Here is a 72,089-nt window from a genome sequence, read left to right as displayed (position 1 = left end):
CAGGACAGGGTTGGCTATCCTGGCTGCCAGGACTCTGCTGACTCATGACCAACTTGCCATATTCCTTAGTTCTGTTACACCATGCAGCATCTGGGATTCTTCTGGACCCTTCCACCACTTCACTGGGCTGCACCTCTGGCTGCTTTGGCTTATTCTGGGGCATAAAGAAGTTAGAGTGACCAAAAAGCACATTCCCCTTCAGAGGAGGCCAAGGAGCTGATGTACCACTGCTCCAGGGTCCCCTCCCTGGCCACTGGAGCATGTGGGGCTGTGGTGAGGGAGGGGGGATCCAGCACTGGTGCCTACTGTGCTCTGATTGTTCTGCACTTCCCAGAGCTGTGAGATGCAGAGCGTAATTAGATCAGCAATGAAGCTTTTTACGGTCTGGAATAATTTGTAAGTCCCACTGATGGTTTTGTATAGTGAAGGGTTGATTTTATTTAGAAAGGAATTTATTGAATTACGATATGTCAGTCATAATAATTAGCAAGGCCTGTGCTTACTGCAGCAGAGTGGTGTGGGTTGTTTTTTCCCCTTAGGTAGTTTCTAACTTGGATAACAAGAATTTGAAGTTTCACCTTCACATCTAAAGCCCTCTTATACTATGGGAAAGTCCATTCTGGATCCAATAGCTTGGTATCACTAAAATCTCTGTGCCTTTGACACTGATGGACTGTTAGGTGTGATGGCAGCATCTGCACCAGCCTGTGAGCCCTCTGTTCATGCTGGGAAATTGTTAAATGTTGGCACATTTTCCACTTTTGTTGATTTAAGTAGCATCCACTCAACCATGCTTGAGCAGTTTGGGGATTAGCTTAGGCCAGGAACCATCCCCTTCTAGGCAGTTGGGGTAGGACTACCCTGCTTTGGAAATTTAGCTGAATGGAAATGAACTGTGCCTGTTCATTGGTCCAAGGGCCTGAAAATGGTTCCTGGATTGTTCTGTTGTAAAAAGTAATGTGTTATTTTTAATCTGTTCAAAGTCACTTGTGTAGCATCCTATGGACTGGAATTCAGGAAATCATTCACAATGGTCATTTTGTGTCTGGAGTGCCAGACTTGCAGAGAGATAGATTCAAATATGCCAATAACAGCAGAATTTTCTAACAGTTGAATCGATTCCCCAATTCCTTCCCTGAATCGGTATCGTATGTGGATCTATTGCTTAATTTCTTTACAAGCTTTGTTAAACTGGTAGAATGAGCAGCCTTAGACTTATGTGAAACATCTTTTTTTATGTACCAAATGATTTTGTCTTTTTTTTCCTGGTAATGGTAAAAATATAAAGGTTTTTACTGTTTTTGTTTGGGTGTTAGTTCACTTTGATCACTCTCATCCCTCTTACCCCAGTGAAACTCCACAAAATGCTGCTAATTTACATCAGCCCAGGTAAGAATAAAAACACGCAACTCAGAAGTTTTTTACGTAATATTCAATTTATTATGTAAGAACTCTCCTGTCCACTGTTTTATCCACATGCCTTTGAAATGGGAAAGGCCTGCTCATGTCAGAGCATTTCCCATGATCTTGTACAGCAGGTTATAAACAGATCCCAAATTGTGAGGTACTGAAATAAATTGTTAAATACTGAAATAACCAGCTTCCTTTCCTTCCCTGCCCTCAGGCTAATGTTAAGAAACTTAGTCTAGGATGGGTTTTGATTTCATTTTCCTGGCATGTTACCAATTTTACAGATGCTTGTAGCAATGCTACCTGTAAACACATTTCCAGTTAACCCTGCAGTCCAACAAGGAACGTGGCTGTATTTATCAGAGATAAGTGTGTGGAGAGTGTGCTTGTCATTGACCCATCTCCTTCACCCTTCCCCGCAGGAAGAAATTATTTATTTTATTCAGAAATTAATATTGAATGTGTTTGCTAAATCTTATATTCTGCGTGTCTGAGGAGTTAAAGGTTCAAGACGACAGTGTAAATCTCAGAGTATTTTGTCAGCATCGATTTCAGCTCTCCCTATTCTTTAAGTACTGTTTATTCTTGGAGACAGGTTCCCATGTGATCTTGCATCTGAAGTAATTACTGTGTTAGTGTTTAAGGCAGAAAGCATTTGTGGACTGCTAACACACAAGATGATAGGAAATTCTCAGCAGATCTTCACTCAGATTTTCAGTTCTATAAAACTTTTCCAGAGCCTTCAAAATACAAGCTGTGGTTAAGATGTCTTTATTGTAACCCCAAGTGTCTCTGTTTGCTCCCAAGAACAAGTTTCTAACCTCTCTCCACCCACCCATTCCCAGAGCTCAACTCTGGGTGCTCTGTCACGGTGCCTCCTACATTGTATGTTTGTGATGATCAATTCCTAACACATTTACAAGGTGCTTTCAAGAGTGACTTGCATTCCAAGTGGGCAATTATAGACAAAGGTGGTAACATTGTTTAATATTTTATATTTTAAAAAATCTTTAAAGTGTCTTATAAACTCTAATGACAGGGTTATCAACAAACATAAAGGAAACAATATGAATTATTTATTCCCTCATCTACCTCCCAACTAAATAAAGTCTTGTTTAGAATCAAATCACAGCTCTGGCAGAGACAAGTATTATGGTGAAGAAGTCAAAGACGTGATGGCAAAGTTACCTTTCAACAAAACTCTTACAAGGCAATTGTAAAATAATATATTTATATTTACTTTTATATTACATATAAATCAATATAAGTGTACTTATACGCATCTCTATATAATAATATTCTTGTATATAGTATATTTTATACATACAATTTATATAAGTATATAAAGGGTTTACTTAAATATGTTTATAGTTTCATTCTTTTGACCTAGAAATAAAAAAAAAATCTGTTTTTTTTCTGTGACAGACTTGTGACAGCAATTGGCACATTTGATAATACTTTTTCTCCACTGAGATTTGCAGAACATTAGGGACACATCTCATTCATTGGGATGAACTGGAATATCAGGGTATATCTGTAGTTCCCATTTAAAAACTACCCTAACTAAATTTCAAAGTTTTAGTCATAGAGCTTCTAACTGGATAAAAGACATTGAAACAGAACATTCTGAAATTTCTGCAAGAGCCCCCCCACTACCAAAACCTTGCCAGGCAAACCCAGTACAGTAGAGGTTATGCACGTTCCAGATTCCAGGGGATTCTAAATTCTGGCACCTTTATTTTACATTGATTGTCTTGACAGCTTCATCTGAAAAGGAAATGGAATAAAATATTCATTTTAAGTAAGGTGATTCTGTTATTGATCTTAACTTTCATACCTAGACACTTGTAATTGTTCCCATGGTAGTCTGGGATGGTTGAATAAGGTGCTTAGGCTTATATTGCTTTTTAAGTTATCAAGTAATTCTTAAAAGTGATTAAAAAGAGTAATTACCTAACTTAGTAATTCTGTGCAAAATCTCTCAGACCATGACTAAGCTATTCATCATAATGTATGCTTGGAATTTACTGCATTCATACTTTAAATAACCTGTCATTGTTTATAATCTCGGTTTGCACACACCTATGTAAGAAACAAGATAATGTGCTAAGAGGGTATGGTTAGATAATATTCTAGGTGCTATGGAAGCAGAAAAATAAGGCTACAACATAATTTTTAATCTGTTTAACAGTAAATTCCATGGAGATGTCGGATCAGGTCACAATTACAAATAAACTACATGGAAAATAAGGTAAGGAACAGACTGAGATTAACTCTGAATTTTTTCCTTTGTGGGTTTTTTGGTTAATAAAGACTTAATACTTTCATATAGAATTTAGTTGTATTAATTCTGTTGCTCACAGCACATAAATTTAAGATCCGTCTTCTCTCAGTGGCAATTGAAGTGTTGGCCAGCATTCATGAGAAATGTTGACCAAGAAGTCCAATTGCCAAATGTCATCTTTTCACTGATGTAGCAAACAATTTCTCTTTTCAAGCACTCATGTTACCTTGATCTTGAAGTTCAGCTACTAATTTTCTTTTTCTTATTCTTGAGTTTAGCTCAGCAGAATTTATTCTCTCTTGAACAAAATGACTCCCAGTTTAACTGTACTGTCTAGGAAAGATTCAGCAGAACATTTTGTACTTTCTTTCAAAAGTACCTCAGACTTTTTAATTATCAAAGTCACAGTTTTATGATCCAAAGTCACAGGAAAAGGACAAGCAAGGAATAGGTCTGAGAAATTATTAACATCAGCTTCATCCAAATATAATAACATTTTAATATACATTTTCTTTTAAGTCTTTTCAAATTTTACCTAAGAATAAAATGAAAATAAAGTTACTACATTACTCCTTCAGAAAACTGGAGTAATGCAGTGATTAAAACTGAATTTATTCAATTACCTTTAACTATCCAGGAAAAGTACCCAAACACAAAAGGGAAGGACCCATTTTATTTCCAGCACATCAGATGACAGTGGAGACTGTCCTCATGATCTGAAACCCAAGAAATAGTTTCCCTTCCAGCTCCTCCTTAAGGAGGCAGGGAAAGACCAGAACCATGGAGGGCACATGCACGACAGAGGAGCACAAATTATTTTTTTGAATAGGATGAACCCTGCACAGCCTGGTACCCACCAAATCCCAGTTACCTCAAAGAGCTGATGGTTCTGAAACACATTTCTTTCTACCTGTCATGGTCTGAGCCCTCCAAAAATCCAGGGACTTGGCACCAAATCAAAACTTAGACACTACCAAAAAAACCCTCCAGAATTTTTATTTAATTTATATCCGTCTCAAAATCCTTACTGATAGAGTTGTTTGAATCTTGAGGCTTGATTATCCCTTGTGTCAAAGGAATGGGAAGACATATGTACCCATAAAAAATCAAGGGGCATCATCTGTCTTTTGTGCTGAATAGGTGCCATCTACCAGCACCAGATGCAGAAGAGCCATAAATCCAGTCCTGGCTCATTCAAAAAGTGTTTCCAGCCACATTTTGTTTGAAATTCCAGGTCCTTCTCTTAGTCCTAAACACTCCCTTGATCTTTGTCCAAGCCACTGAAGATCTGAGAGGGTCAGTATCCTCTTTGGCTTCAGCTGAAATCATTTGTTCTTAGGCAGCTTTTCCTTACCAGCTCCAAACCCTGCTACACTGGATTATTTTTTGCAATTGGCAATTTGGCAACTTCTCCTATCTAACGATGCCACAGATGCTGCAAACTCATTTCCTCAAAATTGAAGATTCATTTTCTTTGTGCTTTGAACTTCTAATGTGCCATTTCAGTCCGTTGCACATTGTCCTGTATCATCAGATGATAACAAACACCAATATCAGTTCAGGCTGTATATTCTTTTATTTCTTGCTTTAAAACTTGGGCAGAGAGTAGACAGCTATTTTATTTTTTTTTTCTAATTGAAATCTTTACACTCTCCATGATCTTCTAAAGGAAGCATTTAAAATCTATTTTGTAATAGTTAAACTCTTAATGGTTTAAAGCAGTAACGTACAAGTTTTAAATCTTGTAAAAAGTAATCTCCAAAGTATTTGCTACCTGGTTTTAAGAATTATTCACTGGAACCAGGTGGAGCTGTGGAAGTCCCAGAAGCTCAATAAAGCCCTCGGTGATGCTGCTACAGAAATTGTTTTGGAGATTTGGCCATCACTATTCACCTTCGCTGTGAACCAACCGGGTAATGCGAGAAAAAAATCTACCTAAAGTACTGTGGCTTCCCTTGTCACTGCAGCTTTGTTTCATAGTCAGGGCTTGATCCTGTGAACAATTTAGAACGTCTATATTGATTAAACCTTAGGAGTCTTCATTTTAAATTCTATCTGGTATTCTGCAGACTATAATGAACATTACCGAATGCATGGTGTCCTCTGGGAAACACCTTGAGATTATCAAGTTTAATTTCCCCCAGGAAGTTCTTACAGCAGTGCAATCAAGCTAACTTTTACTCTCTGTAATGGAAGAAGATTTAATCTACAATTTTTCAACCACCAACATTTCCTAATTTTCCTCTTTTAAAAAAGGAGGCTCGCTCTGGTTTTAGGTTCCTGCTAGACTTTTTCCCATAGTGCAGCTCATGAATATTCCATCCCTTTTTAGTATGCTGAGTATGTACAAGCAGCTTAAAGCCTATGGTTAGTAAGGAATTTCTGTCAATATTGCAATTAAATCTTGTCTGTAATAATAGGTGACCTTTAATCTAGTATATATTGAGTCCCCTAATCTCCCAGATTGTAATTGAGTGATGGAGATGCAAAGCTTTATGAAAGAAGGGCAGATCATAAGAAAATAATTATTTTTTTGTGTAAACTATGATTTTCCAATTACTACTCTCAGCTGGGACAGAAAAATATCTAACTCATGGTATGTTCTGATCCAAAATTAATCCTTTTGTAACTGTGCCTTTTTTGATTAAAGACTAATTTTTCTTTCTTCCAGGCAAAATCCTCAACCCCTGTGGTAATTTTAATGTCAATTTTTTTTCTTCCCTAGGACATTATTAAAGTATAAGCATATTGATAAACACAGGTTTCAACAATTTAGAGAGGTATCCAGATAAATAATCATTAGAATTATCTTATTATCTATAAATATTGCTTTGATGGCAAAGTGTATCTGGTCCATGCAAAAAAAAAAAAACAAAAACAAAAAACACTAAATCCCTGAATAGCATGCAAGATTTCTTTTTCCAATTTATGAAATAAATATGCAATTTTTATAATTAATATTTTTAAAATATGTAAAATGGTTGTAGATGCTGAATACAGATGGAGTTAAGGTTTTGGGGACACGGTATGTGAACAATAAAACGGGGATAAGATTTGAGTGGCCAGAAATTCTGGGCAAATATTGATGGAAGCATTTACTTCACAGAAGAGAAATTTTTAAAGCTTGACTACGGTTACTGTGCATGTGCCAACAGAACCATGCAAGAAAATTGTCACAGTGACCTTGCTTGTAAAGTAGTTGGACATGTAATGATAAAAGAAGCAGTGTAAGAATGAGGTGTTTAAATTTACTTAAACTACTGTTTTCTTCTGATGATGCTTTTGTTTCCAATTCCTATATTTGCTGATATTTCCCGACATTGGTAATTGTAGGAAAACCTATTCCCCAGTTATCTTCTTTGTAGAAATACATAATTTTCAGCTGCTAATGTACAGCAATAGTGGTGAGGGCTATTACTGGATATTTTATCCTTCCAGCATCTGCTGTTTGACAGGGGGGAACAGTCAGGTTTGCATTTGCTGCTCCGTGTGAAACTCTCCCCAGAGGACAGTCCATCAGTGCTTTTGTCACTCCTCCTACAGCAGTGGCCTGGGGATCCCCTTGAGAGAAAATGAGACAAATAAAGACAAACCAGGGTAAGCAATGGGTCCAGTTTCTCAACTAGTTCATACCTTTGCTCTGCAAGTTTATTCTCTTCCTCGTGCTGCAGCAGCATTACATTGATATTTTAGAGATGTAAATACATGAGCTTCCTGGTCAGGCCATTGCTGAGCATGTCGTAGAGCACTGTTCCTTTGTGCAGGATGAACAAAGACTGGGCTAAAAACAAAGCAAATATAAATTAATATAAAGAAAATCTATACATTACAAAACTACATTTAAAAGACATAAATTTATACCTCAAGAAATTTGACTAACTTGTGCTGTATTACTGTGGAACCTTAAATCAAAAAAATACAGATTGAATCTCTTTTTTTTAATGCTTGAATCAGAATTTCATTTATGTCGATATGGTCTCATTAACATAAAGATTTTTATGATTTTTGTTATTTTCTTTTTAAATTTCCAGCTCAGAAAACGCCAAACCACCCTCTCTATTTCCTTTAAATCTACTCTGGTCAAGAAACTATAATGAAGACATGAACCGCTTTTGTAAGCAGCAAATGAGATCAACTCACTTCATACTCTTAAAATTATAAGAAAATCCTTTTTAAGGCTGAAGTATTCAAGTACTTCTCAATCTCTTTGGTATGGGCTATGTCAAGAGAGGGCCCCACAGGAATTTGAAAGAAATCTGTGCAGTCCCCACCCAGGAATGAAAGAAGACTGATAAATATCCTCTGAAGGATAAATTAGAAGTTTTTCAAGGGAGACAAAGGCACAAAAGCAAAAGGGGAAAAGATTTTAAGTAAATGGCATATCACTAACTGTGGAAGGGGGCTGATAGGTGAACAGGGAGGAGAAAGGAACATTCCTTCTGTATTTCTACTTCAAAGAGACCATTAGAGACTTAGATTGGTTCTGGTGGAGTGAGAGGGATGGGTCACTGGTTAGAAAGAGAGATCTGAAGATGGATTGTAAATAAAAAGCTTTAATCAGTGTAGAAACAAGACAAAGACAAGAAGTGAAAAAATAACCGAAAACACAGATAGAGCAAAGGAGGTATTGTTTTACAGATGAGTGAAGTTCTGGGTTTTTTCATGGCAAATGGGAAAGAGCTACAAAGGGACCAGAAAGACTCCTTTGCCCTGTTTCTCCATATTGACACCCACAGGCAGAAATGGAAGCAAAAATAACACAGCGATAGAGAAGATAATCAAAAGCAGCGGAAAGGTTGCTGGGTTACAAACAGGAGATTAAAAATGCGAGTTAAGAGTTGTTAATGCCCATTTAGAGAAGTGGGAGATGCGAAAAAGGGTGACTCTCTACTCCTGTAGCTGTAGGATGACACCACTGTGGGTTGTCACGAGTAGTCTTTGGCAGTGTGGGAGCTGAACGACACCAAGGCAGCTCCAAAACCAGGAGGAGAATGGAGACTGACCTGGAGGAGAGGGCAATTCAACACACAGATCACCCCTGCTCTTTGAGTGGTTAAGGCTTTTTTTTCTCAATCTGTACAGGAAATCTCCCTTATAGAAAAGTTGCTGCCTCTGTGTGAGTGGAGTCCAGAAGATTTCAGGTATTTATTTGCTCCCTTTAAGTAACTTTTTGCTAAGAAACATTTGTTTCCTTACTCTCCAATCCTTGCAGCCGTTTGCTAAAAATAAAAGGGCTTGATGGTGAATACAAGTTTCATAAATGCCAAGGTAATTGTGCAGGATGAATTTAAAATGTGTCCTGAACTAAAATAATTGATATTTTGTAGGTTGTTCATGTTGTTTATGTAGGTCCCTAATCACTTGAGGTATGTTTAAGCTCTTTAAATGATAGATAATGCTTTCAAATTAGTAAATTAATCCCCTGGGTACACAGCAACATACCTGGGGTCACAGTACACGCAGTTATTTTTTGTTGCTATCTACAGATTGTCTTGACATGCAGCATATACCCACAGGGTCAGAAGAATTGCCCTTTGATTACATGTACAATAATCTGGTTCTCCCAAGGTATTCAAGTGGTTAATTAAATATCAAGTAATTGCTAAAACTACTAAATGACATTTAATTAGTATGTTAATTGATATCAAATTTGCTCTCACTATCTTGTTTTATGTTAATAAAATCCCTAAACATTTCTTCGAAGTAGATTAGGAAACAATGTTCTTCAAATGTACTAATGCAAAACAGCCTTAAGCATCACTTCTGCTTCTGGAATGTAACTTCTGACTTAAATTTTTATCCCAGCTGTTTTACTTTCTCTATCTTTAAACTTACTTTGTGCTAAGGGTATCTTATGTAGTATAGTATAGACCTCTCTTGGAATGGATTTTGACTTTTCTAAGCCTGTAATCCCTTAGAAATCTATTGAAAGTGTGAGAACTGAAAAAAATCTAAGGCTGCCTCTCTTCCCTTGGGCACCTACAGAGTAGAGATAGGAAAGCATATGGGGAATGTGCAGTGCCTCCATTTGGCTGATGTGAGGGATGGATTTCTGCACTGCCTCCCTGGGTGGAATGTGGAAATCTGTGCTTCACACATAACACACAATTGCCATCACAATAATATAGAAAAGAGATGTCTTTAGGCTTGGGTCCAGAAAAAGACTGACTGAACTCCAGAATGACAAGAGCCCTGAGCTTGTCCTTCCTTTCAGCCACTAAAGTGTTCCCAGTGGCCACATCAGGAACAGGTGAACAGACCAAAGACTAAGAGAAAAAGTTGTTTTGCTACTGTTTAATTTGAGAACATACTGCCAAAAAAAAAAAAAAAAAAAAAAAAGGAAAAAAACCAACTATGAATATTCATGTGAATTTTAAAATGAATTCCTTTCAGCTGTGCTCATGCCTTTTGTGTGTCAGCTTTCTGTGGAGCTTCTTCTGTATTTTATTGGTGCCAATGCACATAGAGAGTTGGTTCTACATTCAGGATCACAAAAAAGCAAAAGTCTAATTTATTCTCCATGAACATTCACACCCAATTACTTCAGAAGAGTCCAGCTGGGGAATAGAAACAATGGTGTATGACCATGCACAGGGAAACTACACAGCTCTGATGCTAACCCTTCTCTGCTTCAAAATTTGGAATATATATGGAGGCAATAAAGGGAGTAGGTTGAGGAGGGACTGTCAGAGAACTTTGAATTACGAATAAAGAAAACCGTGACCTGATTATTCATGGGTATGTCACAGGAAAAATAAAAAAAGAGGGAAAATTGGTGAAATAAATTATTCGTTACAAAGTACTCATCTCTATTTATATGTCACCCAAATACTACTGTAGAACTAAGAATGAAGCAGAATGGTAGGCAAAGTATGACACTGATTTTCAACTATTTTTGGATTCATTGATTTGAACTTCTGTGGCTTCTTATGTATAACATTGATTTAGATTTCATAAATAGTTTGGATATATTGTGCTAACCCACATTCACTAATAGAAAGTTTTTTAGCAAGTGAAATATTTTAAATTTTCTATAATACAAGATGGATTTATTGCTGTTATTTGTATTTGTCTCTAGCCCTTCCATCGGTTCAGAATGTGCTCTGCAAAGTTAACTCCAGTTGTACAACTTGTACACACTGAAGTAATGATACATACCACTGTAAACATGAATAATACATGTGCACTGTAGCCTATTTAGGAGTTGTGTAGACTTAAATTCTTGGAAAAAAAATGCACAAAAAAATTCAGACTTGACATGTTTATCTCTAAAAGTCTTTGAACGAACTTGTCACGGGGCATAATAGCATTGCTACAACTTTGAGTCCCCTTCTTTGAGTCCCCCTTGTCCATTAGCCCTGGCAGACAGTGTCAGCTCCAGAAGGATTTTAAAATACATTCCAACTCCTTGCTAGCAGATACAGCTGTTTATGGTCACTACCACCACAAATGCTCTCTGATGTCCCAACAGCTACACTTTCTCTGCTTTCCACCTCATCTTAATCAGTGTCTTACCTTTGCCTCGAGCCCTTGTGACCCCCTCTCTCCCTGTACCTTCAAGGGTCAATAATCTCTGGCCCTGACATCCCTCCCACCTGTCTGTCCACACCCACCCTTCCCAGGCACTGAGGAAGGTCATCCATCACAAGTGCCTCTCCTCTTTCATATGAAGCAGTTCCAAGTCATTGCCAAATCATTAGGCAAATGATGATGTTTTGGAGCCCTGTAGGGATCCAGGGGAAGCCACCGTGCTTTCCACAAAAGCAGGCACAGCTAATCATCTGCTCGCCACAGAGCAGCAGCTCCAGCTTCTGCTGAGGGGCTGGAGAAGTTCCTTGGTGCCCAAACAGCTCCTTCCTGGGAGCCCCAGGAGCTCTGCAGGGCCTGAGCCCAGAGCCAGGCTGGCACGGCCAAGGCGAGGGGCACAGGGCGCTGGAACCTCCTTTAGACTCACACTGACACCAGCACAAAACCTGCTCGTGTTTGGGATGAGAGTTTGGGGAAAACCAGGTGCTGGGAAGACCTTAGAGCCCCTTGCAGTGCCTGAAAGGGCTCCAGGAGTGCTGAGAAGGGCTTTGGACAAGGGAGTGACAGGACAAGGGGAAACGGCCTTAAGGTGACAGCAGGCAGGTTTATATCAGATATCGAGAAGAAATTCTTCCCTGTGAGGGTGGGGAGGCCCTGGCACAGGTTGCCCAGAGAAGCTGTGGCTGCCCCATCCCTGGAAGTGTCCAAGGCCAGGTTGGATGGGGCTTGGAGCAACCTACCCTGCCTCTGACAGAGGGTTGGTAGTACTTCAATCCTCATTTCATTATTTTATCCTTTGAAGAATAACATAAACTTGAGATTAATTTACTCATTTGCTTCTGGAATTTTTTTGTAATTCATTATTATTTTTTCCTCTAGAAAAGATTAATGTTTGATTAATAATTTTGTATTCCAAAGCCTTCTGATAAGGGCAGCAGTATGAGAAATGTCTCTCTTAGTTACGATTTCTGGTTGAGTATAATTTGAGGAATGTCTTCTAAGAAATTCCATAGTTGAAAACAGAATAGTGCTTTGGGTTGTAAATACACTATCCCTGGTGTTAATGCTTTACAGCATTGCTGGTTTTTCATTTTTGTTGCAAAATTAGAAGAGTGACCAGTGTTCACCAAGAGTTTGATTATTCCCCGAATGGCTAATATGATTTCAATTGTTTCAATTATATTTGTTCAGGCATGAAATGCTTTGTGGATCATTCAGCTAATTAAGAAGAGATGTACTTTGCTTTAAGTCCTTCGTCCAGCAATGTAAATCTGAGCCCACCAGTTAAAAACTGCCAATGTTAAATAAAAGTTGAAGCACCCACCTGTATAATGAAATTGGCCTCACAGCCCTGCCTGCAGCAACACAGTTGCAAGAGGTCATAGTTTTCATGTAATTAATAGTATATTGTACTCATATAAAGTTTTCAGATATCTTAATAGTTTAGAAGATTTGATGTTTAACTTATAAATATATACAGTGAGTGTATATGGCTATGTATTAATCCTTGTGGGTTCCTTCCAACTCAGAATATTCTGTGATGTTTTTGTACAATTTTCTAATCATTATTTTTTAATGTTCTCAGTGTTTAGAATGTGCACATCTGGCAACTGCACAAGTTTTGTGTTTTCTCTGAGCTGCCTCTGAAACAGCTGGCTGGGGAACCCTACTCTGCACCTTTGGGTATGTGCTCATCTTCTCCACAAATTCATTTGCTCTTTAATCTTATTTACATGATCTCCTGAAATATTGGAGCTAAATTTTCACCAAAGTGTCATCTTTGTATGGGATTTTTCAGATTAGCAAATTTGGGAAAAGATTAAAGCAATATTAGCAATAGAGAATGTGCCGAGTGCTCTTAAAAAGGATAATACTGCCAGCCTGGCCAACAAAATCCCCAGTAGATACAAGCACTGCTTAAAATTGCTATAAAAAACACTCCTGAAGGGTGGTCAGACTGATTAGAAAGTTTGATGTGGTGTGAAACTATTCTAAATAGCTGCTTATACATTTTAATCGATTTTTTAGTATAGAATTCAAGGATCGTTGCAGTGCTGCCTGTAACCTAGTTTTGAAAGAGTTTTTGTAATCTCTTTCTTTAATAAAATAAATCTAATGGCTTTTGTTTAAGATTCTTACTGTTTTCAGGACACAACTGAATATATATTCCATCATGGTGAATCTTCCACAAAAATATATTAGTGTGTTGTGTTGCTGGCCATAGAAAAAGCAATGTCTGTAGAGAATCTATTTTTTAAGATTAAAAGCAGGTGTTAAAATATCCAGATGAGATGGATTTTTTTGAAGGAATTAATTCAAGTGCCCAGTTCCTAATGACTATATTCCTCAATTTCAGTTGCAAATTCTTACCTGAAACTCTGGTGAATAAAGTGAAGAGCCATAGGTACGGTGACTAAATACATGGCAGAGAAAAATAAACCTTGGCTCTTGCCTGTGGGTCTGCTCTAAGGTTAGGAAGAGTTCAGGAGAGTTATTTGCATTGATTTAAGTGGGCTATGGGTTCCCTTCTAGATGTAGAACTCCCCAAACTGATAAATAATTATTTGAAGTAATTTACCATCAAAATCCTCATGAAGCCAAATGTAAAGGACAATCCAACAGAATCATAATGTTTATTAACCATTCTCCTCCAGCATTTTAGTTACAGAAGGAGCAGATACCTGGTATTTGGTACAGTAATAAGGATATTTCCCTGTACTTCTGAAAGTGTCTACAGAGAAACCTGGTTCCTCCTGCTGATTTGTAGCTGTTTTAAGATAGAATTGTCTGGTCTCTGGGGCTGCTACTGTGGGTTGTTTCATGGGTATTAGAATCCCATTACAGAAAAAAAACCCATAAAGCTTGGAGATGAGCTCTCCTGAGGTCCTCTCAAAACTACTGAGGAACCCCGAGCAAAGGGATGTTCTTTTGTATTGCTCTTTCACGTCTGAAAGCATTTCTGCTTTAATTCATTCTCTTTATTTCTGCTGTGCTGAGTATTATTATAGTCTAGTGAGTTCCTGAAAGTGGGAAATGCCAAACAAACAGGTGTCAGACTTCAAAAGAAGCATTTGTCAAGACTTAATGTTCTGAAGCTAAAGGTGACAGCTCAGCCTAAATAAGCTCTTCTCAACAGGATTTAAGTTTTGCTAATAAAAAAGTAATAGTAGAAAGTAAAGTGAAAATCCAACAGCTTAGAGAGTGAGAGGCTTGGAAAAATGTGCATCATCTGACATGATATCTTGATTTAAAGGCTGCTTGTTAGTATAGTGCTCGAAGTGCAAGGGTTCCACTGCTCTCAAATCTTTTCTCACATTACTGTTTCAGGTTTAATTTTGAAGGATGTATTTACCTGTAATTTCCAGGTAGGACCAGTTAGGAACTTCAGTTAACGTGGTATTAAGTATGACTTTTATTCCCTCTCAGAAGAGCTTCTTTGTTGTCCAACCTTGCACACAGGTTCAACTTAACCAAATTGCACAGTCCCCATGCAGGTTTTAGCAAAGGCAGGAGCAGCAGCTGAACTGTGTGGGTTCAGGAGATGTCACTCCTATTCGCTTTTTCTCCTTGAAGCAGAGATTGTGGCAGCCATAATTCCATCTTCCAACAAGCTGAGTGCAAGGACAGAGCTTGCTTTTCACCAATATTAGTTGAGGCAGCATTTCATATCAGGTAGAGCTATCTTTTCTATCAGCTCCAGCAAACATTGCTTTGTTTGTTCAGGCATCCCCTAATTAAAAAGCACTGACTATGATGGAAACAGTCAAATGAAACGTGCTCTCAGTGTGCGTTTTCCCGATATATTTGGATTTATCCATCAAACAAATGTCTATTATGATTCCTTATGACCAGCAATTCGGGAATCAGATGTGCATGCCTGGTTCAGTCTGCAGCTTGTGTGGGGATCAGCATGACAACTCTTGTAAGGAAAAATAAAATCTGATCCTCATAGCATTGCTAACCAATGTCTGATCTGCTCTGAAGGCACAGATGTAGGTATAGGTACATGAGAACACTCACATATATTAAAGAGATTATTTTAGGGCTTCTAGGATGCATATGATTGGCCTTTTGGCTGGAACAGATGCACCAAGAGTGAGTCTGTATGTGTATCAATGCTGCATTAATGAGCCTTTAAACTGAGGCTTTGGAGACAAGGAAATAAGAAGCTACAGATTATTATCATTATAATGAAGGGAGGAAAAGCAAAAATAGCTGTGTACCAAAAGAATTCATGTGCTGGAATGTTTGCTCTTCCAGAACAGCACTGTTCCATCTTCTGTCTTTCCAGCATTTGTCTATGACTGATGGTGGGACTCAAAGTCCTCCATCAGTTCTGGTGGAAAAGTCCCAGACGCAACAAAAATAGCTGAATTTTACTGATGGTCACCCTTGAATGGCTCCTGTCCACTTCTTTTCTCATGTTTGCATTCTGCACATGAATGAAATGCCTTAGCAGAGGCAAGAGGTTTCTATAAGGATGAGCAAAGGATTCATTTTTCTGCACGTTTTGTTCCTGCTTTCTCAAATTCTCCCTGTATTAAAGATATCTTCTAAAAATTTTGCTCATATTAGAACAACTTTTGTCTCTCAGAGTAACAAGAATTTTGCTTAAGACCTGTATTTAATCTGTCAGTGAAACAGCTAAAAAATCGAGACTATTCAACTATTTAGGTTTTATTTCTTTCTTGCTCACCTTTGTGTTGTTGAAAACGTGAGATTGTAAAACTGTCTTATTTAAGACATATAAGATAAACTCTGCATTAGCCAGAGGGAGATAGAGACTTTGAAAAGTAAGTAAAAATAGCAAATTAACCACCTGAAAAGTAGAATGGGACAAACATCTAAAGGAAGGAGAAAGATCAAAGCTTGGAACAGAAATTAGAGAAATTCAAGCAGCTCCCTTTGAATGGAGCCCAAAGGATGATACAACCTAGAGCACCCTAACCTAAGTCCTTCTCGTTGCCAGCACTTCCCAAAAAAATTAGCAGTAGCTGGAATCTGATTGGTAGGGCAAGATTTTGTTTGCTGGCAGCTTGTGATACATGGAATAAATTGTGGTTTTTGACCCCCATCTTGTGATTTTACAACTTCTTTTCAGTTTTTGCACCAAAAAAATCAGTAGGCTTTGTTGATCTTCTTAGGGTTTTTTGTTTGCTTTTGTAATTTTTCATTAATGCACTGTGGTTTCTAAAATTATTGCAAGAAACCCAAGATTTATATACATTATCACCTTGCTATATGTGTGTATCTGTTTATCTTCTGCCTTTCATGTTTCATGGACCTGTAAGTGGGATTGCAATCTGGCTTCTGGTCCTGCTCAGCATACACAGAGCTTGGAATGCTATCAGGAAACTCCAAAGGAAAGGTTACCAATTATGTACAACTGGTGATTTTTAGAGGTCTAACAATACAAAATCTGAATGTCTTCTTGTAAGGAAAAATTCAGGAATCTCTTTCATTGCACTGAGATTCATCCCATCAACTTTCCAGTTCTGTTTCAAATCAAGGGCCAAGGGAAAACCTTCCATATGTCCTGAAAGAAGTAACATAATCAGCTCAGTGGTATTATTTCTTTCTTTGTTGCTGGAATCAGATCAACTCAGACTTTTCCAAAAACATGGGAGAGATTTGTGAAAGCTAATTCCAGCTGCAATAATTAAAATTTAACCATTAGAAGGAATCCAAAACAAGCTACACTAGTGACTGTACATCCCCAACCATAGCAGTTTGTGGGGTCCATTTGTAACACTTGACAAAATCAATACATTTAAAGAGAAGGAAAGCAGAAGTTATAAATGTAGAATTCCAGTGAAATAGTTCCATGCATAATTGCTGCCCTATAAATGAACAATAGCAGCTCATATTCTACCTTTTTTAATACAAGTCAGTGTCAGAAGTTGTGTTCTCTGAGCTTGCAAAGATGGAAATTGAATCTCAATTATGAATGTTTTCTACTGACCTATATGGTGAATGATAAAGAATTGTAGAAGTCTCATGCAACTGTCTGCTCTGCATATATATTTAAAGAGAACTGTAGGAATATTCAAAAATGATTGTTTCTCCCATTTCAAAGAATAAAAGAAATAGAGCTGTTCTGCTGTGTCTACATGAAGCATTTCTCTCAAGGTCAGAGGGAGAGGTCAGAGCCAAAATAAGTCACTCCTGAGAGTGATTTGCCACGTGATCTTTTCTGTGTTTTGAAAGGTCAGAGTCTATGTGGGACAAATTTAATAAACAGATCCCCGAAGTATTCTGTTCAATTTCCAAGGAAACATTCCAGAATGTGAGAACTGGGATTTTGTTACACTGAAATGCCAATTGTTTCGTGATGTTTTGTCTTATAATTCTGAAGGTGGCTCAGCTCCTGCTGAACCAATGATTGTTATGTGCCTTCTCAAAAAAAAACAAAACAAAAACAAAACCACATTATCTAAAATGTCCGAAAACTCATATTAAGAATTGTTAAAAGTTGTAGTTTGGATCTGCTTTCTGGTTTTCTCTACCAAGCTTGACAAAAGAGGGAATGGTACCAATAAGGAGCATCACATTATTAACCACCTGCTGCACAATCAGCAGCTCAAAGTACTCTGCACCTTCTGAGAAACATTGGATGGACATGCAGAAAATGGTCTGATGAAAGCTGAGAATGTCAGGTCCTTCCTGGGTCATTTTGCTTTCAAAGTAAGAATCTTAAAGAAAAAAGAAGAACTGAAGTATAATAAAGCCAGTGTACTCAGAAATATCCACTAAAGTTTTTCATTTTAAGAATTTCTTTAAATAACTCTTAATGATATTTATATTTATAATATTATTTATATAGTTGTATAAGTTCTCTTAAAAAAGATGATTTTTCATCCTTATATATCTTATTCCCAAAAGTGATCTTACACAATAATATAACCAAATATAATTAAATATAAAATTAAGAGATGGCAGTGAATCATGTTGAAAACAAAAGAGAACTCACAGTTATTACAGCAAACACTGGTTACATATACACACAGTCCTACTGACTGTGTGGGCACAAACTGGTCTGTAACTGTGAATGTAGGTGGTTGGTGACAGGGCATCACTGGCTACTCTGACTACTGGAGCACATTTCTTTTTTCAGCAAATGGCAGCACAATGAAGGTGCTGGAGCTCTCTGTACAAACCTCAGACTCAGAGTGTGGATATAATCATTATTTCATTCTTGCTGACTTTAATATTGATCACGTCACTCATTTCACTGCAGTGGGTTGTGATTTAAGCTGGTAAATGTAATATCAGCCCCCAGGATGATTACAGCTGAGCACCCTTTGCTTTCTATGAAAAACAGTAAGTTTTTCTATTACATTTGCCTCTGCCATTCCCAACATGGCTCACCACTGGGTTTGCCCCTCTGTTTATCACAGACTGTTTTTTACCCTACAGGTATTTGTGGGCATTTATCACATGGGCCACGGTGTGTACAAACCTGCTGTGGCAACAAGAATAAAGGAAAAGAAGATAATTGACATGGTGCCTCCTGTCCATGTCTGATTAAGTGTGTTCTAACAGGGGGCCATCCAGCCCATGCCTCCCCAGCTATCTGTGCAGTATCTAGTACAGATCCTTGGGGGGTGGAAAAATCAGAACAGAGCAAATATAGCCTTGGAGAGGGAGCAGTTGGAGCCTGCAGACAATGTGGAGCTTTGCTTTAGAGGAGCGAGGCTTGGGCTTGGGACTGAAACCAAAAGGTAACAACTGAAATTATTTTAGTGTTGTTCTTTCAGCAGAAACTTCCCAGAGGCCCCCAAACACTTTTTATTCCTTCCCCTGTGCCAGAAGCACCAATTCATTCCCACACAGGATTCAAATTCTGCAGCTGTTCCCTCAATAACTTCCACAATGCAGTTAGTTATTGCTAATACAAAAAATCTATTGCACACTATAAAGTGGAAATATAATACAATATATTTAGTGGCTGGGTACCTCTATGAGGACTTAAGGAAGCCTTACAGGAACTGTGAAGGATTTGTATGGCAAATTTAAAATTTCCTGATGGCAAAGCATCAAAATAACTTGTTTTATGACATCTGCTTTTTCTTTACAGAGGGAGCAAGAGTTGGTGGAGGAAGGGAAATGAGAGGCATGATGCAGACCCATTTTGTACCTGGAAACTCTGATCACTGAGCTCTGCATTGCCCAGGATGGGAAGATGCTACTGCAGACTCACCTGGGATCCTCCTTGGCTCCTACAGCATAAATATCAGCTAAAGATCAATCTGAATATTGAAATGGAAAACATGGAAGATGTGCAGTGTCAGTGTTTTCTTCTAGTTAGCTTTAAAATTTCCTTTAACTCCTTCCAAAATGCTACTTCACTGGGAACTTTAGTAGACAATATCAGCCCTGTGTATGATAAAGTGTGAGAGGTTCTCTTTCTTTACCTATGAAATTTTTAATGGTAGACAAATAGAAACTTTTTATTAGAAACCTTAAGTATTACTTTCCATTTCTGTTATTTAAAGTGAGATTCTTCATTCTTATTGAACTCTGGATTATGTTATTTACCTTAATGTAGCACAAAGCAAAACTTCATCTGATAGAAGATGAAGAAAAAAACCTGGATCTGCACCTACAAGTTATGGTCCTAATTATTGCAACAATTCAGGAACTCACCTGATATACCAGGTACTACCATTTATTTTTTATTTGGCATATTTATGTCAATTTAAAAAGCAAAACCAAGAATTTGTTTGTTGGGGTTTTTTAAATATGTTGACTTGTAGCTATTGTGCATCTCATGTTGTCACATTTGTTTTTTAAAAACTAACATTTTGATATAAAATCAGAAATTAATCACCACTGGTTCTGTTACAGTCAAAATGTAGCTTGTCTTCATTTATTAACTGAATATGGGCTGTATTTAGTGGTGTCATGGTTTAACCCCAGCAGCTGCTCACTTGTGACCCCATCTACATGTTCCATGAGTTCCTTAAGTGTCCTGGGCCCATCAAGCTATAAAAAACCAGCAGGAGTGAAAATAAAAGTTTTGAATCCAGAACCTTGATGTATTTGACAGTTTTATGCTTGTTGTCAACCTCTTTTTTGTTCTTTAATGAGTCCATATATTGTCATATATTCTTCATCTTCCCGTAAGGGAAAACCAAAAGCAATTATAACTTAATAACCTTCTCTGTGCTAAGGATGTGTGGTGACAGATAATGAAGTCCAATGTACCCATCTGATTACAAGTTGCTCTTTAGATGTGGGACAAATAACTACAAGATGGCAATGTCAGAGCAAGGAACACTTACACAATGAAATATTAATGAAAATACATTGCACTTATGTCTCAATGACATCTAAATGGGAATCAGTTATCAGATCTTGAGTGTTTGCAACAAATTTCTACTCTGTAAAAAAATAAAATATAATCCAATGAACTTTAAAAATGTCAGCCAGCAGGGCTTTCAGATACATAATTTACTAGTTTGTCGGCTTCCTATAAATGGATAATAATAAACTCCTAGCTAAAAGCAAGCTCATAAATGCCGAATCAAATATGTGAAGAACAGCATCTAATGAAAGATGTGGGGCTGTATGGTGGTAATTTTCTTCTAAGGAGAAAACGTAGTCTTGGTGTTAAAAATGTGACTGGAAATCTTGACATTCTGCTGGTGCAGAGCAAGGTTCTCACAGGGAAGGATCTGTGCCACTTAGTTTCTATATTCCTACAGCAATGCAGGAGCAACACTGCTGGAATTGCAGCTTAAATTTGATGGACTTCCACGTGCAATATATTTTCATATAGTGAGACTCACCCCTTTGATACAATCTCATACTTATTTATTTAAACACATGAAAAATAGGCTGTTATATTAATCAGAGAGCAGAATGAAGTAATTTCTCATAGGGAAGTTTTAATCTTAATCAAAAATTGACCTATGTGTTATATTTTAAAAAGGCATATATTATTGAATGGTATTAATAGAACCTTTAATGTTAAAATATTTGATACCAGCCAAAATTAGATTCTATTTTAAGCCAGTACTCCAGGTTGAATGACGATAAAAGCCTCTCATTTCTTGGTTTGATTTTAATAGCAGGCAGAGTGGAGTTGAAAGGCTCTGTTCTGCTGATCAGTGCTCTTCATGCTACCTGACACTTTGGTCTCATCTTTGTGGAACACCATCTCCCTTGCTGGGTACATTATATTAAATCAGTAGGTGTGAGTTGACCTGGGCAGACCAGTGAATGGAAAAAAAAAACTTAGAAGTGTCTCAGGTCATGAAGGCTGTTAAATCTTTCATTTGGATAAATTTGTCTGAGGCTATAAAACACCATTACATGGTGTCCTGCCACAGTGGATTAGGGTTGCAGGCTGGAGCTGCCACATAACCAACGCCCTTCACAGACTGAGGGTTGAGAGCACCCACTCGAGCTCTGAACAACTCCTTTGGAAGGAATCCTAGATTTTTAATGGACAGATTTACACCCTATTCTCCTCTGGACAGGGTTTCAGCGCGTGGCTTAGGAATGGGTACTCAGAGCCACACTGTGGGACATTTCTGTATGGTACAAATTCAGTTGGAAGAGATTTAGGAATTCTCAGATGTTTAGGTTGCATCATAACAAGAAAAATCAAAAATACAAAGTGTTTGCAACAGAAGCATTGAAGTAAATTGCATTTGTGTAGAATAAATCAAAAAACTGTAAAACTAATTGACAATTAGATCAATTTTTGCAGGTTTATATTTAAGAAAAATAAGTCTTAAAGCTTAGACATTTAGTCTTCTGTTAAAAAAGGACCTGTTTTAATGAAACACTGTTATAAGAATGATTTAATTGAATTTAATTCTTTTCTGTTAATATTAAAATCTGTCATAAGAATGAGCTACAGCATTGTGGAATATTAATGTGGAATATGCTTATTCACACTACCTAGTTTCATGGTAGGCCTTACATCCAAAAAATAATTTTTGAGTTAATCTTTTGCCATTATAGGAAAATATTCTTGGAATAGGCATTAAAATCTTCCAACTTACCTATCCTAGCTTTTTATTTTTTAATTATTCCAGTATCTAGCAGTGTGTTAGATAGCTTACCTAGTGATTTACACCTAGGTGACCCTGGGTTGGACAAGATGACCTCCACAGGTCCCTTCCAACCTCAAAATTTATATGAGTCTGTGACATCCACTGTCCATCTGCAGTGCTGGTCATGGGGTACATACAGAGTGATCCATGTAAAAACCATGCAGGATAAAGCTGTCCTGAGGGTGGTTTCCAAGATGAGTTGTAATTTTGGAGATGAGCTCCCTACCCTGAGCACAGCACCCAGTGCTTTCTGATGCTGAGCTACGTGGTACCATTATCATACTTCAAGATAAATTCCTTAACTGCCTGTTTTGCTTTGTGAAATGATGAATTGCCAAGTATATCCTTCTAATGTGGTATAAGTAAGTTTTCAGAAGGTACCTAGATCTGCTTCTCTCCCGTGTTTCATTTATTTCTGAGTGGAAAACAAAAGAAAGGTGTTTTTGTAGGCATCATTAGGCAACTCATCCTGTTCCCCACCAAGATCCCCACAGTTTACCCACAGCTTTATTGATTCCTCTGAACTGTCTCATACACTGTACACAGCCAGTCAATAGGGTGATGATGACAATCAATAGGAAGTATAATAAAATAATAAACTTGACTGAGAACAGCAGTGATACAGTTAGACCTTAGAATTTAACCTGTGAACTACATTTACATTGGGCAGGCCCTTTCTTTGTTAAAGCTTAACTCCAAGGGTTTGGGACTGGGTTTATATTGTCACTAAGAAGAAGCAAGGCATACAATCAATCCTGTGTAAAACATGTTAGTGGAATGATGTTGTGAAAAGAGCTATTCCTAGGATTTGCATGCTGCAGTTCTTGTGCTGAGCTCTAACCAATGGCTCTAAAATCTGAACATTTCAATTCCATTAAGGAATTATCTGTGTGCAAGATGTTCTAAGTGATAATATACACAACAACATATCTAGGATTGTATTTGGTCTTTGCTCTTGTATAATGTAAATTAGTTCAGTTAGTCTTTGACAAATGACTCACTAAAAATAGTTATTGCAGGTGGACACACGACTAAAAGTGAACCAAAATGTGCATCTCTTTTTCATGCACTATAAAGCCCTGTAAAACACAGTTTACATTAGATATAGTAATAACTCTTCTCTATAGTAGTATCTAGGTATTTAGAATCGAAAAATCATAGAATGGCTTCTCTGGGCAACCTGTGCCAGAGCCTGCCCACTCTTTAAAATGGTGGGCTTTAAAGAATTTCTTAAAGGCTGTAAAGAATTTCTTCTTAATATCTAGTCTAAACCTACTCTCTTCAGTTTGAAGTAATTTGCCTACCAGTATTTCAGATATTTTAATATAATTTATATATTTAAAAGTATTGTACAGCTTCCCAGCCTCTCAGGGAAGGACTGCTGTGTGTTGCAAAGGTGCACAGAATGTGACAGCAACTGCTCCCAGTTGGCTTCCACAGAGGGAACGAGAGAGGAGAAGCCAGAGCTGTTGTTTTAAGGAGTAACACATTATGGAACACATTCAATATTAAGATGTTTTCTTCTGTTACTGTGTTGTATTCTTCCTTTTCCTTCCTCTGGCCTTCTGCACTCTGAATTTCAGCCCACGGGAACACTTCCCAGCTCCTGACTGAAGGTTTCAACTGCATCCCAGCACTGCCCTGGGAGGACACCCAAGTTTGGGCCAAATTTCAGACCTGAACACACTGTTGCTTTTTTGGCAGGATGCACAGACTTATGGGCTCCAAGGAAAGGGGAGTGGCTGCAGCCACCCCCAGGTGATTGAGATCCTGGATCAGAGGGTGTGCCCAGGAGCCAGTTGCCTCTTTAAAAATGCAGTTGAGGTGTGGGAGCAGCTGCTCTCAGTGCTGCTCCACCAGTGGGGACCTGCAGCAGCCTCTGAAGGTCAGGGAGCAGCGTGCAAAGGTCAGTGAAGCCATTATGTTTCCATGAATTAAATAGGTTTTCCTCACATATATATGAATCTATAATGAATTCCCCTGCAGCCTTAGATGCCAGTAATTATTGACTATGGTGTGCTACAGCTGTGGTTTTACTGCATCATTAGAGCAACTTCCATTCTGGTGCATCCAGAAATGTCTCCAGTCATGTCCCAGGGTACCTGTGCTGGAAGGTACATCGTGTGATTTCTTGTTTTCTTAGAGGGAAAATGTTTTGTGCATCTTTAATATTTTCATTCTCATGTTAGTTCCAGACAGCTTAACATTCGGTGTTTAGGGTTTTTTCTTTTTTGTGGGTGGAGAGCAGAGGGTGTTAATGTAGCTCATCATCCATGCAAAATTCTCCTCTCCAGCAGCCTGGGGTTCCTCAGTCCCTGCAGTGTGGGTGTATCTGTACATATGTATAAACACCTATGCATACAGCAGGAATCACTGCTCTCATCACTGGAATGCAGCTCTTAGATGAGATGTGGTGGCTCCCAGGGAGTGGACAGAAATATTGGATGAGTGGAGAGGGGAATTAAAATGAGAACACAAGCCCTGAGCAGAAGGTTTTAGTTGGGATATGCAGCACTGACCTGTATTGGCTTTGCCTGAAATACATGAGCTCCATATACCACTACTGGCAGCAATGGCAGTGAATATTTAACACGAGTCAACTTTTACACTTCCATGTTTCATATTCAATATATCTTTCTAAGTGTGTTATTCATCGTGCCCAAAGTGATATAAACAAATCCTGCTCTGCAGGCTGCTGTTTACTCTCCAAGTGGCATTTTAAGAGCAAACCTTCCTTCCATGACATAACACAGTGACAAATTACAGCTAATACTTCTACATCCAAGAGGAAGGGAACACAGCAGTGCTAAGGATTTATACAGTAGAGAGCTGTATAGCATATGTAACTGCCTGGCATTTTTAGTGCCCTGCCTTGATTTTGAGACAGCTTTGGTAATTCATAACCTACCTGCTTTGTCCTTGACTATTTAAAGGTTTGATTACTTTTTTCTTGTTTGCTGTATTTCTTTTGTAAACCCAAGGAATCCAAAAAAGATATATTTGTAATACATCATAAGACATCTTTATGCAATCTCAAAGAACATACTTAGGTAAGGGGGGGGAGGAAATGGAAAACATGAATGGGGAGAAAGACAATAAAAGATATTTAATAATAATCAGATATGTTTCTTCAAAAACTTTCAAAGGTCTATATGTTAACATAAAACCTTTCTTTCATTTGACAATTTTTGTGTTCCTCTGAGTCTGCCTTTCCAAGGCATTGAATTGTGCTAATTTAATTTTTCTGTTGCTCCTCATCAGAGTTGTTCTTCATCCCTGCATAATAGCAGCAGATATTTAAGGAAAGAAGTGATGTCACAGAAAACCAAGAGAAATTATGTCTTAGATCTTTGTTGAAATTGCAAAAGAGTCTGATTCTACTTAAGTGCAGTCTTTCTGATAAAGTGCAGCTGAGGAGGACACTGATAATAATCACAATAAGATCATCTGATGCATTTGCAAAATAAAAAGGACCTACAATTTGTGAGGACTAAGGAGTATCAAAAGCTGACAGGACAAAATCAAACTTCACAGAGGGGCTACTAACTTGTTCCTCTGGCTTCCCCCAGCCCCACTGGCTTAAAACTTCAAACAAAGAAGAAGAAACAACAGACTTCTAATGCTTTACTTATCTCTTAAACAAGTCTACCCTCAACAGCACGTGCTTTCTGTCCCTCAGAAATACAATGTAATGTGAGGGAGCATCCTGTGCATTTAGGCAGAGTCAGGTTTGAATCCTGAGATCTGGGTTTATGGGAAGCTTTCCTTGCTTCTCCAAGATCCCTGTATTTCTGCTGGTAGCTATTTTCTGGTTTGTTTTGTTGGGATTTTTTTAGAGTTTGATAAAACACCATCTGTCAAACTCAGTTTAAATTTTATTGTTAGGCAAGTGCAACTGAGGAATCATCAAAGATAGTGTGGTCAATGCTTTAACCGTGGAAAGACTTAAGGAATCCACCTTTTCCCAGCTGTGATTATAGTTTGAAGCCAGCAGTTAGTTCTGAGGTGTCCATGCCATCATTCCCCGTGTCTGGTTGTGTGTCACTGAGTTAAGGCTTTCTCTGCATTTCTTGGTATGTACTATAAATATCATTCCAAAAGTGAACACCTCAGCTTGTAAACTTTCCTGTGTTCTGACAGTTTTTGAAATGAGTTTGCCTATCTTTGCCTGCCTGACCCAAAATAACAAACAAAACCTAAACCCATGCAAGGTAGAAAGGAAAAAAGTACAGCCTCAGTAATTCTGCTCATTAAAATCAACTTTTAGTTGAAGATATTGGAAAAAAAAAGTAATTAAAGCATGTTTCTGCTTATGATTCTTGCCCAGATACAGCCTGTTTCAGCAATAAGCTTTTTTCATGTTTAACAAGCTATTTTAGGAGATAAGAATGATTATGAGTTTTCTCTGTTGATAGAAATTACAATTAAGTATTGAAATCCTTTTCCAATGTGGTATTTCCCTGGAACAGTTACCTGCTTTGACTTGAAACAGTACTTTTTCTCTCTTCCCCCCCCCCCCCCCCCTTCTTTACTTCTGAAAGGCTGAAGAGCTTTGAAATCTGTGGGGTTTTCTTTTCTTCTCCCCCAAGAAGCCATTCCTTTAATATGTTTGAAAACACGAGGTGGATTTTTTCAGTGCTTTACACTTTATCTGTTATTTGAATGTCTAAAAGGCTTTTATGCCTGGCAAACAGTACATTGAATTAGAAGGAGACTTTGGATAGTCAAAATGTTCTCTTAAATTTCATATAAATATTTCTTTCAATGTTGACAGTAAATAAATACATAAAAATAAGTCTTCCTCGGATGAGGAAGTAACCCTTTCCCTGCATTTTTTAGTAGATTCATCTCATTTAAATTTGCACAGGAATTTTCTATAAGGTTTATACTCTTCTGGAATATTTTTTTTTTTTGTAGTAAGTTGCTAAACTTTCTGTTAAATGGAACTGAGCTTCCTTTAGTGAAATTTTTAGGAGGACCATCTTGCAAAGCAAGGATTTTTAACATAAAGAATTTGGAGAACTGCACCGAAACTGTCTTGTGGACTGATTTTTCTTTAGAAAGAACCATTACAAATTCATCTGGATTTTTCCAATGGTGATAGCCTGTTTCCATCCCATGGAAATATTGGCATCCTGTGATGAAATCCCATTTTTGAAGTTGTAAATAACTCAAATCTTGCTGTTGTGACTGTTATTTGAAAAAGCCAAACATGAGTTGAAGAAACAGGACACTGGTGCCATATTACATCAAAATATAAAAGGGCATGAGAGGAAATCTGTAGAATTTATGTCAGTATGCCTCTGCACATACCCAATTCATGGGTTTGTTTCCAGAAGTATTAATTTTACTTGCCTGTGGATTACCAGTTAACTCTTGATTTCCTTTCTCACATTACTTTAACTTTGGTAGAGTTGTTTAAAAAACAATGAGAAATGAGAAATAAATGTGGAAGCCAGATTAGAACTTTTAAAGTTTGCTACTAAGACGCAAAATATTTGAGTAAGTTTTACTTCAGAGCTTAATGAGCAGGAATTGGCATCACAGAAACAAACACCTGCATCCTGTCTGTGAAATATATAACCTGTTTTACTGGCACAATACTGATTGACAGAACTCACCAGGACTCCTTGCTGTTTGGGTCTATGAATAGAGAACTCTAGTTCCTTAGAGTTGTTTATTCAGAGAGTTGGATGAACATCAAGCACTGTTAAGATCACGTTTAGTCACTGTGGATTGCACACTGAAGCCTCTGGAAAGTTTTTATTATTTAAACTGGAATAAGAATGCAACTTTGCTCGTGTGAGAAGGGAAAAATCAGGAAGAAACAAACAGCTCTGTGAGCTTTTTTTTTTTTTTTTTAGAGGGCTATTTAGAAGAGATTTTTCAATTAAGGTGAAAATGTTGTGTACATCTCCTTTTGAAGCTGAATAGTTGAATATACTTCAGGTCATTGAAGATTTCCAGCATTTTTAAGCACCTGCTGCTGCTGATTACTGATGAAGATGTTGGCTAAACAAACCTGCACACCAGAGCCCTCTGACAGGAGACAGACTAACTCCCTACCAGGGCTGTAATGAGTGATTTATTTGTTCCCTTCTCCCTGGGCTTCCCCGTCATTACATGTTCATTAAGTAATAATTGTCATTGATCGACAGGCCTGGGTCTGGATGATGGTAAAAGAAACAGGGCTGTTTAACCTTCACTGGGTAGAGCAAGTGCATGCCACAACCAATAAAGCAGACTAATGAGAGGAATTAAACTAGGGATATTTATATTATGGACCACTTCCTTTCTTTTAGTCTTATTTATGATTAGGGACAAGTGTATGACACCTTAGACCTTCAGAAATAAAAGTATAACCATATAAAATCAAACTGTGGCCCAATACTCTGCTATTCAAGTGCTTCTGACTGCCAACAGCAGCTGGTCATAACCTGTTATAATAATTTAATTGTTTGGTTGTTTTCAGATATATTTCATAAATAGTGTGTAGATCAGATGAAGTAACAGGACAAGAGTGTATCACAAATAAGATTCAAAGGCAAATCAGGCTTTGACTTGTGGGTAAGTCCCTGTATAAACAAATATTTAAAAGCTTTAAAAAACCTAACCTTCTATCAAATGGGGACAGTGGTCAATTTATGATGTTTAAAATTATGATTTCCTTGTACTCATTCAACTATATTATGCTCAGAACTCTATGCAGGAAAGAGTTTTGGAATCTACTAGTTTGATCAGCCAGCATTCTATCAGATGAGGTTGCCACAAACCCTTGTGCAGAGTTCTATGTCTCTAGAGCCAAGGGGCAGTTGCTTTGACAACACATTCACCTTTAGGGTATATTGGTGTCCACAGTTCTATACAATGACACATTTTTGCCTCTCATCCCAGGTAGGACCATAATAGCTCCCTATAATCTTCATTGTAGTAGCTTTTTCCAGCTGTATATTCATGTCTAAATAGAATTATTGAAAATCTTCTTTCACAGTGCATACACTTCTGTCTGATTTATGGCATTTATTTATTAATGTTCCTTTGGCTTATTTTGCTTTCTTGCATTTGAATATCAGGTCTGCACTGCTGTTACTATTGGGCTGTGTAACAAAGTTGATGTGTTTTGTGCACAGGTAATGTCTCCTTTTCATTGTGGTCCCAGGCCTCCTGCAATCAATCTCTTATTAAAAAGGAAATGCTTTGTGTTGATTTTTACATACTGAAAGGTCAGGATAACACTCAGTGAGAACAAAAGATGGAGGGAAGTGGGAAACCGGAGAGGATTAATGTAATATAGTGATTGCAGTAACTTTATAATTTCAGAAAACATTGTCCTGTGCTAGTGCTTTTAAAACACAGCTCTAATTATTATGCTGGGTAAGAAAACTACCTTAGGGTAGATTCTGCCAGTGCTTTCCCATTGATTGCTGCAGAAATCTAATAGTGGAGTATTTTCTCTGCCACTGCTGCCAGGGCTGGCTCAGAATATCTACTGTAACTGCTTGGAATTCAGCAGCAGTATGAACTCTGAAGCAAAAGTTTCCAGTCTGCATCTCAATCCCAAAACAGTGTCAATGAAAAGCTGAATAATTACTTTCAAGTCACAAGGATGGCAAATAAAAAATAATTGTTTGACTTTTTGAACACATTCTTGCTTATTTTTAATCCCTTTCAAACCAAAAGGCAAAACTATAAATACGTCCACTGTACCCCAGCTAGAAAAGGAGTTTAGCCCAGCCCACCCTCATCTGAATTTGTCTGAACATGAACTGAATGTGAGAAAAGAGCAAGATTATTTGAAATACTGTGTGATGTGCTCCCTATCACATGAAATATTATTCTTGGCTTACTGAGAGCTACAGGAATAGATATTTATTTGTAAGGGATAATAAATACAACACAACACCCCTTTCTTTTGGAGACACCAGAATTTTAGGGAAAATAGGGCAGAGAATTAATTCATTAATATTGACAAAGGAACCACATGAGCACCTTGCAGAGAGGAGAAACAGAAAAGCACCTAAATGAAAGAGATTTAGACTGTAGAAGAAAATAATCAAGGTGTAATTTTTGATGGAGCATCTGAATAACCAATAAGATTAAGACCCATCTAAATCACATGTAAGTTTATTGTCAGGATGGCAGGAACAGATCAAATCTGAGGAAGCTCATAAGTATACCAGAGGAACATGATAAAATAGAATGGCCAAAAGAATAAAAAGCCATGATTTGGGTACATTTTTTTCCATTAAGAGAAATAAATTGTGTTTTCTTTAATGTATTTTAACCTGTGCTCACTGGGAAGGAATAAGAGGGACAATATTATCTTCAAATATGCAGAGATAAACCGAGTTTATCTCAGGTTTCTAGTCTGTTGTGGAAAATACACATTTGCAATTAGCTATAAAATATTTGTTCTTGTCGTAGCTGTTATTAAGCTATAGAGTTTTGTAATATAAGAATAGGGATATTAAATTATGGATATTTATAACTGATAGCTTAATAATTTTATTTTATTTTTTTTTTTAGAAAAATTAAAAGCATGCAGGAGCAGGGATGAAGAAACATTCAGAATTTCCTGAGGAAAAGAAAAATAGAATAAGGTCTGTCTTATGCATATGAATTTTAGATAAGAACAACATTTAAAGTTTCAGACAGTTAAAACACTACATTATTTTTGCAGAATTTGCTTTTATTAATTTAGGAGCTAAACACATGGAAATTAAACTGAGAAAAACTTCTATCCACGTATTTTTGTAATAAATTAGTTATAAATACTAAAAATAAACCTAAATACCACCAAGATACTGCTCCTGGATTTGAATGAGCAAAAGCAGCCATTTCTGTTTTTTCATTTACATTATCACATCTGTAACAGTTTGCAAACTCAACTTCTTTGGATTTAATTATTTATGAGCCTTTAATGAGTGTTTTATAGAAGGTAAAAATCTTCCCTTTGTTTTCAGTTTCACTGAAGAGATTAAAATAATTAAGCAGTGATTAGACTTGCACTGACCTTTCCTAACAAACCTGTTTATAAAACTGCCAAACTTCAAAACTTTTTTCCTTTCCTGGAAACAACTTATTATTCTGGTGGAGGGCATCAAGGGGCACAAATTGGCCTGGGCCAGGTCAGAACTCTTCTCTGCCCACTTCTTTACCTAAATAGCAAATAATTAATTGTTCCGAAGACACAAGTGATAACTTACCTCTAGCACAATGTTGTCCTTGGACTTTGGTAATACCTCATTTTCTTTAAATGCCTCAAACAAAGGACTCTGATATAATTCATCTTTTAATTGTGGTATCTTGCTGAAAGATTCTAATATGAAATGTTATGTTTAAAACTCTTACAACATCTTTTACCTGTCTTTTCTAGGATAGGTAAAAGCTCTACATTTAACCATTACTTACAAGCCATACTTGCCTTTTTTTTTTTTATTTGTACATTTATTATATAAACACTTAATTTATTTGTTAGTTTAATTTGGTTGTTACCCATTGATTGCCTAAGGTAAGGTAAAAAATGCTTTAAGACTGGATTGTTTTTTAATGTTATCTTGAGAATTATTGGGTGATCCTTAGCCTGTGAAGAACTGATGTTGTTAAATAAGATTCTGGAGTGCCTTTCTTCTAAATAATGTTTCATTCCCCTTTATATAGTTTTGGCATCTCAGTGCAGCGAGTGGTACTGACACCACACTGGCTTGTTTATTTATGGAAATACGAAGCAGATCCATCCATGCCTGTGACCTAAGGAGGTAGAAAGCCTTGGCACATGCAGGGGAAGAAAAGCCAATTAAAATTTCTATTCTAAATCCATTTTCATACAGACATTCCAAGTGTGTTCGCACAGCTAAGATGCCAGAGCTGACGTAAGGGCTCCATCCCTGTCATCTTTACCTGTTCCTGTGCCAAGGATGTGACTTAATTCAAGCCTTGGGATAACTTTAGTTGTAGTCAGAGTATTGTCTGCTTTTTACACTTCCCAGAGTGGCCAGAGAATGACACAAACTAAGCAGGATTTATGCACTTGTGATGTGAGCTGTGCTCTCGCTCTCTGCCTCTTCTGGATCACCAGAAACATGTCAGCACTTGATATTTGTTGCTGCACTGCTTTCACTTTGAATTGCCTACATTGAAGGCATGTTTTATAAATATGATTATTCAAAACAAAACCCCTGAACTTCAGATGTTTTGGATCAACCATGATTTTATCTATTTTTTGACACTGTTTCCTTGGTTACGTCGTATCAAAGTCAATTCATTTGAAACACAGATATGTCCCTGCATATCTTTTAAAAAATATGTTGGCATAGTAAGTCCACTAAACCTTACTGCACAGTTTTTTGTCTAATGAGGTTAATCCTGCATGATATTGCTGTTATTCCTTTTGGGAAAATATGGAGGGCAAATTTAGTAAGTGCAGTTCAGAGCCCTGTTCCTGGGGTGCAGCATTATTAAGGATAGTAAAGAATGGGGAGATAGGGATGAAGTGAAGAAGAGCAGAGAATCTACAGCTGTGTGTTTGCTGTTGACCTGTTTTTTCTGAAGAAAATAGTCCAGTTCTTGCTCTTAAAATCTTATGTGAGAAGGTACTGGAGTGGTGTAGACACCTGACTACTTGGACTGGAGGCCAAAGTGCTGCAGAGCTGCTTTAAACTCTGAAATGAAGTTTTACAGGAAGAAATAAAAATGCCAAAGCTTGCAATGTATGTAGACAGAAAAAAAAAAAAAGCACAATTAAATGAAGTATTTGGCAATACTCTATATAAGAGAACAGTAGATGACCTGTTATGACTGACAGCATGGTCACAAGGAATCCCTGTAGAGGCAGATGTTGAAGAAGTTTTATACTGTCTTTCTCTTTTAAACGTGCCTTCATAATTTCAGCACACACTGAATTATTGCTTTTCTATTATTTATAACCCAAAATATTACTATAACAATATCATATGCATATTAATAACCTTGTCTGATATTTGATCTGTAATTGAGAATAGATTTTTTTATTTGATGCATATTTAATACAGAACCTAACTTTTCTGATTAAAGGCAAATGATTACTTACTATTTATTTTAGGCCAGCAGCTCTGCCATGTTATTCAGTTTCCAAAGATGCATTGTTAGATGGTTCTTTCTGCACAAAATATTGTCAAGAAACGATGGTGATGGTGTTGATGTGACCACAGTTAACTTGTCACTGTTTCAGGATAGAGTTGTGTTACTTTACCTCTCCTTTTTCATTTATGTATTTGCATTTGTCACACTCTCAGCAAAACATTTTAAAAAATAAATTAATGCTGTAATTAAGAATTAAAAAAAATAATCTTGACCTTACCATAGCAAGAGTAAGTACCAGATGAGATGGTTGAGCTCAGAATCTCTTATATTCAAAGGCAAATTCCTATTTCACATCCTGCTGGGGAAGTAGACAGTTCCTTTGAGAGACCATTTTAGTTCAATACATGCACTTTATAAGAATTGATTTTCATTTCACATGTAACAGTGTCATTCACTGATGAAATGCTAAAGCTCTAAGCTGTGAGGACTGTTTCAGTTTGGTTCCCCCCCCCAAATGAGCACATTCTCTTATTTAATGATTAGTAGGATGAGTCACTCAATTCCAACTTTTAGTTAAAGTCTCCAAAGCTACATCTCTGTACCAGTCCAGCACCTCTCTAAAAAAATAATAGAAGAAAAAATCTGGATTATAAACAGAATTTCATCTCCCCTTCAGAAGGAAAATGAATGTTCCTCAGAAGTTCAATAAGCATGGGAAAAAGCATGGCTAACACTGTTCTGTATCGTGCCAGCTTTTCTGAATCTACCTCAAGAAAATTGAGGCAAGCAGTGATACCTTCAGGACGCAATTGGACTTAAATAACAAACATAAAGCAAAACCATCAGACTTCCCAGTTAAGGGAACTGAGATCTTCCTGTTGGAGATCTCAAGATAACAGTAGGCAAAGGCAAAACAGGTAAAAAAAAGTATAACGTTGTTAGTGGGGCATTTAACCCAAGTATTTGAGAATATTCTTAAGAACAGCAAGAACCCAGTACTGCTTGAAGAGAAATGAGTTGGTCTCTCAGTGAGTTCTAGATGTAAAAAGGAAAGGTACTTATCTCTAACTTATCTCTCACAGTGAAGCTTGAGTGAGAGATAACACACATTAAGTGCTGTGAGCACTTGATGCTTCCAAGAGAGCTTACCATGAATGTTGTAACAATTAAACAAACACCACTTCTGCAAATTCACATATGACCTTGTGATTTTGGAATTGCCGTTGTGAAATAACCTATGATTGTTAAGAATATATGCTAAACCATTCTCATTCAAATGGAAATTTGACCTTATGTAGAGTTCTATGTTCCTTAAGGGTATTGTGACTGTTGAAGTTGCCTTTAGGACAGTTTTGCATATTTTTGTGCAGTAATTTTAACACAGGAATACAGGGTTTTTCCCCTAAGTCTGTGCAGTAATAAAAAGATTATTTTAATTAGTGTAAGGTCAGTTTAGCCTAATGTTTCTTCAGTTTTTAATATCTCGGCTAATAGTTGCTGGGGAAAAAAAGTGAGGAAAATGAGGAAATAATAGGAAATGAATAAGAAATAGTACAAGTTTGTTAATTATGAGTTGAGGCTTATGCTCTGTACTCCTCCTCAGCAGAGGGGCATCCAGTTTTTCCCACGCTCTTATTCCCTTCATGATTCCCTTTCTGAAGAATACAGACTAAAAGTTTAAGAAAAACATAATTGAAAATTCACCATTACATTTCTTTTATTGTAAGGATACGTTTTTTGACCAGCTGCTCATGAATTTATTGATAGGAGCAGTAAAAAAGAATCGTTTTTCATATGTACATCTAATCTTCAATAATATAAACCATCATATCTGGTTGTAAAGTCTTCAGTCTTTTGGTTTTGTACCATCATTTAAATATCAACAGTTTCTGACCAGAGCTACCAGAACCTTCCATAATGATAATGAGTGTGAGAAATGGCCTGGAGGAAGCATCTATTTGGTGTGCTGGAGCTTTATTGCAGCGATTTCTCTTTCAAGCAAAAGCTGTTCTGAGATGGAGAATTTCCCCCAACAGATTTTGGTGGTAAATGCCCTTGAATCTGTGAACTTGAAATTTCTCTGGACTTCCTCAGAGATCCCAAATAAATGCAGGCCATTTGTCAGCCCTCTCAAGATCTGTTTGATGGCAAGGTTCAGGCCTTGCTCTCAGGTGTCTTTGCTGCTTTAGCTCTGTTAATGCAGCTGTTCCTTCACAACCCACAAAGGCTGATACGAAGCCTTTTGTGTTACAGAACTTGTGCTCTTGGTACTTAGCACTGTGTTTTCAAAAGATTTCTTGGAATGTTTCCCGTCTTTCTCATCTTCTGCAGCACTTTTGAGTTAGGATTTGTTTTCATTCCTGCCTGAGCAATGTGCAAATATTTTTGCTCATAGCATTGACTTGTATTTCTCTGGGCTAATGGTTGTCAGAGAAGATTGCAGCCAGTGATGCCACAGTGTCTATCTGCTCACCTTACTTCTGTGCTACAAACACAGAGGTCTGCCTTGTGTAATCCTTTTTAATAATGAACTCCTGAAAAAATTACATTTCTCTGAGCCTTTCTGAGCCATGTCCCATTTTGGTTCAGCTCAGGACAGACTTCTTCCAGTGCAATCTTCCATTAGCAGTCATGAAAGTCAACTACTACTGAATTTCCACAGCTCAGTCATTCTATCTGGGTCTGAATTTTTCTTTGACACTAAAGGGAATTCCGAATTTTTAGATTTGTGAACTTTTACCTCCCACATGTGAAGGCACTCACTCAAGACAGCACATGGCGTGGTACCTCAGGAGTTTTAAACTGTGGATTCATTGCCATGTAAATGCTGGGGTACAGGTAAAGATTTATGAAGGCACTTAGCATTCAACAGAAGGGTCTAAAAACACAGAGGGCTGTTTTCACATTGTGAGTAAACCTTTGGTATGTTAATTTTAGATACACAAGTGACAAAATTGTGATCTTCTTTCTCCCCATGGGACAGAACCATAATATATAATTCTGTCAGAACAACATGTGTAAATGAGGTCATTTAAACTTCAAGGGTGCTCAGGCACTTTGATATGAGTTTTTACACTATACCAAGTGAAACTTAGCTAAGATATTTTTTCCAACACGGGAAGAAAGTTTTAGTAGCAAATCCAGTTGGAACTACCACTGAGAGTATCTGAAATTTTGGGCTGCAAATGAAAAATCAGACTAGTGGAAAAGAAATTTTAATCAAAGAACAGACCTTTTCCATCAGGAAAGATCCCAGCTTCTGTATTGGATCTGAAAAACATGGGGCTACAAGGGAAGTTGGTTCAGCTCAATTATCTAGTGGAAAGTTAAGACACAAAACAGTAGTGTCAGACCCAGGGCTGGCCTAACTTGCTACAATTGCATAAAGGTTCGATCTGGTGCCAGGGAAAGGGGGTGCAGAGGAAGCTTCCCTTCTAGGGGCATTCTGTAGCTGAAGTATGGAAAGAAATAAGATCCTTGGGAACCATGCTGGAATCTGAGTCTTCCTTTACAGGGAAAACTCGTCCTCTGAAATAGTTGGTTTGTGGCTCTGTATTTAATTTTCATTAGATTGCAATATAAATATAATAGTATAATAGCACTGACACCAAATGTGGGCCTTTCTAATGTTTTCCCTCCAAGTTTTCCTCTAGAATGTACATACTTATACCTTAGTATGGTCTTAAACAGTGTAATTCTATTTATTTATGATTGCATTAAATAGCATTTAGTCAAACAGCAAGCAAAAGAAAGTTCAGAAAGAGGCCCAAAGTCTGCTAATGCAGAAATACTCAATACCTTTCTAAGCACAAAACTGGGAGATGTCATTCTGAAATCATTCAGTTAAAGACACTTTTTGTCATTCTGTTTTCAGAATGTTCTCTGTAAACTAATAAGTATGTAATATTTTCATCCCTGGTTTGGGTTGTATTTCTGTTTGTTTGTGGTTTTCTGGTTTTTTGTGGTTTTTGCTTGTTTGTTTTTGGGGGGGGAAGTTGAGTCACTGAATCAGTACTTGTACCTTTACTAGAAAATCCCAAGTACTTAATATTTCTGTCAAATGCCTTTTGTACAGCTCTGACTTTAAAGTATCCATTCTACCAGAACCAGAAAGGTTAACTTGCAGAAAATAGGCTATGACAGCTTTACTATTGATTTAAAAAAAAAAAAAGGAGGGGGGGTGAAGTTGATGATAATGAAGGTTAGTTTACTATTGTCAGTGTCCTTCAGAGATCTGTGGCAAAACAGGTTTAACTCTCAAATGATAGGAAAAGCCAGTGGAGAGCTTCATTGTCATTTACATTAGTGTGATATGATTTGATCCTACAGCTGCATTCACAAAACACCTGAGCCATGACACTAATGATTGCATTCTCTGCCTGTTGATGCTAATGTGTGTATTAATGAATCTCCTTTCCCTCTGATCCCTGCTCTGAAAAGAATAAAGGAAAGATATCATGTTTCCAGGTCTAAGATCATTTTTAAAGAGTGAAATTGCATACAAAATCTGTTAGTGCATTTACATTTTTTTTTTTGCCATCCATACATCTTAATATCTAACACAAATGCCCTTGTATATTTTGTAATAAGACCATACTTAAAAGGACTAGTTACATATAAACTGTGTTAATGCATTTTCACTCTTTTTTACCAGCCATATGTCTTAGCAGGAAACATCTGTGGCCTTTCACTTTTATATTATATATTTCATGCTTAGAATTTCTCTTTCTTGGAGCTAAGGAATGAACCTGTCCTTAATCCATGCAGAAAAAAAAAAAGAGAAAAGAAGAAACTAAATAAATAAGAATTACACTTTGAACTTTTGCTCTTTTTAAGTTGTATGTGGTGCAGAGGGAGCAAACTGACAGTTTGCCTCAGAAAAGGCCAAAAACTGCATAAACTCCCAGATAAAAATGTCTATCACATTCAGCTCAGGTGGTCATTTAAGATGAAGAGGGAAGGAACATCAGCATAGCAGCGTGAGGAAGCCCACCTGTGGTTTGTGTGTCTGCTCTGTGCTGATTGAGGCACTGGGGAACTGAAAGTCATTCAGACACTCACACTGGGATCCATCAATTAAATATAAACCATTCAAACAAACACAGGGAAAACAAAGCTTTACACGGCTGGGTTCACATTTTGCTGGATGTTTTCTCCGTGATTGCTTCTCTGCACTGAGAGGAATAAGTGCTTGTGACTGGGAAAACTTGCCGCTGGAAAACTATTTTTAAAGCGATTTATAAGAACTGTTGGATTATCACAGGATGGTTTGGCTGGGAGGGACTTTAGAGATGACCTGATTCCATCTCCCTGCCATGGGCAGGGACACCTTCCACTAACCCAGGTTGCTCCAAGCCCTTTCTAACCTGGCCTTGAACACTTCCAGGGATGGGACAGCCACAGCTTCTCTGGGCCGGGACCTCTCCACCCTCCCAGGGAAGAATTTCTTTCTAAAATCTTACGTAGCCTTGCTCTCTGACCACATGAATCCATGCCCCCTTGTACTGTCAGCTCCATGTCCTAGTCCAAATTCCTTCTCCAGCTACTTATAGCACAGATGCTCAAGCTCTCTGAGCATCTTTGTGGCATCCTCTAGTCTTGCTCCAACAGGTCTGCATCCTTCTGATGTCGAGGGCCCAAGAGCTGGACACAGGACTGCAGGTGGGATTTCATGGAAGCAGAGTAGAGGGGAATATCCCCTCCCTGGATCTGCTGCTCAGGCTTCCTTTGATATCCCCCATCATGATCCTTAGGCTTTCTGTGCTGCCAGTGCCCATTGCTGGCTCATATTGTTGTCCACTGACACCAGGTCCTTTTTCTCAGGCTACTCTCAATCCATTCCCTGCTCAACCTGTGTTTGGGATTACCCTGACCCATATGCAAGACCTTGTGTTTGGCCTTGTTGAACTTCAGGACGTTTGCAGTCTCACTTCTCCAGCCTGTCCAGGTCCCTCTGGATCCACCCCTTCCCTCCAGTGCTGACCACACCACACAGCCTGGGGTTGTCAAGCCTCAGACTTCCTGAGGGTGCCTTGATCCCAATGTCCATGGCACTGTCAGATGTTAACAGAGCCAGTCCCAACCCCTGAGGACACCACTCCTCTCTGGTCAGCACTTGGATATCGAACTGTTGATCACAACTCTTGGAGTGTGACCATCCAGTCAATTCCTTATTCACTACATGGTCAATCCATCAGCTCCATGTCTTCTCAGTTTAGAGACAAGGATGTCACATGGGACAGCGTCAAAAGCTTTGCACAAATCCAGGTAGAATTTGTGCTCCTGTGTCAAAAGCACAGAAAAAGCCCAACCAGTTTGGACTCGTATCTTCTGTGCTTTCCTTTTCTTTAAGGCTGCAGTTGAAGTGGTTAAGAAGTATTAAAAATCTATGTAGTGTTTGAGATGATAGGATGAATAAATAATTAAAACCAGCCAGAATATTTTAATGTATTCACTGTCCTAATAATATGACTAACTCCATATTTATATCATTTTTATTATTGCTTTACAGTTCAGAAATGTGAAAACATATTTCAAGCTTATTCTCACCTTTCAGAAATGTCTAAGCATTGTCTAGCAGATATTTTTATAATCATTGTTTATAGAATATTCAGACATTGACTGACACGAATCTGGATAAGACTGAAGCCTTTTGAGATGAAGATCATTTTGCCTAAATGGTGTTTTTAAGTGTTTTGCGTGACATAAAACAATGTAATTTTTCTGTCTATAAAACAAATGGCCATTTTTTAAAAATTCTCTTTACTGGTTTCCTACCTCTGCAGTACTTTTATTAGTTTGTAACACACTGCTCCCAGGATAGCACCAGATGGATTTGAATACATGATGGCTTTTTAACAATAGTCTGTCATCAGTGACTGCTCCTCGAAGTGTTCTTTCCTTCGTTCAAAAGTTAAATGGACTCTTAAAGCATGAAAAAGAATAGATATGCATCTGTTATTATATGAGCTTTATAAGATAGAACTTGCTAAGAATCAGATAAATTACAGTAAATTGTATCAATCCAGTTGTTTCCTTAAATCTAAGAAGACAGATTTCTTTTTAAGCACTGTGGACATCTCCCCTCACTATGGTGCATTTCTTCACTGCTTTTCTGTCACAGACAGCATTTGCTGATGCATTTAGCAGCAATGAATAGCCACAGTAGTTGTTTCACTGTGCATTACACTATCTGTCATACATGAAAGTTGACAATTTATTCACCTGAACCAAAGAACTGTTTGTCTGCATGCAAAATAAGCTAGCTGCACTCTCCAAGCTTGGTTTCCTACCAGAAGGAAGAGCAGGCTGCAGTAGGCATACCTTTACATCTCTTTTGTCTTGAATTACATTAACAGAATACCTACTAATTTATTTGCAGAAGGTTTTTGAATCAAAGCCCAGAAAGGTCACCTGCTTAATATGTAATTTTGGTACAACAAAGGCCCTGCATTTGGAAGATACTGAGATGGCAGAGAGAAGTCACTGTGAGCTGAACACCCTGTTGCCTCCTCCTATTTTCCTACTAACAGAAATAGTAAATATTCCTACCTACACAGGCAATGCTAAACAGTTTATCAACATGCAAGGAGCAGGTGCAGTACCTGGTGGCATCATATTTCAGGAGAAATAAATAGTTCTCTGAAATGATGAAACCTGTCCCATCAGGCCCCACTATCTAATATCTAAAGCTGACTTCATTTCCAAAGGATATATTGCCTTGTGCTAAGGAATCCTCTTATTTAAAGAAACCTGCAGAGATGCAAGGGATATTTTAGGATGTGTTTTTACTGCAGTGACTACCAAGGTAGGGATAGAATGAGAGACTCATCTGTACACAAGAATAAACTAACTCCCTCGTGATTTAGAAATATGCTCCGTCTCAAACTGTGCCTGTATGGTACCATAGAGAGATCCTGGATAAATGGAAAAAATCCTCATTTCCTGTTTCACTGGTATATGACATATGAAAGTTTGCTGTGGACTGGTGCCTTGGATCTGGAGCTGTGCCAGAAACATCAGCTGGTGTCATTCCCCCACCTGGCTCAGTCCATAGGAGTAAATCAAACTGGTCTCTATTTTTCACAGTGAACCAATTTGATTTGGTTTAGTTTTTGGTTTTTTTCCTCCCCCAGATTATAGTTTTACATAACAATAAGACAGTTCTCACTTGTTTTCTGCAAATTCTCTCTGGTTCCATTTAAAAATCTTCACACAAACCCAGTCTATTCTGGGAATTCTGGTTGGAGGAATGACTAAGTCAAAGCCATAAAACATTTCTTACCTCTTGCAGTCTTTCATCAGACTCTTCCCTGTAAATCAGTTTGGGAAATCAGACTAACCCCACAGTGTGGTCTGGCATTGGAAATTTTTTCCGTTCTCCCCCCCAGAATCCAAATCAGTTTATACAAACCAATTTATAGTCTGGTAAAGGTTTAGAGAAGTGATCTGTCAACCAACTGAGCTCATTCTCATCCAATACTACTTTCCAACAAAATGTTTCCTATTCTACTGAGACCAAACTTCATGGCTGAGGACATAACCCATCTGGGGAGTGCTGTGCACTTCTAGTGTTTTCTATATTCTTCTGCTTTTAGTCTCACCCTTGTGGAGTACTTTATTTAAATAATTTTTGAGATTCATCCAAGACATATCAAATGTTATAGGAAAAGGGGACTTGACTAGGAATACATTTTGATCTGATTTATAACAGTGCTTGAAGAATTATGACAGTTTAAAGTGGCTTGATGTAAATCTCTATTGAAAAGTACTGACAGCTGGACTTGATTTTCTGTTGTTTTTTTGTTTTGTTTTTTTTTTTTACTCACTGTATTTTGCTTCCATTGCACTAGTGTCTTTGATCCAAGCTGTACAGCATTGAATGTCTCTGAATATGTCATTTAAATTTAAAAAAAAATTAAAACTGTCAAGCAGGAAAGAATTCTTTTGCAGAGTACCTTAAATTTGACTTTTTATGAGAATTACTTATATGGACTTTACAGTTAATAAATTACTTGTGCTGTATTTTTGTTAGGCTTTAAACAGCTGAAAGGTATCTCTAGCTTAAAGTATTTCTCAAAATTAAAAGGTGAGTGGGTCCTTTTACTGTGCTGGAAGTGCAGTGTTATCACAGCTGGGAGAGCTGGGAAGTGATGTTGGGATTCTCACATGATCCTACACTGAGATCCTGTTCTGTGCCATCCTTGGTGCCTTGGGTTTTACATCAGATTTATGGACAGGATAATAAAAAGTGAGTACTCCTGATGTAGCACTGGCTTTTGGTTGTAGGAAGGGAGGCCCCATAGATCACTGGAAGTCTTTCTTGCAGTGGATGTGTGTGATCCATCCTTAGGGACAGGGAACTCTCTTCATTGTTTTGGAGTCATGAGCTACTTGGAAAGATGAAAAAGCTGTGAAAGGACAGGCATGTACTCTAAAAAAAAAAGGAGAGAGATTTCAGAACATCTGCAGTTCTTAGTTTTCAGAGATTTAGTTAAGTGTGGTGTTAGAGATGCAATGAGAGTAGTAACTGGAAACAGAACAGCTAAGAGAAGAAATAATTTAGAAAAACTTTAGGAAATCTTAAGGACATTGCTCTTTTAACTTCTAGACATTTCTTTCTTTCTCTTTTCTACCAGTTTCATGGTGCCAATCATAACACATTTCCAGTATAAGTGCACTCTTCTTGTGCTTCCCAGACTAGTGTCAAAACTTTGATTTTCCATTTAAAATAACACATTAGTAATATTCACTAGATAACAATGAACAACATGTTCATTAAGTAAAAACCCTTTTGCGGATATTTGGTAAAATAAGATAGAGGTTTAAATTATTAAAACCATGAAAGGTTCATTTAGGTGTACAGTGCTCTCTATGATAACATTATTTGCAAAGAAATGTGAGTTACATCTTTCAAAGGCCATCAGGTAAATAGACAGTGAGAAGCACAACTTTAATTACTTTTTAAAACAATGCTCAAGTGCTCTTTTTAATTATAAAGGCAAACTTTGTTATCTCTTTTGTTTTGTTGGATTTTCTTTTAGTTTGTTCCTAGCTTAGAGCCAAAAGCTGTAAGCATTTCAAGATCAGCAGAATAAGGATGCTTGACAGGGAAAATCTTGGAAAAGGACTGATCTAGTGTTAATTGACCTGTGATGACAAGTCTGGGGAACACCAAGATCTGAAACGCTGTGGAACTTAGAAGGCAGATTTTTTTTAAGTAAAATATCTTAGAGAGTTTTGGAGACAACTGAAAGAAAGGAATTGGAGTTCCAATTGTAATGACAGAAAATGTTGTGGGGTTTGTAATTTCTTTAATAGTACACAGATATATATATATATATATTTTTATATATGTTTCTTTTTTCCCCTAAAAACAAGAAGAAATTTTGAACTCTGAAGGATGAGAGTCCAGTGAATTAATAAGTCTTCTAGCTATCTGTATTTCTTATATAGCCTTTTGTCTTATAGTAAGAGATTCTCTGAACTATACAAATAATGCTCTTTAAATATTTCTTTGCAGTTGTTCACTGAGATCTACATCTCCAAAAGACCTTCTTAGTTCTCATGTTGTACAGAATAAGTGCAATTTATGCTCAGGTATTTGGTTGTATTTTGTTTAAGTCTGAAGTGGGTAAATGATCTGGAATCTGTACTTATCCCACAAGTCTGAGGGACCATAAAAACTCCCTGAGTTTCCAATTTCAAAGCTCCTTATTATATGAATCCACCTTTTAATAGCTGAAGAAAGGTGGACTAGATACTTTACCACTGCAAACCATATTTGGGAACAATGTGGGTTTTCCTCAGAGAGAATCTATTGCATTTTTGTTCTTGAAGATATTAAAGGTCTCTAATGATCTCTTAAAGTAATAAAGGGCAGCTAATTATCTCCTTGGAAAAGTCTCATTTCAGCTTTGTTCAAGTACACGGAGTTCTTGCTATTGCCAGGAGAGGACAGGGAAAAGCCTTGTGAGCTCTTGTCCATGAGAAATACATATTTACTGTGTTCTCCACTCAACTGCTTTGATTATAGCAGGAAATTTTCCCTGTAGGTGAATAATTTTTTATTACAGAAAAAGAACTGACTTTTTGTAGTATCCTGTAAATCAGATGAGAGATCTTTTGTCTGACTTTTAGTATGATTGTTTGGCTCTGTATATGAGGCTACTGGGTCCTGAATACTTGCAAAGAAACAAAAAAATATGAAAATGGGGTTGAAAATCTAGAGAAGGGAAAGATGGACGTATGGAACTCCTTTACTCAGCTCAAGGATGAATTCTTTACTTTCCAGGCTTTTGTGTCCCAAGCCTAATCTTTTGTCTTCAGTGTCAGTATGTTTTCTTTACTTCATTGTCTCCATTTGGGCAAAAATGACCAACAGAGCTGCCCTGTATTTCACACATGCATGAGAGCTGACCAAGCAGAAGGTTGTCGGCAGGTGGCTGCTGGGGAACCTTTCAGGATCTCCCCGTGCCACCAGCACACAGTGCACAGAAAATGATGACAGATTTCCCTTCACTTTCTCGGCCATTTTTCACTCATTGTGTCTTTAGGAGAAGGCAGGGGGAGAAAGCAAGACAGTTCTCCTGACAGATAAGAATTTGGGTGAACACCATCAAGAAGTACTTTTTTGTTCTCCTTTTTGAGGAAACCTGGTTGCTTTGAAAATAAGATGTTGGGGTTCTCTGTCCTTTCACAGCTGGTAATTTTTTTTCTGAAGCTTTTTTTCTTCAGAACAAGAATCCAGCATCTTTTAACAGCAGCAGAGAGGCAGAATGAACCAAAGCTTATTTTATACATCACAGTAAGAGCTGATATTACTGTTATTTTAAAAGTTACCCAGATGTAACACCTAATATCTGATACTACCTGATCATTATAGAAGCAAAAATATGTGAATACCTAACGTGAATAAATTATTATTGTTATAATAATCTTGCTGGTATTATGTAAAGTAACTGCATGAGGTGTTTAGTCATCAGAGATAGGAGCAAAACTTATTCTAATAAATATAACTGCAAGGAACAGGATTTTCCTTTTATTATTTTCTTTTTTCTCAAACTGAATCTCATTATAACAAGTCTGAGTTTGATAATGCTCCTGGAGATGCCATCAGGAATACATCCCAATTTCTCCTGTCAAACTGGCTAATATACATTTGTATGTGAATGCAGAAGCAGATCTTACAAGATACACACATCCAAGCATAGGGTAGTTAGTGTTCCATGCATTATTTATGGATTCATTTGGCTTTTAATGTGTGTAGATTGTGGGAATTGTCTGGACTGATATCTCTGGAGCAGAAAAAAAAAAAGACCTGCAGAGCAGCAGCCTGTGTGTGGGGAGGAAGGTTCTGAAGTTTTCTAAGATGAAGGGAAAAATTAGGAATATGATGGAGCATTCGACTTCAGAATAAGAGGAGACAGTTTGGCCAAATGGGATAAATATTCCTCAGCAAGCATTGAAAGCCTTTCTGTACAAAAATTAAACACTGTACATCACAGACCCGATCCAGAGATTTTATGGTGTGATTTTAGAGATGTTCCCTGTGGTTTTGTGCTTCTGGTTCAGGATCCAAAGCTGCTTTCAGCTGAGCTGTGTTGTTCTGGTCTTTATTCCATTTAGCTGTTACATGTCATAAAGCCACCACCTTTTTCTCACACCAAACATGTCTGTTCTTAGTCAAGTATGTCCTCAGCAATCCAGTCTTGTAATTAAGCTATTTAATGACCCTGAAGACTATTTAAAAACCCGAAATAATAGGTATGCCCTCAATTTAACATAATTAAAAAAATAAAAGTAAATTAGTTTCCCTCAAAATCTCATGCCTTATTTTGAAGCTGGCTTTAAATACTGTTTGGAGGTAAGGAAATGAAATGGAAAATCCTGCAATCCATTTTAGCGTCTCTGGCAGGCGTCCAAACACAAAGCTCAAAGCCAAATATTCATTTTAACCATATTTTGTTTGGAAAAGATGCTTTAAGCAAATTAATGCAGTTCAAATCTGAAACACTTTAATAACGTGTGGCTGCTGATGTTGATTGGAATAAATATTGTGCATTTGAAACATAATAGTCTTGTCTGCGCCAAGACATAGTTACTGTACACTTAGAAAAGGATGGAGTAGGCAGATTTCAGTACTAAGAAACTTTAATAACTGTTGGGATTCCAACATTAATGTAAAGCATTCAGTCTATCTGTGGCTGTTCTCCAGTGTGATTATGTGAACTTTTTTTTTTTTTTAACTTTTGAGAAATCCAGTGAAAATTTATTTAGTTTCATCAAAAACCATGTCCAGAAGTTGAATTTAAGAAGGTAAAACTCTCAGAGCAGAACTGCTCTCTCTCATCCCCTCTGGGCAGGTCTCTGATTTTCACCATCTCTCAGCAGAGCTGCCTCTGACAGAGCCAAGTGTGGGACAAACAATTAAAGGCATTTAACATCATCTGGTGGGACAATATTCCATTGCGAGGGCTGAAGGTAATTTGGAGAAGACTTGGAACAACAAAAGGTTTTGGAAAGCTGCAGGAAATCATTGTTATCACTGTGCAGCTCCATTTTGAAATAGTTGAGGCATGAAGTGCTTTTGCAGTGGTGCCCTTGCTGTCCCTCTCCTGGCCATGCACTCACGGACACTGGGATGGATCAGTCAGTCAGACTGCCACCTGAGTGTTATGCCTTTGTCTAGGACTCTTTCCTAAGCTTTTCTAGGTCCATTTGGGTATGAAATCACCATTTTGATTTGCCTTACACATCACCCTGTGTAAATCATGCTGTAAAATATCAAATTACTCACCGAGGTCAGTCCCTTTTGCCCCAGACAGGGTAAAGCTCTTCCCTCTGCTGAAACTGAGGCAGTAAAATGAAGACAGTAATGTGAATTCCACTCACCCCTAGCAGGTAATTAACATCCAGATTAAAAAAAAAAAAAGTGAAATGAATGTTTCCTCCTTTTTTTTTGTTTGTATTTTTTCTTCTATTTTTGTTAAATTTTCAGATATGAATATTAATAAGATGTACTCCATTTACAGCAATAGATATCTCAGACAACAGGCCTGCAGTTAGAACTGGAGAGCTGAAACCCTGACAAATGCCCTTTTCACTACTTTGAAGAACAGGGGGTGTTTATCTCATATACCCAGTACATCCTGAAAGATTTTTATACCTGGTTAAGCTCTTTTTGAAGGTCACTTAACTAACTCTTGCAATGCTCCCATCATCAGACTGGCCAGCTGTGACCTATGGGTGTTTTTGTGGAAAATAATAATTGCTATCTCAGTAAAATGAGGACAACTTTCTTCCATTCCACAGGAATCTGTAATAGGAAAGACAAATTAAGATACAGTAGGTACAGAGTCCAGTTTTTGTTTGAATATTGTATCCAAACTTTATCTAGAAATGTTCCATTTTAAGATTTTTCTAGAAACTGGGTTGTTTGTAATCTTTCAAAACAGTAGATCCAAGTGTAATGTTAATAATTTGGGTCAGACCCTTCTGATAGGGGTTTAGTGCCTTTATGTAAATAAAATTAGGCAGGTGAAAATCACTTTTTGAACATGCCAATATACAGAAAATACCGGTTTTAAAAGATTTTTCCATAATTGACCAGCTGCTCTTTAAGGAAGTCCATTTTTGCAGGAAACAAAGTCAGCCAGCCAAGGATCCCACAAACCCAGCACTGCTGCCAGGACAAAGTAGGGCTCTTTTCTCCATGGGATTGATTCATTGATAGTCATTTCATGGAAACAGTTATTTTTAGAAATTCAAATTAGTTTCTATTAAAGCTACTGCTTTTAATTATAAAAAAAAAAAATAGATTTACTGAAATTGAACTCTTAATGTGAGATTTAATAAGGTGAGTATTGAAACTAGGAAAGAGTTTGAAAAATGCCGTTTGCTTTAAAGCTTTTAAGTTGTTCTGATCCAAATAGACTCTTCCCATTGAAACTCAAGCTATATTTTGACCAATAATAGTTTGTTTTTAAATGACCAAGATGAAAATCTAATTTCAACAGTTTTTTGTACAAGGTACTTACACCAATTTGTTTTGTGTTCTGAAGGTATTTTAAATATTTTCGCTCTAAAACTTGGTCTTAGAAAAACCTTTGAAATGTAAAGATGATAAAATTCTTACCTGAACCATTCAACACATAATGACAGAGCCTGGAAAAGGCAGAATTAAGTAATAAAAAGTTATGTATTTTTTTACATTTTTGAAGTACTAATTCATACTGATCTTATGTATAATTGTCTGAAACCCAGTTTATTCAAGCAGTTTTCAGCTTTCTGTTTAAAATTAGAACAAAATAAAGCATTTCATTGCACTCTGGTCTTCACAAAGATATTTGTGTAATGGCTTTTTAGTTTCTGCTCTCTTTTTAAGAAAAGAAATGTCCAATTTGTGTCTGTGGATAAATGAAACACACAATTATACAGAATATCTAAAAGCTAGTTCTATGTTCATCCAGGAGGTAAATCACTTTTGGACTTAAGTACCCAGTGCCAAGAAAGAAACACAGTAATAAGCTCAGTACAATTTAATATTAAGCTTTCAGTTCTAAAATTTAATATGGTAAATTTAAATTGTAATTAGGAATACAGATTTTGAAAAACAGCTAAAGAAGCTCTTAATGAAAACCAGGGAACTGGTACAGCTGCAAGATTTTTCATATCTCAGATAGAATTTGAGTACTAGAGACTTGTGCTTTCTAGAGGAAGTTACAGATACTGTTTGATTAAATTTTGTGGAAAAATTTGAGAAGCATGTTTTAAATAGATTGTTTCTCCTCACAGCACTGATCCAGAATGTGAGATGAGTCGCAGGTGAAATCCTTTCAGAGTCCAGTAACCTTTTACATTGTCTTTCTTTGGCAGCATAATTTAGTTTAAGAAGTTTTCACTTCCCTGTGTCTTCTTTGCCTACTTCAGCATCTGCTTCCTGACCTATCATTATTTTATTAAGCCTTTTTTTGTTCAGCTAAGACATTACACAAGTGAAGGATATTGCACATATTTATCTCATACTTATTTGCTAAAGACTTGGTTAAAAGTTACGCTCTGTACCACATAAAATACCTGAGTACTGTGAGAGAAAGGTGGGAGATAAGAATGATGCAACACAGCTGGGAGATACCTGTAAATCAAACATGAATTTTTATACTTGTAATAAATAAAATAATAATTATAATGATAATAAAAAAACGGTTGGGTTTGATTTAAATTTTTGTCCTAATGTGGATAAATTGAGAAACAGGTTGTTTTATTTACTAGTACTTGCCAATTTCTAAGCTTGTAGAGCTTTAAAGTCTCATCCCTTCTGTTTCTTCAGGCATTAAACCTTCTGTCTCCCATCATGGAGCCCATAATCCAGAGGAATCTCCACCAACTGGCACTCTGAGGGTCTGAGCTCAGTCATCATGAAGCAGCTCAAGGGATCAGAGTTTTATGGGTAAATATTTGAAATCTTCAGGTCTATGTTAAGCCAGCACAAATGGCCATTATTGCTGTTTTCTGTGAATGATCCCTATGGATGAGTTCTTGTGGTCCATGTTACTGCTGGTTTACTACAGGTATGAGTAAGTGTGGAGAGACTTTACTCCTGACCACAGTTAATACTGAGGCAGCAGGTTGCTGCTATTAGACACTGATGGTGACACAGACAGGGGAATTCCGTGTGTTCTGAGTCCCCATGGCAAGAAATGTTGGGAACAAGACCAATTAAATGTAGAATTGCAAATTACAAAGGTTGGTGATGCATCCTACTGAGTGACACAGCACTAATGAAGAGGAGGGTCGTGTCAGATGATGCAGCAGGCACTGAGTACAGTGAGGAAAGGGCTTGACTCACAGGCCAGGAGACAAAGGCAACAGGCAGAGGCAGCCTGTGAATCTGTGTAAGGGAAGTGAAAAGTGTGTAGTAGGTGTAAAGAGCAGTTTATTTTAGGAACGGAAAAGGTGAGAAAATTCATTTAGCAAATCCCAAAAAGAATATTGTGCTGTCAAGCAGCAAGAACTGAGAAACGCTTGATACTTATAGACTTTTTAATTTATAAAAATGTCTGTATGCAGTGCCCCAGGCACACTTATAAGCTTCTTCTTTAGCACATATAAAAATATGAGTTGACCCAGTGTCACCATCTACCAGTCTGTGGGAAATGGGAGATCAGCACTGCAGACACAGGGATTGTAATATTTCTGTTTTCATGGGCTTTTCTGTTAAAAATCCTTGTATAATACCACTCTCACTGTACTTCCCTGATATGTAGACTCTCTTCCTGTAAAACTTCAGCTGAATCATCAACATTTTTAAGAATGTCCTCACATTTACTTATTTTTCCCTACAATTAGAACCACTGAATACTGAATAGTCACAGAAAAACAGTCATGGGACTGTGTTAATTTGTCATTTTTTATTCTCAACACAAGTCTTTGTGCACAAAAAATACCAATAATCATAGCTCAACTGAAGTGTCATAAATATCCTGGCAAAACTGTTGGGAAGGATACACACTCCAGTTTAGGGAGATTTTAATGAAAAATGATATACCAGGAGCAATCCCTCTTCCATAATGAGGGAACTTTCAATTTCCATTGATCTCAGCTATAGATGTATCACACAAAAATCTTGTAAGTAATGAGATTTAAAGCATTAGGCTTAAGTTGACATTTTCTCTTTTAAATTTAGCTGTAACTTGTCACCCTATTTATATACTTCACAAAGCATTAGGCAGCTTTGCATGGGACTATTCCCAGCAGGAGATCATATAAAACTCTGTCTTCCAAACACTCTGTCTTACTCAAATCACAAAAAGATGAAGTGTTTCAAAATCATTTTAGCCATATTTTCTTCTCAAGCATCCTTCAGTTGCTTTTAGTTGTGGCTACCAAAGCTCTGGTAGTTCTTTTTCGTTTTGTCATCATCTGGAGTGATTCTGTTATGCCTGTTTGCTTTCTCCCAAGCCCTGGTTCCTACAAGATATATTAAAATATGTAACAGAATAAATATCCTTTTCGAAGGTGCCACAAAAATAGCACAGAGTAAAAGATCGTGGTCTGATTAATAAATATTGCAAATATTTGTATCTTGTTGCTTATGTTTGGGTTTCAGTGGTGTATTGAAAGGGATGATAGTGAAGCTGTTCTTGTTAATCAAGAGTTAGATGCTCTTGAACATTAGTAAAGATGGAGGAATTCAAAGCAGAATTAACAACCTCAGACTGAATAAGACCAAATTGCAATTTTAGCATTTTATTTTGGAAATCCATTAACCTCAGAGATGTTAATGTACTGAAATTTCAACACAAGAACAAAGTTCAAAGCTGTTAGAAACGCTGAACCATGTCAGCAGGTTCTGCAAATGTTATAGGAAAATATGAATTTGCCTAAAACATTTCCAGACAGTCACTCTTTGACAAGGAAGCCAAAGACTGAAATTCAGTGACTTAAAGAATATTCCTGCTGATTCCATCACTAATACTTTTTTAACCCATTGGTAGCACTCATATATATATATATGAGTATATAATAGGATATTACAGAACATATTATTTGTCATTATTGTGCATCAAGAGTTGTGCCAAAATAGAGGAAATTAATGCAAAACAAGGATTTAGAAATGAACAAGTGTATAAATGAGCAAGACTTCAGAATTCCGTTTTGAACTAGAAACTGATCACGGGTTGTCTTCTAATACTGGATAAATATTAGATTTTTAACTTAAAAGATGCCCTGTCTCTTGGTGCTGAAAGGACATTTCCACTACATTAATTGGGGAAGATTTCTGAAATTCCTTTAGAGATTGGTCAGAATATGTTATGCCTCTACTAAAGCAATCTTTATATTTACTGAATCGGGTATTTGTATTAGTGGCAGGTTGTTTCTATTGTTTAGAAGCTTTAAAGAGTTATTACAGGCCTTTTAGAGAAGTCATTCAAAAGTAAAATTTCCATGAGGTGTGGTGATTGCACAGTAATGCTGATGCCACTATGAGTCTTTATTGTAACTTTTCATTAACTTATTGAGTTATTTGAGTGTCTCAGTACTGAAATCAGGTTTCTTTTTCACAAAAAAATAAATCTATTTTTACAGAGCTGTGCCATCTGGAAGAGCACTGTTGATAGCTGTGACCAAAAGGTTTACACTGCTGTGATATATCAGGTGATTGGTTTACTAAACCTGGTTAATGCAACAGAACATCCCCAGGAACCCCCAGGCTCTGAGAGCTAAGAACAATGTTCCTGCATGGGAGTCACAGATTTCAGAGGTAACACGAGGAATTATTTTTATTCCCTTTATTCCATTCCTCCCTATTCATACAGGACCTTCAGTTCTCATTAAATTTCGAACAAAAAAGAAAATCTGATTAGATGGTGTGAGTTTAGGACCTGGGGTTTTATGACTCGGTCTTTGTGCTCTTTCTCCCCCTCTGACCGTGGAATAAAATGTGTGCTGAAGTACAGACACTTCATCTCTGTCACGTCAGATGCCAACCTGAGCTGGCTACTGACACTGCCAGAGCCAGGATCTGCCTGTAATAGCACCCAGGAGTTAGTGAATTAATCTAACCTGATGAAGTGTGTCTCCTCAGTGCATAAATCAGCTGGAATAATGGCATTGATATGGAAGGAGGATGTGGAGAAAAAGAAGTTTGAAATGAGCCACAGCTGAGAAACCTGCTAATCGATCAGGCCTTAATATTAAGTGACTGAGCAGTCAGTGGGAGTCAGTTTTGACTGTTGATTTCCTCAGGGTTCTAAATGTAATATGTATTTTTTATTTAAAAATAATGAACATATACTGCAGTATAGATTGTTTTCATCCTTCTGTTCCTTGTGTGTAATGTGCCTATTTATGTGCATCTTTCTAATATTTCAGTATTTTGAACCATAGCCATCCTGACTTCAATTGTTACTTTAGTGTATTTTGACATCATCATAGAAGAACTGGAAGAATGCAAACTATCAGTTAAGAAAAAAGGTTAAACACTTTAACAATCTGATAACTTATGTGCAATTTATATAGCAAAACATTCTCAATAATTTACACAAATCTAGCTAATTCAGAACCCTAATATTCTTCCTATAGGAAGGTTAGAAAATTCAGTGCACTTTGCATTACTGCAAGGAGTTTACCTTAAAAAAAAAAAGGATTGCAGAAACCAGCAGTCAGTTTTGTATCATGTTTGGGTGCTTTAAATAGTTAATGCCTTCAGCAAATTTACTGTACTACCAAAGCTGGATAATTTGGATACTTTTCTGACTCAAGCAGTCATTAGACGTTTATTAGTACAGAGTCATTATTGCTAACTATTACTTTAAGAATAAATGACCACGTAGGATATGAAGAAATTTAATAAGTGTAAAATTTTAGACTATTTTATTCCCTGCAGGCAAAAATTGGTGTTTTCTCTGTGGCTCACGAGAGGTTTAATGGATACAGAGAGAAGTCAGTGTGCAATAAAGTATGAAGCAAGACATTAACTGCAAATAAACAGGATTTTCTCCTCAGTTATTATAATTTCAAGCTTTCAAATGGCATGGCATATTAAATTTATATTATAATAACAGTTAAGGGTGCAAGGTTCTCCAAAACACACCCTAAGTCTGTGGTGTTAGAAACTTGTATTTGTGATTTTCATAACATTTAAATAGGAGATAATTATTTTTATGTGTAGTTAGTGACAAAGCAGTACTAAGACCTCTGATCCTGGGTTCTCTCTCAGCTTCAATGGGTAAAAGCTTCTCCTCATAATGTGAGAATGCTAAACAGCTGAAAACAAGAGCTTATTGGGAGCTACCAATTAAAAAATAAGGTTGTGGTTTAAAAGAAATGTGAATTTTTGGTGATGAAACAATTTGCCAGGGCAGTCACAAAAAGGAGTGTGGTGGGCTGACCATGGGCAGCTGACAGCCCCCCATCCAGCTGCTCCCAGTCTCCCTCCTTAACTGAACAGCAGGAAAAAATGAAAAGTCAGAACCTCCTGGGCTGAGATAAAGACAAGCAGAGTATTTAGCAGTGGCCATCCCAGGCAAAACAGGCTCCATGGGCTGCAGGGAAACAACTACTCCTCTGCAGCCTCTCCATGGGCTGCAGGTGAATCTCTGCTCAGGAAAAAATGAAAAAAGTTTAAAATTCTTCTATTACAGTATCTCCTAGAGCAGCATCTGTCATGGTGAAATGACTTTGAGAAGGTAAGTCTGTAAAGAGGCATAAAGTGTAAAACAGTTTCAAAATGACTGAAACTTTTTTGCACTTAACAAAGTCATTGTGTCTTTTGTGTCTTTTCCATCCTAATTCAGAGCCACGGATATTGAACATGTGAAATAGTCAAGTTTTCCTGTAGGACATTAATAAAAACTAAGCTGATAATCAGAAACCATAATTTACAGTGAGTGTAAGAAGAAGTGAGCAAATATGACACCATAATATTTGTTTGAAATGACAGATGAAAGGGTGTTTGATCCACCAGAGCTTCCCCCCATCTCTCCATCCTTTGTAGTAAAGGTGCAGATTCCCCAGCTATAAAAAGAAGTAAAAGAAGTTGTAGGTTATCATGCTTCATCACTTTTTCTTTAATCTCCATATAAAGATGATTAATTTCAAGCTCTTTCAACTACAGAGCATTCACCATGCAGGGGAGTAGAAAATCAAGACCATCTCCAGAAGCTGTTTCATACATACTGCAGAACTTTACTCCTTTTTTTCCTTTCCCCCATAGGTTTGCAGCGAAATCAGCCAAATGACATTAGCTATGCTTTAAATTTCAATTTCCACACTCCTTTCGTTCTGTATCTGGCTCCTTTTTTTCATCTCCCCACCTAACTTCCTCAGATTTCAAGTGTAACGAATCTCAGACTCCTGTGAATAAAAGAAAAGAGGAATCTCTCACAAGCCTCTGAGTTTGTGCTTCCCAGGTTCAGAAGTTTTCTGGGGTTTGATGATATCCAGCCATTTTTACAGTTCTTGGCTCATGTAGGGACCCTACACAATCTTTCTCACTGCCCATCAATAGTTACTGACCCCGGAGAACACAGCCTAAGAAGGGAAAAGCCACAAAACCTATAAATTGATAAGAAGTGCAGGTTCTGCTTTCTCAAAGGGATTTGTAAAATTGTTGCCACCATCAGGGTTCAAAGTGCTTTTCCTCCACAGGGATGGAATCAGATGGTACCATTTTCATTTGTTTAGTTCTAAAACTATTGGCATAAATCTTATGGACATTGTTTAGTGTCTGTCATCTGAGATAGGGTTATTTTTGATTAATTACTAAGAATTACCTTGAAACTTTAGTGTATTTTAAGGAATGATGGTGGCTACGTGGGAAAGATGAGGTTTGGCATCTGTATGGCACAAAAAAATACTCCTTTGTAAAAGAAGAATTGGAAAATTTTCTGGACTCATAGGCTTTTCTTTTCTTGGACAACTTTCTCCAAGATATTTTATTTGAAAGACAGAAATTACAGTCTTTCATATCTACATTCATGTATTTTAACCTGAAGTGTCTTTTAACCTTCATCTTAAAATAACAACACCCACCCTCCAAAAATCCAGCTTCTCAGTTTCACTAGAATGTTTTTTTCAACAATGATGAATGAAAGAAGCACACCTTGCAGTCTGGGTAATCAAATATTTTAGTTTTCTGCCCTGTGAGATCTGTATGTACTCCTGAAGTTAATAATCAGTGAATATTAGTCCAAAATCTTCTTGCAATTACACCATTGTAAATATTGAGTCACTCAATTTAATGCTGGATCTGTTGTAGATGATCATGTGGGGTTATCTGTATTTTGCAACATCTGTTATGAAATGCTAATGAAAAAACCATAAAAAGCATAAAATGATTACAGACCTATTAGAAAAGTTTAATGGGAAGGCTATATCTTCATAATGAATCAAAATGGCAGAAAACCTGTTTTTACTGTAAATAATCTGGTATGACGTGCAGTTTATGTTGAATTTTGATGCTACCTGTGTACAGTGAGTTCCATTTGATATGACTTACTTAAACCACATATTATTTGTGAGAAACCAAACTCTTTATGATGCGTGGGAGAACAAATGTTCTTTTCTTTTTCCTCTGGGATAACCTGACTGAACAGCAATGGAAGTGGTTTTACACATGGTACTTTGTTGTCCCCTTTGTTTCCCATCACCTGTGTGCTTACTTTTCAAATTAAGTTGGTATAATATGAGTTTGTAATCCTTTTTGGACCAGGAGAACCTCATAAAAATGATCACTCTTTGCTTCATTACAGCACCTGCTTGCAAGAAGATGGGATCTTATCTATCTCTGTAATAAAATGCCATGGTAGAGCTGTGCTCTTAATTATCCGGCTAAATAATGGGACACATTTAAAGCCTTTCCACTCCATCTCCCGGTGCTCATTAGTGTCATTTCTGAGTTATTTGTCTGCCAGTTTTTGCTTTTTTACCAAAAAATAATGTTAAATGCATATTCTGATATAAAATAAATGCATAATTAGTAGTCCCTCCTGTTTCAGAAATTACTCTTTAATAACAGAAGAAATGCTGAGTGTTTCACTGAAAGCAAATCCACTGAGAAGTAACCAAGGTATCAGTATTTCAATGTGTCTTTTTGTGGGGGAAGAAAAAAGGACCTTGATAGAGCAGTTTTAATAGATTAAACAATAACAATTAGATAATGGTTTTATAAAGCTTCTTGTTCACTTTGGCATGTTGAACAAATGAGGTATTTTTCAGTTATGGCAGATTTGCATGTACATTGTCAGAGAGCAGATATGGACTGAATGCCTTATTATGGAAATGTAAGATGAGCAGAATGTTGTAGTTATTAGTCTGAATTCTTAAACTTGTAATGGTTAGTGGGTAACAGGGGAGTTGAAAACACTAAATATTTTGCCACTAAACATTTTTTATATTGCAGTAACTTATTTAACATCTGAAATGTGCTTGGGAATTGTTCACAGTGCTAAATAGGAGCTGGGACTTATTTATTAAAACTTTATTGATTGAATATTAATATCAATAAAAAGTTTATGAACTGACAATAGAGTGTCCATCAATAAGAATTAATAATTAGAAGATCCTGCATTAGAATTAATAATTAGAAGTAAATATATATATCAATTTAGTTAGCACACTTGGACTGTCTTATGATAAATGACTAGGGGAAAATGTTAAATGGAATTCTGTTAAAGAAAATATCTAATTTCCTTTAGTATCTGCTTTCATATTAAGATTTGCTTAAGAATCATAACTGCCTTTTGTGGGTTGTTTAACCAAGGGTTGTAATTGCCTGGTTGTGTGTACTTCATTAGAGCAGGAAGAAATTTGAATTATTTGTTCCTTTTAGAAAGCATAAAGTACAAAAATTACCTAGAAATGGCTTTGTCTTGCTCCCCCGTACAGGAGTTGTTGTAGCAGTCAGTGGGGACATAGAACAGGAGTTTTGTCTGATCAGTAGCTCAGAACCCTAAAAATATTCCTCTGTCAGTGAAGGGCAGAAGCAGTTCCTACAGTGGGTGGTACCATTGGATCAGAACACAAATCTAGGACACAAACCCTTTGGAAGCTGATGAACACCCGCTTATGGAAAAACCCCACAAGCCCAGGTGCACCTGAGTTTGTGTTGACTGTGATGCAAAACTATCTTTCAAAAAACAAAAAAAAAGACTAAATGTGTTGTAACCACTTAATCCCAGTACAGATGACCCTGTTGGAGCCTTGTAAAACACTAATAAAACTGATAATGTGAACACCCATCTGAAAGCACAAGTTCTATCCTGCCTGTTGCCCTGTGACATTTCAGCTCTTCTTAGGATGGAAGTGTTGAGGAATGCAAGGTTTTGATCCCGTGTTCTTTAGTGTGGAAGAAAGGAGGAAGAATTGAAGGAAGCTTCCCTTGCTTACCTAAATCCAGAGGGTGGTAATCCTGGGTTAATGCCAGCAGTGACAGGAAAGGAAAGAAGAGGCAAAACTGTGTCCTTCTGGCTTAGCATAAACAGGAATCTTTAACTAATCAGTGGCATTGTTAATCATAGAATCATGAATATTGGAAAAGACCTCTAAGAGCATCGAGTCCAGAGAGCTTTTGTATGAGTGGGTTTTTTGGAGTTTTTATAAACTAAACAATGAACAGGAAGGGTGTTGGAAAAACAAGAGAGGAAGCTGCACAAAAGAGAGAATAGAGAGAAATAAGGAAGAGCAATAAATGATGGAATTACCAGAGGGTGATTGGCCTTTAAGAATTAATGACTTTTTCTTCATCTCTGGTCATTCAGCCTCATTCCAAAGGTGAGAAGAAATAACCTTCATGACTTGCTAAATCAGTGCTGGTGGGAGGAAAATAGGAACCTTATTTCTCTTCTTTCTTTTTTCCTTTTTTTTTAAACCGAAGAGGAGGTTTGAATTTTGCAGTCAGAAGACAAAGTGGTGTCCAAAAGAGTACAGACCAGAAATGTGGAGTGGGAAGGCACAATCTCAAGATGAAATTTGACAAGTAGAACCATAGATCTCAGAAATATTGATAGGAAAAGAGATGGGACCTTTGTAAACTGAGAAACTTTTTCAGTGTGCTCCATGGGACTTAATGCACGAGCTTCCCCCTGAGAAAGAAGTGACTTTGAATTTATTTTTGACTGTTGCTTTGTACCAGGGTGTTCATAAAGGGCCAGGGATATATTAGCTGCACAGTCATCCATTCAGTGATAAGTGTGGGGTGAGAAGGAAGTTCTCAGTTTTCTGGAAAATACAAGTAATTGTATCATCCTTAAGGCTGGACTAGAATTAATTCAGTGTAATTCCATTTATGTAGACTATTTCTGACATCTTTTTGTGACTGCCATTGAGTTTTTGCCCCTAAATTTTTGGTTTTAAGTTTATATCTACATTGATAAACTAACCTGTACCATGACAGGTTTATCTTCCTGTGGCACTAATAGCAGGCTCTGTGGTGACCTGCACCACTAGGAGTCTCAAAAAATTCCTGTGTACAATTTGGTGGATTAGCACAGGCAGAGGTTGATTCCAAAAAGCAGTTTGAACATGATCATGCATAGCAGAGTGGTAGGGAAAAAGATTTTTAAGAACAGGCCATGGCATTTGACCTCAAGGCTGGCCAAAATTTCCTGGCACTGGATAATTTACAGGAGCAGACATCACAGAGGGGATCTGCTCCTGAACACACTAGAAGCTCATTAATTATGTTCAACATAATTAATATTGAACAACAAATTGAGCAATGATGATATTGTAAAACAGAGAAGATGATTTCACATCTCTCTAGTTCAAAGAAATATCTGCAACTTTCTGATATGTGTGAGATAGTGATGTAGATTAAGCAGTAAATTCCTGATTTTGGTGTTATGAATTAATGCTGCAAAAGTCAGTGATGGAACCTGGTTGAAAACTGACAAATGTTAGATTAGAATCAGCCTATGAATTCTTTTAATTATCACTTGTCTACTTACTGAATATAAGATAACCTGCAACCAATTAGGGGTATGAAAGAAAAGAAAGATAATTGTGTACAAACATCACAGCAGAGATTAAAAGTGTATTTATATGCTGTGATTTTTAGGGTAGAATTTCTATAAAAACATTGATAAAGCTTTGTACTATAACCAACAGATCTGACCTGCAGTTGTGTGATTATATATCTAAAAAGATACTATAAATAAAGACATTCAGGAAACAAAATGCCATAGCCCTGGAGGCACATATTGGTAGTGCTACATACTGCAGGAGCATTTGTATGTTATTTGAATTTACCCCTCAGCTTTGTGCTGTCAGATTGTTAATTTAATAAAACACTAAATATGAAAGAGAATCTGATGTGGAATTGCTTAAGAAATTGATTTGGATTCTTTGATGTCTCCAGTCATCTAGTAACAGGTATGGCTAATGAAACAAACTGTTTATGTGAATTCGTCCCACTAACAAATATAGTTTTGAGGAAGTTTGGTGGTTTTTTTTTAATTTAATGATCAATTTAATGAGACAAATAAACTCACAAACGCAACAAAGAATTTTCACCTTAAAGCAATAAAAACAGAGATGCTGAAAACACTTGAGGAGTGATTTTTCTCTCGTGCAAATGAGAAGCACAGAGCTGAAATCAATCCTGGATGCATTAAATAATCCTTGCAATATTTATATAGGTATTAATAATACAGAGTCTAATATTGGTATGGGAGGAAGTAACACCATTGATGCCAATGAAGTAAATCATACTAAAATTAGAGTAAGATAAATAAAAAATGAGGCCCCAACTTACTAATTATACAACACATAAAAGCTATAAATAAATCTAGACCCATGGAAACATCAATTAGATGGAAGTATATAGTGAATAAAGGCCAAATTGTAAGGAATATCCTGGATCTGATGCTTTAGGTTCAGAGTTTAAGTTCTGCTCCAACACTGGAACTATGTTGCTTTCTGAAAGAACAAAGAAGTAATTAATGAATTATTCAAATTAACTAATAACTAGCCCAAGGAGGAACTACAGGACTATAATCTGAAAAGCAGAAGTGACAACATAGAATTGCATGATTAGAAAAAAAGCATAGACTGGGATTAGAAAAACAGCTAGTTGAAATAGGTGATGTAAGAACAGTATTGACTGTATTGTAACAGCAAAAAAAGTCAGAAATAAGCAAATTAAATATTAAAATGGCAGGCTTGGAAGCCTTAGATAATTTTTCCTCCATCTGTCTCTCTGGAATTTATCTTCTTCGTTAAACATTCTTATTCTACTGCAGGTCTCCTAAACTGGAAAACCATTGCAAAGCTTTCTTAGTTTTCAAACAAAAATAATGCACTGAGCTGTGAAGTCTTAGGTAAATAAGTTACAAATTGCCACAGTATGGAGTTATTTTCACTGCTCCTCCAGCAGCTCAAGTGACAGTGCAGGACTAAAATGAATGAGTTTTTGTCAGCACTTGACTTCAGGTAGAAAATTCAGCCGAAAGAAAAACGATACCCAACATGACATAACCCAGATGTGGCAGCTACCACAGCACATCCTAAAAGTGCTGCTGTTCTCCTGTTTTGACCATTCAATTCTGCACCAATTCTGTCACTTTTCATAATGCTTTCAGTACTCTGCACTAGGAACCTGACTTATGCACCAGGAATGAGGCTTTGGCTCCACTGGGGTCGAGTTCAGTGAGCGAGGACTTTGCCTCACTCATCTCAGTCGTGTAAATAGTCCATGGATTAGCCTGGCATAATTTATCCCAGAATCATATCAGAGTCAGCTCTTTATTTCCTGTTTGTCCTGTATTATTTGATTTCCAGCCAAGTATAAGTGGCCAGCTGTAACACATTTTCAAAATGAGGCACTTAATGAACGTGTTTAGTGTTAATATCGTTATTTATGTGTTATCTCTCACTGTTTTATTGCAGATGATAGGAAAATAGCACTGTATATTGTTGAAAGGGGGTAACTGGGACATGATTTTATGTTTCTAGAAAACAATATTAAATTCAGCAAGTGGGAGTTACTGTTTTAGAAAAATGAACTGTATATGAAGTATAGAAAAACTGGAGAGAAAAAAGCTGACAATTAAAGCTTCAAAGAGCCATCAAGTAGAGTTTGGTGTCAGATATACAGAATTATACACAACAAAATACCAACAAATAAAAGCACAAAGCCATAAAAAGAGAATTCTGCAAGTCTATTTGTTTATTTATTTCATTTTCTGTAAGACAGAGAGCACACTCAGAATATATAAATCAACTCACCAAAGATACTGCAAAAAAACCCTGTTAAGAACATCTGAATGTAAAACAGGAATAATCAACATTTTTAATTTCAGAGTGCTATATTTTGTGTAAACAAAAGCATATAAATGTGACTATAAAAAGAGGATAATGCAATTCTACATGAAAATATCTCAGCTTTATACGATCAAGACTCATTTTGGTGCAATGCTGTTCTGAGGGCCTAAGAAATAAGTAGCCAAATTCCCTTGCTTTATTCAGGTGATCAGTCCTCTTTAAACATCAGACACAACAAGTTCAAAAGACCTTTTTAAAGCCATCAGAAGTATAAACTACAGTTGAATATATAAGCAACTACCTGTTAGATTTTTGTTATTGTACAGTCAAAATAATTCATGCTTCTGATGCACTTTCTGTTTGAGCTGTTAAAATATCTTCTAAAAATAAAATATATCTACTCTTAGAGTCATTTTCCTGGGTGTTTTATCCAACAGCTTAGCCTGGAGATGCAAATAGTCCCTGCATGCTGAGTGTCTGGCTGTATTAGCTCAAACTCAGAAGTCCTTACTCAGGCTCTGTAGCATGTTAGACCTATTTCCAGCTCAGAGGGTGTGCAGGAAGATCCATCATTTACCTGCAGTGTGCTCTGTGATTGTATCCTGAATAATTCTTTTCATTATTTATGGTGGGCACAACTCATCTGGTGCGTTCTTTTGAACCTTAAGAAAAGGAAACCGAAGAAGAACAGGGTGTTGGAAATGGAAAAGATAAAAAGTGGACCAGGCAGGCTGTGTATTGCAGGGATGACAACACTGAAAATAGACTTTGCTTTGGAAACATAGATCAGAGAATATCAAAAGCCACCAGAGGAAGTGATGGAGAGATAACCTTTGGGTTTCTAAAAGACTAATTTCGGTGTGATTTAGGGAGGTGATAATGTTTGCTGACATCATGTGGTTGCTTTCATCTTGCAATTGTTTCAATTGAGATGTTCCAGCGATGTGCTAAATTAAAAGCGCTTTTTTTTTTTTGTGAAGCAAGAGGAAATTTAATCAATATAGATTAATTTAGAGCAGCTGCTATTCAGTAAGTAGGAACAGTTTCATCACTGAAGAATTTTAAATCCAGCTTTTTTATAACATAACCTGCAATACATTTGAATATGTTCCCTTGGTCTCTGCAGTGCTGTAATTCTGCTAAGCTCCATGAAATTTATCTTGTACAAGACAATATGCTGTAGATCTTCACTTGTTTTTTTTCTCAGAAGCTTCTTTTTTTTTTTTTTTTTTTTTTTGTTGAAACATAGGTCGTGTAAAGCCATTAAACCTTCGGGTTGAGGTAAGGAAGATGAAATGTGGAGAGTGCTGCAAACTGCTCTGGGGATGAATCAGGAGAGGGGCTCCTGTCCTTGTGATTCACCACAGAGATTCAGCTGCACCCTCACTTCTCCAGGTGGGGTTTGTATATAATGTGCAAACCTGTGTCTAGTCAAGGTTTCCTGAAGGTCTTCCCACTCCCAATACACTTCACGGGGATATGAAATTTGAAATAATACACCTCATATAAGGTGTGACTATTGTTCATGAACCAGTAAATTTTGCCAGACTGTTTTGATATAGCTGGGAGCCTACAAATATGAAAGATGCCCACAACTGATTTAAGCAAGGCTTTGGGTATCTTGTTTCCTTCTTGTTTCCTTTCAAAATATTTTACAGAAGTTCCTAAGTGCCCCTGTGGAAATGTGTACAAGTGCAGAGCTGCCATTTAATTCAACAGCACCTGGGTGATTTCCAAACCTACTAAGCATCTTAGAATCACAGAGACAGTATTTTAGACTCTTCGTAGCAGTCAAAAATCAGAAAGATAATACAGAGGTAAATCTTAATCTAGTGTATGTATTACCGTGCTGGGCTGCCTCTGTAACTCATAGAAGGAGTTAAATAGTCCAGATGCTATAAATGATGTCAACAGTGGTGGATTAATTGCCAGTGGAATGGAGTAACAATTAGGGAGCTGTTAAGTCTACCCTGACAACAGTGGTGCGTCCCTCTGTCACTCTCTTTAATTTCCTGTCCACGATGGTTTCTCCTGTGGCAGCGCTCCTGCTACTGAGGGGCTGGTATCAGATGGCTTTTTTCTGGTTATCAAGCAAAGGGATTTCAAAGGACGTGGATTATGATTGCTTTCGATATAGGTGTAAATCAGAAGCACGTTGATATCGAGTTATAAATCAGAAGTAAGTTGTTTTTCCTCTGAGAATCTGTGCACCAGAAGAACTGTTCTAGGCAGCACCAGGATCAAATGCTCTGATTTCCCTCTGTTGCTGCAGATGATCTTCACAGAACTGGGGAGGGGCAAAGGTATGACTTGAATTTGAGTCTGCTTTCTGCTGTCAGTCACATGTCTTGCGGTGGGCAAAAGGTGCCCTTTGTGTCACTGTGAGTGGCAGAAGTGGATTCACAGTAACTGCATGTGATTATTCCAGGTTAAGTCTAAACGAACAACATAAATTTAGCAATGAAATATGAAAAGTAGTGACACTTTCAGAGTACTATGCAAACTTACCATGAAGCTTTTTCTTTCACTGTGTGGCTCTTGTCACACTTCATTATCCTCTTTTTAACCCTGTAACTCTAACTTTGGTTGAAGTAATAAATCTTTATTTTTCCTACTTGATCATCTGCTCCAGTCTTGTGGTTCCCCAGTACTGTCAACTGTCATGTGTCGGGGTTGACAGAGAATCTGTCAGCAGGCTGGCAATTAGTGATGAGGAATTTAAACAACTTTTAGGAAATATTTACTGTAATGCCGGACAGAACAAACGTAATGCAGCCCAGACCAAAGGTCACCAATCAAAATGTGTATAGTGTCACCAATAGCATGTCACAGCATGCACAGTGTCTTCAGTGTCACCAATAAGAGTGTGTGCAGTGTCTTATGCTTGAGACTTTTGACCAATTGTGTTGTGACACGATAGTGTACAAAGAATATAAGAGAAACACTTGAGAGCAATAAACAGCTTCCTGATCACCTTGCACCTGGACTATGTCTGACTCTGATATCTGTGTCGCATTGGCCGTTCCGACATTATCAGCGACATATGGAGACGCCGACGTGATTACAGCGTTGAAGAAGGATTTATCTCCAACTCTGAGAAAGAGTTTGGAGGGATTCCTCTCCGAGAGAGAGGGGCTGCCGTGACTTCCCTCCTAGAGGGGGAAAGAGCAGAGGATTTTCTCTCCTAGAGAGAGATTGGACCTGTGGGGCGAGGCACAGGGGGAACGGAGCCCGGTGAAGCTTGAGAGCGGGTGGCTTCCCGCCAAACGGTCCGGACCTGAACTTTTTGAACCCTCATTAGGTAAGCTAACGGGGGTGCCACCGGGGACTATATTTTAACGACGGGTCAGCATATAACAAAGGAGGAAAGTGTAGTTCTATCTATGTGGAAATCCCTCCTTAATTGAAAGAATGTCAAGGTTGCTGAATTTAATTTACGACGTGTGCTGTTATAGTACTGAAAATAAGGCTTTGAAGCTACTACGTTAAGTTACATTTCGTGTGTTTGCCTAACACTTGCTCCGTGAGACTCTGAAAGATTTAGAAGCGTACGGGAGGCAACAATCTATGCAATAATTCATATAAGAACTAAAACTCTGAAACGCAGTTGCCCAGAAAGATAAGCAGGTTGCCGATGTAACAAATTGTCCTTGAACTACACCTCCAAGCAAAAAAATGCAGAAAAATTTAATAATTCACTCCCAGAGACAGAAAAGAAGTAAGGACCCCCCCTCTCCATTGCCACCGCTGCAGAAAAAGCAGTTTTTCCACCAGATAACTCCACTGAGAAAACAACTAAGAAAAGAAATTCAAGTCAAGATATATAAGCAAATGGAGAGGGACAGAGATAAATTAGAACAGTGGGGGCTGGGCAGAAAACAAGACAGCAAGGCCCATCCCTGTATAAGCCTTTGAACTTCTTTGCAGCCTGAGTTACTTATTTTTTTGTTCATGTACTAATTGGTTGTTTCAGTCTCACAATATGTGTAAGATAAAACACAGAAAAATATGCAACAAATCAAGTTTGGTGTCATGGAAGCCTGAAGACGACGATCCCTACCAATGGCGGGGGAGAAAAGGGGGGCAAAAACTGCCTTCTGATATTTCTGTTAATTCTTGTGTTAACTGTAGTGTCTGTTGAATGTTTTTGTGAGCTCACAATATTATTGTCGCTGTGTGTGTGTATGTGAAGAAACAAAGTTCTTTGCCAGGACAAAAAGGAAAAAAGAAAAGTAAAAAACCCTCCCTTGAAAAGGTTCAGCCTTGCCAGGGAGAAAAAACAGTATGTATTTCTCACGATAGAGACGGTCTGTTGCTTGGTAACTAAGCAGGAGTGAAACTCTCCTACTTTGTAAAAATTGCAACTTTGTAACCTTCTGATTGGAGAAAGAAATTGTCTTACAATTTCATAACATAGTCTTACTAACTGTTTTCTGAAGTTGTTCATTAAAATAACCAAAATTGTTTTAAAATACATACATAAATGTAATGGAGAAATGGACTTTTTAAAGTAACTGCTGACAACTGCCTGTGATAAGAAAATTCCAAGACGTGGGGGGGGAGAGATTCTCCAGCAGAGCTGTTAAGCACAGCTGCTCTATCTTCCCTCTCCCCCCCCTGCTTAAACAGCTCTGTAAACATTATTTTGTTGCTTCTGTATTTTACAGATAGGTTTTTTGAGATTGTTGAAGAAGCTTTAAGGTAGACTTATTTGGTGGAACACCTAGCTCAAAAATATCTTATTTGACGGGACAGTTTTTGCCAGAGAAAAAAGAGAAAAATAAATAAACTGTTTCTAGCTGGAAGTTTCCACCTTTGTGGAAAGAGAGATGAAATCTAAGGATATAATACAGGAAACTGCCTAACAACAGACAGCGTTTCAAGTTTAATCTGCATCTGTCCTAGTCTCTGTGCTAAGCAGCAGAGGTGTGTCCCTGTTATCAGGTGACAAACCAGAACTGTTGCTGCTTTGCAGGTGTGCATTCTGGATCCCCTGGTATACTCTTATGAGCAAAACCCTAGTTTAAAGCAGCCTGAGTGAGTTTTACTGTGGCTTTATGTAAGTTGCTAAAGTTGAAAGCTACCTTACAAGTGTTAACTTCTTAAATACATTGATGTAAGTTAAACTGTTACACCTATTTTGTTTAAATAAGATGTTTAAAGTTTTCATGCATATCCCAGAAAAATGTATAAATATTAGCAAAAATTCAGAATTAGCTGCTTATAAATTCTAGCTGATCATATTGTTTCAGAGGCTGGGTGAGACTGCTTAAGTTGTAAAAGGACGTGACTGTTCTCCAGTTTCATTTTTTACATTCGGAGAGGCAGGAATCTACCCTATGAATTTGTGAATCCTGTTCAAATCCCAAGCTATGTGTGGCTTGAAAAAAGAAAAGATGCAAAACTATATTTAATCCAATTATGCAACTAAGACCCTTATCAAAATCAGTAATCCCATCCTCTGAAAGATTTCCATATGCTGAGATTTTGAACAGCCAATTGTTTCTTCATAATGAAAGCTGCTATTTGCTTTTATTGAAGTTACAGTGACCTTCCTGAAATTCAGTGTGTTTTACTTTACAATAGGAGAGAATTTTTCTGCAGTACAACATGATAAAATGCTGCTCAAAATGATAAAAGCAAAGTAAAAGGAAATACAGAAGTTAGAGACCTAAAAAGATGAGTTAAAATTAAATGTGATTGTTCTAACCAATGTTATTTGAGAAGCAGGATTGAAGAATGCTCCAGGAAAATTCCAAGAACCAAGCCATGGAACCTATCTCCAACAGAGAGAATTACACTGCAAAGAACCATCACTAGGCCTTCAGCTTCAAAGAAAAACTGCAAAATTACCCACAATACCCATTTAAAACTGACTGAACTATTAATAACAAATTTGTGAGTTTTGTATTAAAGGTGAAGAACAACTAAAAGAAGCAGATGAACAAGAGCCGAGAGTTAATTACGTCCCAGACATCAGAGACAACTTGGACTGACTTCTCACAGAAGACACTGAATTTCAAGCTGTATTAGCAGACTGCAATAGTGATTTATCTGTTCATTTTTCTAGGTACCAACTATAGACAGAAATCATGTGTTGCTGCCAATCACACATTACTCACATAACTCAGACATTGGTTTAACTTCTCCACAATTTAGGAAGTTTTGAAAAACTGTAAGGACAAGTAATGTTGTAATTTGCTGGTTTTTCAGAACTAAAACAATTCTTGCAGGTTAGAGTGCACGTCACGCTGCAGACATCCAGCATAAATCTCTAAAAGTTACATTGTACTCAGTGTGAGAGGACATGAACCTCTTTAACAGAATTATTTGCAATGTACTGCCTGAATTCTAATACCTGTTTTGTTTTCCTTTAGTGACTACTGCTGTGAAGCTTCTCTTAGTATACCTAATGTAAATGTTCAGAAATTCTCTTTCAGTATTAACACTGTTGAGTAGATGATCCCATGATAAAGTATTGTACAGGTTAATTTAATCCATATTTCATACAATATTCCTTCAGTTCAATCAAGATGTGAATTATGAGTAACTAAATTCAAGAAGTAAAATACCATTTGTATTAATTTACAGCTCTTCCAACATGTTGTTAAAGGATGTACAGAAATATAGAATTAGATGATGTGCTAATAAAATAACATAACCCTGAATTTTACACATCAAATGAACATTTTAAAATATAAAAAGGGGGGGAAGAGACTATGCAGGCGCACAAACAGATGCTAAATCAGAATAGATCTCATTTAAATTTTTTAGGCCTTATATTCCTTGTATGTATTCCTTTTCAAGCCAGGTACAGTTGTTAGACATGAATGCCAAAGATGACAAACTGAGAAGTACTCAGCCAATAACTACTTAAAATGTAAACTGTGTAATTAAAATGTAAAAGTATAATAGAAATTCCAGCTATGTGTGAGTGAAGAGCGACTGAGGTGGCCACCAATGAATGACTGAAGAGAGATTGTGTGAGAGAGAGAGACTATGTAGATATATATGTGTGACAATATCTGTGTGTGCGAACTTAACAATGCTTTTGTATTGGAGTGTTGAGACTTTGGGGCAATGTATTACACGGATCTCTCGGACTGTAGTGGATCCTTGTTTTGAATAGTGGATAAGCTCTCTGGATTCTTTCTTGGTGAGATGTTGCTGTGTTTCTTTTTAGCTTTGGATCAGGGGTTGCCAATGTTGATGCCTTGCTTGATCAGCCTGTTGCAAAGGGCCCTGCAACAGACTGTCAAAGCCATCTTTGTGGCATAAAATAAAAAAAAGAGGGGGAATTGTCGGGGTTGACAGAGAATCTGTCAGCAGGCTGGCAATTAGTGATGAGGAATTTAAACAACTTTTAGGAAATATTTACTGTAATGCCGGACAGAACAAACGTAATGCAGCCCAGACCAAAGGTCACCAATCAAAATGTGTATAGTGTCACCAATAGCATGTCACAGCATGCACAGTGTCTTCAGTGTCACCAATAAGAGTGTGTGCAGTGTCTTATGCTTGAGACTTTTGACCAATTGTGTTGTGACACGATAGTGTACAAAGAATATAAGAGAAACACTTGAGAGCAATAAACAGCTTCCTGATCACCTTGCACCTGGACTATGTCTGACTCTGATATCTGTGTCGCATTGGCCGTTCCGACATTATCAGCGACAGTCATGCAGCTATGAAATGGCAGCACAAGAAATTAAACATTTATATTTTACTTACTTACATGAATATTCTCAGGATAAACAGAATTTGAATAACATGCAGGGCTTGAAAAATGAAGAACAAAATTCAAATTATTCAGGGAAAGATGTTTTCTTTCCTAATATATACCCCAGTTGAGAATGTGGATTTTGGCTTACCTTTTAGGATCTGCTGAGTTGACTAGATTATTTAATAAAAGTACTAGATATAACCTTCAGATAAGGGATATTGCACTTATCTCAAGTTGCAAATCTTCTTAAACTAACTCTGAAGTTGACCTTGGGCACATGTAGTTTACTAAGATGATGGATCTTATGCTTGCAATGTCTTCATTTGTAGATGACCATTTTACAACTGAAAAATGGCTTCTTCTTTAGGAAAAACAAATCAGATTTTAAGAATTCAAATTGATATGCCAGGCTTTTGTAACACATATAGGGTTTCCTGCACAGAGAAAATCTGTGCTCATGTTGAGGTATTTATGTAAAGCTATCACCAGGTCAGTACGAGTGGTGTGCACTGTAGGTATAAAGAAATTTGTTTATTATACCGAATTTTCAAGGTGTTTGAAAGTGAACAATTTGATAATTTGATAATTTAACAATTTAAGGGATAACTGGGGTTAAAAGGAGATCAGGGTTCCTGTTTACTGTACATCATCCTTTGGTACCTTGGATGCTTGTGATGGCACAGGTGGAATGTGTCACTGCATTATACTTAATATTAGAGAGTTTAATGTCATGAAATCTTCTGTCTGACCTTCCCCACATCCCCACCAGCAAATTTGATCTAGTTGCTCTCTCTCAAGCCATTTTTTTTTTTAAAAGAACATAAAATTTACAGTTAAAAATGTGACCAAACTTGCATTCAGGACTTCTACAGTCTGATTGTATTTATAAATTGTTCCAGTGAATATTGCTGTTATCAACATGTCTGACTTCCAGAATCTACACACATAATAAGAACTTTTCTGTTGTCAAATAATGCATTTATTTACTGAGCTATATTTAAAAGAAATCTTTCTCTCTCTATATATATATATATGTTCTAAATATTTATTATTTTCATTAAAATCTCATCAGCTGAGAAATACTTTCAGCAATCTAAGCTCCCTGCAAAATGCTGAGTATTCCACATCCACAGTAACTGGATGACTGTGAATTTCAGTAGCTCAGCAGAAGTCCACTTGATATCTTGCTAAACACCCACATTTTTTTCTGTAGTGGCAATTTGAATATCAAAACAACCCTTCAAAGTAGATTAAGAAACAATTCGACTTCACAGTATTAATAGGCATGAAATTGGATAATTTGGATTTAATTACATTGCTAAGTTTTCTTTCACAGTTTATAATTCAAAAAACACCTGTTTAGATTAAAATTCAGTACTTTTTTTAGTTCAAACTGTTACTCAGATCTTTTTTTTTTTTTTTTTTCAAAATTGCAAAGAAAAACCACAGATGTAGTTGGTTGGGATGTTTAGGGAGAGTTTAAAGATACAGAAAATGGTTTGGACAAAACCAATTTATTGCAGCTGTGGAAATATAAGATGCACTTTACTACAAATGCAGTCTGTGGAAGGATATTTGTTGGCAGTAGATTGGCATGAAATTCCCAACTGAAGTAGATAGGGAAAAGTAATTTTATGTATCTCCCTTCTATATATGTGTAATGTTATGACCATTTTAGACTTAGCTCTACAAATGAGTTATTATAAAGTAAGTAAGAAGCTGCACAAGTATGTGCTCACACACAAGAAAGTAATTTATGCCACGAAGATGGGAAAATGTTCCAGCTTCTCTTCTTGTGGTAATATATCTGCTAAGCCTCATGATTTAACTGCATTTCAGTGGTATGGTCCTGGAGGCACTCAGTCTAGAGGACACTAAAGACAATCCCTAATTCCTTACTGTGCTCTCAGACAGTGGGAATGCTCCAATTGATTGTTCCAGCAGCACCCATGGAGAGCTGAAGGCACAGAATGACCACAGAAAAGAGCAGTTGGTTGAATTAGTCCAGTAAGGTGGGTAAAATGCATGGAAAAAAATAGTGGCAGTGTGAACTTTCAGTAGAGCTGGAGAGAAAATAAACACAATTGAAGTTTATTAAAACCTAAGTAGTGTCTGCATAATCAACACTCTTTACCTTTGTAACCACAACAAAAACTATTGGAATGTGGGTATAAATTGAAGGTAAAGCAAGATAATTTCAGAACATCTAAAGCCTGCCTGGTTCATATATATAAAAGCACAGTTTGAAGGGTGC

This window comes from Chiroxiphia lanceolata, chromosome 14 (assembly GCF_009829145.1).
Source record: "Chiroxiphia lanceolata isolate bChiLan1 chromosome 14, bChiLan1.pri, whole genome shotgun sequence".
NCBI lineage: Eukaryota > Metazoa > Chordata > Aves > Passeriformes > Pipridae > Chiroxiphia > Chiroxiphia lanceolata.
This window is presented reverse-complemented; position numbering follows the sequence as displayed.